Here is a 57,444-nt window from a genome sequence, read left to right as displayed (position 1 = left end):
TGTGTGTGTGTGTGTGTGTGTGTGTGTGTGTGTGTGTGTGTGTGTGTGTAAATCCAGTCCCTATTACTATATCTTGGCCAGAGGAGGAATTCCTCCTCTTATATAATTTAATTTGATTCTTTATTATTCTGTAGTTGATAATATTATTACAGATGAACCATCTGTAGCTTGGAGAAATGAAGTAAGATTGCTCAGATCTTTACGTGATATATGATTTATGGGCACTAAAGCAAAATAAAACAAAATAAACCAAAACAAAAAATGCAAGAATTACAAAACTCTCCTGATGGAAGATAAAAGGGCAAATCAGAAACTGTGACAAAAATTCTCTGACCCTCAATACTGAGACCGTTCTGCATCTATCACTACTTCAGGGCAGTGTTTCTCAAGGTTAAGTCCAAGACTACCTGCATCACAAACACTTAGTTGCCTGGTTTAAAAGGGAGATGTCTCTGTTCCATTCATGGTATATTGAATCAAAATTTCTGGTGTAAATCCTTAGAATATGTATTTCTAAGAAACATCCTTGTCTTAAGAAATAGAAAAGTTTCCACAAGAAATTTTGATTTTATACTCTCTCAAATCTCTTCAAGAATCTCTAACTTCTCTTTCTGGTTTCTTCAACTTTCCATCATATCTGACTCTTTACCCTAACAAAAAATATTCAATTTCTCACAACTTTAAAAAAAAGCTCTTTTAGTTCTAATTATGTGATGCCTGAGCTCTTCTTCACATTTAAGGTTTCTTAGTAAAAACTTTTTCATTCAATATGATATATACCAAAAAAAAGCACAAATTGTAAGTGTACTACTCAATAAATGTTCTAAGTGAACGCATCCATGTGCTCCCACCCATGCTAATAAATAGAACATTATCAGGAACCCAAATGTCCTCCTCATGTCGCTTTCCTTCTTCCTCCTCAAATATAACCATTAACATGATCCATCACCTGGGTTAGCTTTGCCTGCTTTTCACCTTCATATAAGTAAAACAGTACAGTAGTCAGACTCTTGTGTTTGGGTTCTTTTGCCTAATTTAATATTTATGAGATTGACCCATTTTTATTTATAAAGAATTCTACTTTATAAATGCACTAGAATTTTCTTTATCCATTTACTGTTGACAAATGTTTTTGTTGTTTCCAGAATTTGGCAGTTAACCCATTTCCCATTTGCCCCAAGAATACTCACTGGTGGCACTTGTGGCTGCAACATTTACTCAGAGATAACTCATGGATTACAGTCCTAACCTTACCCCCAAAGTTTGCCATGAAATACCTCGCTTTTATTAATATTTTTGCATCACTCTAGTATGTCAATTGTCTTTGGAAAGCAATGACATTATTTTATGTATAGTATTCTGTTTTTAGAAGTTGTATTTCCATTTACAAAATACATTAATTCTCGATTGCTGAAAATGTCAAATCCTAGAAAACGTAGCACTCTTTCAGGTGATGATTTAACATCATTCTCAAATAGTTGTTAGCCGCAGGTTCATTTGATGAATCCGATATGCATATGTTCCTGTTACATTAGGATTAGAGACAAGTGCTATTTTGAAATAACCCTAGAACAGTTTTTATATTTTATTTTCACATTGAAAAACAAATCAGATTTGCTTCAGCATTAAAGAGCATGTTTCTATAAAATTAAATTAACGCTGGCAGCGAGCTGCACTTTTTTTTTTTTCTAAACAGGGAATGGGTTAAGAATAGTGCTGCTGTGAATATTTTCATGCATGCCTTTGGTGAGCTGTGAAATTAGAGGAAGCACAACCTATAAGACCACTCCCACTTCTGACTTTAATTGCAAGTTCAGGAGTCTCCAAGACCTCCCTTGGTTTCGATAATTTGCTAGAAGGACTCACATAACTCACTGAAAACTGTTATACTCATGGTTTCAGTTTATGCTGCTTTATTTCTATGCATTTTCCTTGGGCGATCTCTTCTACCTCCATCATTTCAACTAACCTTGTATGCTGATGATGCCCAAGTCTGTGTTGCTACCCAGATCTCTTTCCTGATTCCAGATCCAATTGCCTACTAAAAGATCTCCACTTGTATGTATGATAGGCACCTCAATATGTCTAAAACAGAATTTATCTTCCTCTGTATTTCTTACTTCTTCTGTATTCCTAATTTCAGGTAATGACATTTTTATCCATCAAGTCAGCCAACCTAGAAATGTAGGAGCCATTCCTGAGCCATTTACCTCTCTACCTCCCACCCAATCACCATGTCCTTAAGTGTTTTCCTTCTTGTTATCTCTCTAAACTGTTTTCTGCAAATTCAGGCTTTCATCATTCCTCCCTTGAATAATGGAAACAACCAACCTACTACTTACATTCACTACACCAATTTTGTTTGCCTTAAATCTATGTGCCTTGTAGCTACTTAGAGTGGTCTTTCATAAATGCAAATATAATCATATCATTTTCCTTAAAGTTCATCAGTGGCTCCTTGCTGTCACCAGATAGTATCCAAACTTTATGTGATGAAATAAAAAGCTACAATCTAACTTCCAATATCAACTTCATTAATTCATTCCCATAATCTTTCAACAGATTTTGAGTACCTACTCTAAAACTAGACACTGTGCTAGGGACTGGGAATGTAAAAAAGAACAAAGCAGTAATGGTCTGCTCCTAGTCTAATACAAATAATTACATAAATACTTATAATTTAGCAGGATGAGTACTTTGATAAAGGTAGTTCAGGGTGCCCCAGGAGCTCAAAGGAGGAACAGAGAATTGGCTGGGGAGGGTTTCACAGAGAATGTGATGGACGAGGAGGACTCAGCCAGGAGAAAGGGGTGTGTGCAGAGGGGGCAGAGGGAGGCAGAGGGAATGCCATATGAAGATCCAGAAGAAAGAGTGATGGTATGTTTTAGAAATTGTGACTAAAACGGAGTACAGAGAAGCATATGGTAAAAGAGGTATGCAGGCACAGATTCCCAGAGCCCTTACAAACCATAATAAAGATAAAGAGTTTAGACTTTATTCTGATGGGAATAGGGGCCACTGAAGGGTTTTAGGCAAAGAGAATAATCAGATTTCCATTTTCTAAAGCTCTATCTGTCTACTCTGTGGGTAATGGATTAGAGGTGGCTGACTGAAGCAGGGAGACTTTTGCAATAATTTAGGTGAGAGGTGATAGTGGTGTTGAGGAGGAAAAATTATCCTCTACCTTTTAAGGTTCTTTTGGTTGGACTAATCAACTTAACACAAGACAGATTCACAGGAAATAAAAACAAATTAAAGTTTAATAACATACACACCTCCTACATACCCAGAGACCCAGGTACACTGAGTAACTCACCAAATGCCAGAAGCCATCACCTTAAATACCACCTTCAGCTAAAAACAAAAGATGTTGGGGGTGGGGAGTCAGTTATAGAAGGTTACCAGCAACAGCACAGTAAACGGGTAAGATTGTTACACAGATTTAAGTGCAAGCCTTCTCCATTGATAATGAAAACAGGCCTGATACAGTGAGGGAGACACCCTTACATATGGAGATTTCCTGATCTTTACGTGGCTGGCTCCTCTGCATTTAGATCTCAACACAAAGCCCCTCAAACGCACCTTCCCTTCCTACCATTCAAATAGCCAATGGCAGCTACCTGCCATCTGTCCTCTATAACATTCTCATGTTTTATCTTTTTCATTACTTATTACTGTCATTTTATTTTATCCTATCCTATCCTATCCTATCCTGTCCTATCCTACCTATTTACTTGAATGTAAATAGGTTCAAGCAGACATCTTGTCTGTCTTGCTTATCATTAACCCCTATTATTTGAAAAGAGTGGCAAATCGAAGGCACCAAATAAATAGGAAGTTTCTCTCCTCCCATTTCTGCTAATCTAAGTTCCAGCCATAATGAAAAACTTACAGTGCTCTAGACATGAAAGGTAGCTATGCCTGTGCTGTTCCCTTTGTGTAGAATCCCCTCCCCATCTGTTCTTCTTTTTGCTGACTCCTCATTGTCTCTCAGGACTTTGTTTTTATCACATTGCGTTACCTTGTCCATTTTTCACACTGAAGAGAAGCAAGTTAAGGGCAACCCTCAGGTTGAATGAATCAGAATATGTGTTTAGCAAGGTCTCCAGCTGATTTGTTTTCCCATTAAGATTTGAGGAGCAATACTTTAGTGTGATGATACAAGCATAAATTTAAAGGGGTAGCCTCATAGTGATCCATAAGGGAAGGCAGGTATGGTAAAGAAAGGGGCATGGCACTGGGAATCTGAAAAACCTGATAGAAATTTTTTATCAGTTACAACACTTAAATGGTTGTGAAATAATAAATATGAAAGCCTTGGTACATAGTAGATGCTTAAGAAATCATAGAATCTCTCCCTTGAAAGATTCCAAGGCTAGAAACTAGGGTATATCTGGCCTCTAGATCGGGTATTGTCATGGAACCATAGAGTTAGAAGGGACCTTCATATAGATACTATTTATTTTATCAGCTTTGTGTTATAGATATAGAAACTAAGGCTCATAGTTAGACTGGAGATCAAGTTTTCTGAGCTCAGTGCTCTGCCTCAGCTTCTTCATTTGTAAAATTAAGAAAATAATACCCTCACTTACTTGTCTCCCAGGTGGCCTCTAATCTTACACAAGTATTCAAGAACTCTTTAAAAATGCAAGGTAAAAAAAATGCAAGGTAAAATTATTATTGTTTGTTAATTCTAGATTGTGATATGCATGTTGGAATTTGTAAGAGTTTCTTCCATCAAGCAAGTTGGAATAGGCTCATAGCTACTAAATTGTTCTAAATTCACACTTTTAAGAAAGAATAGTTTGGAACAATTGCTACTATTGTAATTACAAATTACAATAATCAGCTTATCATTAAACCACTTAAATGTCTTTATAATAATATATCTAAACCTCAGCAGATAAATTTATTTTACACTTGATCTTAACCAAAAGGCTGAGAAGCAATGGACTGTTTATTTTAATAATATAAAATTCCAAAAGAAATAAAAATATTTTCTATATAGTTCCTTATATTTAAGTTAAAGAGATTTACTCATATGAGACAAAAGGAAAATTTAGGGATGTCCCCTCTTTGTAACGACCTTAGTGATAGAATAAATATATTTATGAGAAAAGGAAACTTAAGTGGATATTCCTAAATCTGTTCTCAGTGAAAATGAGGTTACGACTCACAGCTGAAACAAAGAAAAAAGGTTCCCCGCACCCTTATATAATTGGCCCTTTACTTCAGGGTTTCTACTATTCTAAACGTTTCGTTCCCTTCTATCTTGCTAGTTTAACTTCCAGCATCTTCTTCCTTAAAGAGAAGGTAAGGTTCAGGATGCTCGGGGTAAGGGGTTTGTTTGTTTTGGAATGAGGCTGGAAGTTGGGCCAAGGAGACAGGTCAACAACCGCTCAGCCCACTGAACTGGAAGAGTCTGGAGGCCTGGGTATTTGTTCTGCTACTGACCTCGAGTAAGTCATTTGATATCTGGGCTTTGGGTTCCCTCCCGAATGGAAGGTTGCATTAAGTTTCTTCTAGTTGTAAAAAATCTGATTCTGTAGGTGGCCCTAGCACTAGCAGCTCTAAGCACAGCTAGAGAGGAAGGAAAATAGGAATTGGAAAGAAAACAAATGGGGAATGAGATATATGAAGTTGGGAATGGAAAAAAAGGTTAGAAGTGGGGCTTGACGGTTTGATGCCAAGAAATTGCCATCCCCAGGGTAGAAGTTGTCTAGTGGGAATGGAGATGAAAAGCTTTATTTCTATTTACTTTTACTTTTTTAGATCAACCATCACTTTGTGGTCAGAGTACACACCTAATGCAGCTGAATGGCAGAACAGCTTGTCCTATTGATGCAAGACAGGGCAAATTTCTCTGAGTTGGGGGAGACTAAGTCCTGCACTGAGAAAGGTTCTTTGGCAGAGAGTGTAGAAGGAATTCAACACAAATGCCAAAGTTAGGGTCAAAAGGAAAGTTTATTAAAAAACAAATAATAAATATGAAAGCCCTGGTACATATAAAAATAATAAATATGAAAAAGCAAAGACTAGAAAAAGCAAAGACAAAAACCCATGACAGGAGTGTCAGGGGATCCAGTCTGTCATTCTTTAGTTCCTGTGAGTTAAAGACTTTGTTTACCCATTTCCTTTGATACTAGGCATACTGTGAGAAAGGGGAAAGGGAAGAGTGTGTAGCGTGAAAAGGTAAGAATATGTAGTGTAAAAGGGCGGCTGGTAGTTCCCAGCTCTTAAACCATAGGTTCCCTATGGTTTTAGCCATAGGGATTGAAATTTTATTTTGTCTAGGGCAGCCAAAGACTTTCCTGTTCCGCCTTTCATAGGTGTGGGAAATAAATTGTTAGCAATCCCAGTAGAAATCTTTGTTCTGCAGGTGTCCTGGCCTGGCTGCAGAGCTGATTAGCATATTGTAGTCTTGAACGGTAGTTTAATTCTTTTGCCGCCTTCCTACATTACTATTCTTAAACCTTTTGAATTAAGCTTGACTTAAATCTTTGGTTACAGAAAATTAACCAAATGAAACAAGGTGACCTCTGTATATTATTGCTCTCCTGTTGTCAGGTTTCGTAGGATTTCATAAGGACAAGCAACACTGCAAAAGCAAATGGAAGAGAGCAAAGAACAGGATGACTGTTCGGGAAGGACCAGATTAGGGATGCAGTCAGGTAAACCCGGGCGTCCCCAGACGCCTCACCCGACAGGGGAGGCCCAGGTAGACCCATTCCATTGCCTAAGCTGTGTCAGCCCCCGTCGTCCCCCGCCTTCGCCCTGGGCGGCTCCATTAAGGATTCAACCGACTTTCCAGCGGCCCTATGCATCCCAGGAATTCCCAATGCCGGCGCAGTACAAGCTATCTCCTGCGCCGCTGCAGCACCGCCTCCTTAATCCGGGAAGATCCATCGCCGACCGACTTCCCACCGCCCCGTGCGCTCCGGGCATGCCCAGTGTGGGCGCATCTTGACCCCGCCCCCTCCGCCGCAGCGGCCCCGCCCCCTCCGCCCTGGGCGGCTGGGCTCGGCGCCCGCCGACTTCCCACCGCCCCGCGCGGCCGGTGTCTACCTAGTGCGGGCGCAGCGGCCTCGGCCCTGGGAGCGCCCAGGCGGCAGTCCTCGGTCCGGCGCGGAGGAGCCGAGCGGCCTGCGGTGGGGCCGGGCTGGGCCGGAGCCAGGCGGCGGAGCTGCCGGGTAGGTTCAGGCTCGGCGGAGCCAGGCCACTGGCGCGCTGCAGGGCCCTGGGAGTAAGGGGTGTATGGTAGGGCGATGAGGGCCAGCAGGGCCCGAGCACAGGGTCTTGTGGTTGCGGGAATGGCTCCAGGAGGGACCCCCGGCCGGAATGTGCGGGCAGGAGCTGGCCCAGGTCGCAGCCTGGGGAGAATGCCCAGGTGCGTTGCGGCTGTCCTTAGCCTACGTGGGACCGAGGTGAAAAGTGAGCAGCTCCGCGCCTTGTGCCCAGCTTTGGTTGCGGAGGGAGTCCATGGTTTTCAGTCAGAATTGCCGAGGACCTATAGAGAGAAGCGTCCAAGGCACCTGGAGCCAATCCGCGAGCCGGTGAGAGTGAGAATGCTCGCCTTTCCACTCCTTCGAGTGGATCTGGCCGCTTTCTGTTTTCCAGACTTGAGTTTCAAGGCTTAGAAATGAAAGTGCAGGGCTGTGCCTCCGTAGATGCCTGAGAAGTTCTAATGACTGTGAGGCATTTAGTGGCCAGGTGTATTTCCAGAGGTAAGAGACATTTTGTCCGTGAGATGCTCGGGGTAAACAACAATCCTCTTTGCGAAGCTGGAGTAAAAAGTCCAACTGAGGGTTAGAACACCAGAGTTTTCGAGTTCCCGGTAGCCTTTCATTTGCTGTAGTCTTGGGTAAGCCATTTAATTTCGGAGACTCGGTTCCTCCATCTGCAAAATGATGTGAACCAGACTAATCTTATTTCCTTCTAGCTCAGTTGGAGGGTTCTCCCTGCGTTATTCAGTCTATGTGGTCTCAAATCGTGGCAGATTACTTTTCTCCAAGTCTCAGCTTTTTGTCAAACCGGCAATTCACCAGATATTCCTGTAGGAAGGCTGCTAGGATCTTCATGTGAAATTGAAATGACTTGTCCTTCAAAGGCCACCGTTGGTACATGCCACTTGGTACATGCAGAGCCAGGTGTTAATGGCCATGGTTCAGATAACACAGCTGTTCTACTGGACTAGGACTGACATATTTCAGAATCTGTCAGTGCCCTGTGAGAAATCCAGAATAAATGATTGGCTTCCTTAAACTCCCAAGTTAGCTCGTTCTGTAGTGGGATTATGTTTATGGAGAAGTTAAGTTTTTATTTTCATGTTTATTGCACTTTATACTAAAAAAAAAAACCTACAAAGATTTTAATATTCTTAATTTATAGAAGAGGAGAGTAGCTGATTAAGAGTGAATTCATGATAGTCTCTACAAGCTAGGGTCTTGTGTATCATCATTGAGCATGTTATTATACACTTGGTACTGAGTTAGCTATCACTCTGAGCTGGCTTTTTGTTTGTTTTTAAGTGGGAGTATTAACAGAAGTTTCTTACCCTAGAAACTGGTCTACTTGAGGTGAGTACATCTGTGTAGGATTTGACCTAAGGAGCAGATGGTTCATATGGTGTGTAGGTTGCCTTTCTCCTGCTATATTCCTTTTCTTTCAGTTCTGGGTGACAGTAGCCCAGTTGGGTCAGTAAGGTACAGTTTGGTAAGATGGTTGTAGGTCAGGGAAAGTATACTTATATTTTGAAATTTGAGGTTTTAACAAGCAGCCTATGAAATTCAGTCATTTTGATTTGTTTCAAATTGAGAATACCCTAGATTGGTTTAATCACGTTTGAGAACTTTAGAATCCCAAGTTCTAGTATGTAAGGGCTAAAATCTACTCACTCCTATTAGAAACATATGTGGAAAATAGCATCATGTAGAAATTCACATGAAATTACTTATCTTTAAGATAAATATTTTATCCCTATTATGCTCCATCTGTTTTCAGGTCCTTCATGATGAAAGATTTTGAGACGCTTCTCCCTCCTCTGTAGTTGGTAGTTTGGGTGGTGAAGAGATGGCTGACAGTGTCAAAACCTTTCTCCAGGACCTTGGCAGGGTGAGTACATCAAGCCATCTCTTGACCCTTTTCCTGCGGGAATTGACTATGAAATCCTTTAAGTGTTTTGGAGTTTATATCCTATTTGTTGGGTCCTTCACATACATGTGTTTCTTTGTTTTTTTAAAAAAGTAAAGTCACATACAGGTTTTTATTCTAATCCACACTGCTCAAGAGATACGTATTACCCTACATCTTGCAGAAGCTTGGTAAACCTGTCTGTCTAGTGAGTGTCTCTGGTATTAGAACTCTAGTCAACTTGGCTCCAGAGACCTTTTTTTTTTTTTTAAACTTAATTTTTGAATAACTTTAGACCTACAGAAAAGTTACAAGGTAGTACAGAGTTCCCCTGTATCCTTTACCAGGTTCTGCTATTATTAACATCTTCTGTAACCATGATACATTGATCAAAAACTAAGCAATGAACATTGGTACATTAGTGTTAACCTGAACTACTTCATTTAGATTTATTTAGAGAACCTTCTGCTCGCCCCCATTCTACAAGGTGCAGATGATGATGCTCTAGGAAAGTGTCCCAAAAGATCTGTTTAGGACCTAGTTACCCAAATTTCCAATAGTATAAAATCCTGTTATAGTGAATGTCTAAGGTCTGATGACCTAGTTGTAGCCCCTGTAGCTATAGTCCCAGAGCAGGAGAAAAGCCAGTTCTGATTGGGGGTGGGGGGGAGGGAGAGGGGAGGTATTCCTCAATGGGAATGTTTAAAAGTTTATTATCTTAGAGTTAAAGGGGAATTGAAAGAGATTCTTAGAAAGGCCACAGAGACTTCATGCAATGTGATCTACTTTTAATACCTTTACTTTCTAGCCATTCCTGTGTGATATAATTTCAACTCTGGATCAGTTCTACAATGTACACTTTACAGGTTTGTCTGCCCCACTAGACTGTAAATGTCTCAGAGGTAGGGATTCCTGTCATCATTCTAGCACATGTTAGGCCCTTAGCCATTTGAACTTAACTATCAAATATTTAAACTATTTGTAGGAGATTGAGAAGTTAAAAGCAAAATAAGACTAAAAATTACTCAGGTAAAAGATCAAGTGCACACTGTGCCAACTTATGCTCCTATTGATAGTTCATAAACTTGCTCATTTCTCTGTATCCTGGCAATTATCTCTAAAGTTTGTTTTAGTTAAGAACAATAGGTGAAATGCCACCTTTGAATCCAGTTCACTATTGCTTATGGAATGCCTTTTTGTGCTGCTGCTTAACGAAGTTGAATAGCCCAGTGCTACCACCCTACTTTGGACATAAAACTGTTGAGGCACTTACGTAAACTATAATTTTTTGTTGTTTACTTGTATACTTTTACTGCTAAGTTATGTTTCTTGAGCATTTCCGTATAGCCAGTGTTTAGCTCATTAAAGATGCTTAGTATGTGGGTGAGTGGATGAGTGAATGCAGTTCTTTGAACTGGGTGATAGGCAGTTCTAGTGTTTGTAGCAAACAGTAACCTTTCTGCTATTGGAGCTCTTCCAATATGGTTGGCAAGTGCTTCTGTCACTGTTTTTATAGACTTAAGGGCCCTCTCCTCCATCATATAGTCTTTAAGGACATTCTCCTCCAGCTACACTACCATGTTGTTTGTCTTATTGGCATGTTCTTTTCCTATAGCTTTTTCACATTTTTTTATAGTAATTATTTCTTTGAGTCTTCTTCCAACCTTGGTCCAGCCCTTGTCCTTTCTAGAGACTGATGTTTAATTTACCCTTGTATCACTAGTTTAGTACAGGATATTGGTCATACTGTAGGCATTTGATATTGGAAGAGTATAAAGGAAGGTTGTAACTTGGCTTTATAGTATTGATAAGTGTATAGGAGTTGGAAAACCACTATTTTGCAACCATTTTATTCAAGATTGGTTGGGCCAGAATTGTCAATGGATGTAAATTTAGGGGAGGGAACTTGAGCAGGGTATTTGGATGGTCTCAGAAGCGTTTGCCCACAGATTACTTATTAGTTGCAAGGGGGAAATGTGCAACTCCACAATGGAGAAGCTGGATAACACCTTGAATGAGTATGTAAAATTAACATCACCAGCAAGACAGATATCGTGTGCCTCTGAATGTAATACCTGAGAGTGTATATCATCACTTATGTAATATTCCTGTCAAAAATATATAATCTGGGTCTAATTTGAGGAAACAAACCTGAATTGAGGGACTACCACAAAACAACTGGCCTATATACTTCAAAAAGAAAGGTTAAGGAGCTGTTCCTGAGTAAAGGAGACTAAAGAGACATGACAAACTAAATACAACATGTGATTCTGAACTGAATTCTGATACTTGAGGGGTAAAAATGCAGTCAAGGGCATTATTGGGACAAATGGAGAAATTGGAATATGGACTGTAAAGTATTTCGATATTAAATTTCTTGATAACTGCCTTGTGGTTATATAAAAGAATATCATTGTTTTTAGGAAATACACAGTGAAGAATTAAAAGTAAAGAAATGTGATATAGCATCCTACTCTCAAATGATTCAGAAAAAATGTGTATATATATATGTAAATAATTATGGCAAAATATTAATCTGGTGAATCTGGAGAAAAAGGTATTAGGAAGTTCTCCATTCTTGCAACCCTTCTCCAAATTGGGAATTATTTTAAAGAAAATATCAAAGTTCTCTTAAGCCATGTAGCAAAATAAATAAAATGGTTTCCACTGTGATTTCAGTTTACCATATGTAACTTTGGAAAGTATTCTCTAATCCATAATCTTCCCTTTTTAAAGATAATACTCTTGTCTGTAGGGAATCAAAGACTCCATCTGGGGAATTTGTACCATCTCAAAGCTAGATGCTCGGATTCAGCAAAAGAGAGAGGAGCAGCGTCGAAGAAGGGCAAGTAGTGTCCTGGCTCAGAGGAGAGCCCAGAGCATAGAGAGGAAGCAAGAGAGGTAAGGAGTGGAGGCTGGTGTCAGAAATGTCTGAGCTCCCTTCCAGAAGGCGCTTTAGGAAGTGACTTATCCTTAGTGTACAATTAAGATCCTACATCGTGACTTGTAGTTTTAGTACCCCATTTTTTTGTTTTTTGTACTTTCTCCCCCAAAAATGTTATAAGTGATTTTTTTTCCTCCCATGTTAAATTAAACTAGGGTCTAGCAATAATCCTTACTCAAAAGTCATGGTATTTTTTTCTTTAAATCTGAATGGTGAGTAGAGACTCACGAAAAAATTGTTTGGATTGATTCATACTTCTAAGAGAGCCAGTGTGGAATTACCTATTGGTTGAACCTGAGACATCCTCTTTTAATCTTCTCCAGTCTGGGATTTTAGAAAATACATTTTTGTTTTAAGAAAAGCTGCTTCTTTAGAAATATTTTTAGGCTTTTCTCATTGACATTAGGAGAACACTGGAATGAAAATAAGTGCTGGAAAAGTAATACCAACAAAAGATATTAAATGGAGAGCTACTGAATGACAATATGGAAATGGCCTATATGCCTAATAAGCTAAATACATGTGGTCTTTTCCAGTGAGCCACGTATTGTTAATAGAATTTTCCAGTGCTGCGCTTGGAATGGCGGAGTATTCTGGGTAAGTTCTCTTTTCTCAAATTCCAGGCACCTTATAAGCATCTTCAGATTGTCACTATGTGGATAGTTCTCAACTGTTTTCTTTAAACTGAGACCATAGTAGCTATCACTGCTGATATGTACATAAGACCGTAAGTCAGGATTCTGTGCAATTGCAGTGATTTTATTCCCGCTCAGAACACTTACATGTAGATAAAAGGATAACCCTGAATATATACTTTTAGTATTATTATTTTTAAATGACCTATTCACAAGTTTTAATGTTATAGGTAACAATTCCTCTTGATAGTGTCTGGACTTTTTGGCTAAGAGCATCTATGGAGGATCATAGGGGAAGGACAAGTGGCCAAGGGCAAGGTTTCCCTCTCCTCTGGTCATAGCAGTCTACTAAAATTGATATGTATTGAAACCCACATTAGAAAAGGTTGCCTACAATTTACTGAGAACCAACACAGGCTTAAATGAAATCGACGTACTTTGAGGAACAGGTAGTTAAATACTTCCTTTGACTTGGAATTCAATATAATTCAGGTTTCCTTAAACATTTTGCAGATGTTTTTAGATGTTAACTTTAATAAAATATTAGTGTGTACTTAGTATATGCCTGTATTTTGTCCTGAATACTATTCAAAGTGTTCTTCTATGCCCCTAAAAGTTTTTTTATAGGCAATGTCAGGTCTGTAACCCTGAGTTGAAATATTGGGAATAGAAATAGTTCCAATTTTGGTGCCCCTTCAGGCCTTCTAATTTACTAAAGGCACCTCCATCTGGAAAATAATTACACTGAAACAGGAAGGGTTTTTAATGATTACTTTATTGCTTCTTTCCTTCAGTTCAGTCTCCTCTTGTTTTATCGAGTGTTTATTCCTGTGCTTCAGTCAGTAACTGCCCAAATTATTGGTAAGTATATATGGTGCTATCTGCCTGGAATGGAGATGGGAGGTCGTTTCCTGTGTCCTTCAGTTTATTGAACACTTCCTGTGTAACAGGAGCTTTGGATGTTTTTAACTCAAACCTCTCAACAATCCTTTGAGTGGGTATTGTTATAGATATCTTTAATGGTTGGGGAAATGAAAGTTAGTTACCAAGGTTAAACTATTAGTAAGTGGCAGAGCTGGGATTTAAACTCAGGTGGTTTCCTGTATATTGCATACTATTAATCATTGTGACATCTCAGTAACTACCAGGTAAGCAGGCTTATCTCAAGGTAAGCAGCACATATCTATGGCTACTCTGAACTGGAGTTGTGGCCAGAATTTGGTGTGTCTGTAAAGACTAAGACTATTTGAAATAGGTATATTGATGTGCTGGCAAGAAACAGATGTGTGTGGGGTCAAGGAGGGAATAGTCATAAACTAGGGGTTCGGTCTTCTGGCCTTTCATTTCTGCAGTTAAACTAAAAACTCTTTCCCTCTTTCTTAGGTGATCCATCACTACATGGAGATGTTTGGTCGTGGTTGGAATTCTTCCTCACGTCAATTTTCAGTGCTCTTTGGGTGCTCCCCCTGTTTGTGCTTAGCAAAGTTGTGAATGCCATTTGGTTTCAAGTAGGTCCCGGGCAGAATGGAGACTGGGCCCTATAGCATGATGGGTTGACTGGCAGATTTCAGCCCGTGAAGTTAGTAGCCATAGGGAGCACTTTCACAGCTTTAACTTTTCTTGATCAAGCAGCCAGTGGGTGATCTTTGTGCTCTTGTAAAGGGAATAATTATCTCAAGTCACTGGAGCATCTCATTCCCAGATGTCCAGGGGCTTTTCTCACCTGGCAGGTCTAAGGGCAGATCATTGGCCTTAACTTTGGGGTTGGATATTGAGGCCATTTAATTCCTGTTTTGGTAAGTTACTTTCTCCATTACAGGATATAGCTGATCTAGCATTTGAAGTATCAGGGAGGAAGCCTCACCCATTCCCTAGTGTCAGCAAAATCATTGCTGACATGCTCTTCAACCTTCTGCTGCAGGCTCTTTTCCTCATCCAGGTGAGTCCGGCTTGGGCATGTGGGCAGATTATAAAAAAAAAAGTTCACTAGAGGGAGCTTCACAAAGATGGGGTATTGCATTTGTACTTGGGCAGATAAGCTTTATGGGAGGTAATGTTTATACTGGGACAGATACATTTTATGGGAGGTGATGATTTTCTGTATCGTTCCAATTTTAGTACATGTGCTGCTGAAGCGAGCACAGGAGGTGGTGATTTTTATTTAAATCACTTTTTTTCAGGGGGAGGTAGATGAGGAAGAAGAAAAAAATTAAAATAATTTCTTCAATTAAAATAAATAAAAATAAACCATTTTTTTTTTCCACAGAAACTAGAAAATTTAAGTCACAAAATAAGAAACATGAATTTACGTGCACTTCCCTGCCACCCTGGCCATTTTCCACTCTCCTGCTATTCAGAAACCTGAGAAGCAACTGTGCGGCTATCTAGGCAGAGAGTGATGACCCAGAGTGGCAGGTGAATAGTGTTAGGTCTCAGAAGCTTTGGAATTAAGATTTTCCATGTTTGTTCTTCAGGGGATGTTTGTGAGTCTCTTTCCCATCCATCTTGTTGGTCAGCTGGTTAGTCTCCTGCATATGTCCCTTCTCTACTCACTATACTGCTTTGAATATCGTTGGTTCAATAAAGGTAAGTCCATCTCAAGAAACTCAGAACTTGGAGGCCCTGTTTGGAAATGCTGCTGCTAAGCAGACTTCTTAAAACTATTCAATGCTTAGGCCCTTGGCAAACCATCTTTGGCAAGAGGGAACTTATATTTGGCTTAGGGGGTTTAACCCTTAACTTTGATGCTGGAAGGTACAGCATGTAGCATTACCTTTATGGTGCTTAATGTGATGTAACTCTGAGCCATAAATGAGTATGAGTTATTCTGAATTAGAGAAATTTGATGTCAGAGAAATTTGACATCAGTACATTCAGATTTTTTTGGATATTTTAAAAGCCCTTGGCATGTTTGGGTGTATATGGTTGAAAGAGGATAATTTCCATAGCAAGGGCCCCCAACTCCCAGGCCATGGCCTGTTAGGAACTGGGCCACACAGCAGGAGGGGAGTGGCTGGCCAGGTAGAGAAGTTTCATCTGTTTTTGAAGCTGCTCCCCAGCGCCAGCATCACCACCTCAGCTCTACCTTAGATCAATCATCAGGCATTAGATTCTCATAGGAGCACTGGTCCCTGGTGCCAAAAAGGTTAGGGACCGCTGTTCTATAGAATGGTTGCCTTTTTGATATCTTGCTTTGTTTAGGACTACTCTTGACCAAGGATGCTGGTGTTGTAATTCATAATTCAGTTAGCCTGCCAGCTTTGAAATTGTGGTTATTATAAAATTTGCATAGCAGCTTTATAGGAGATTTGGGCAATTTTGAACTATATTCATTAGCTGTGTTCTAAATGGCAAACCTGTATCTAAAACCCAAACCTCAAATAATTTTTCTATCATGTTTAGTCATTTTACTAAAAGGAAATATGATTTTTAATTGTACTGGCTCCTTGTTTTAGGAATCGAAATGCACCAGCGATTGTCAAACATAGAGAGGAATTGGCCTTACTACTTTGGATTTGGTTTGCCCTTGGCTTTCCTCACAGCAATGCAGTCCTCATACATTATCAGGTAATTTGGCTGGAGGGGCTGGAAGGGAACTAGTACAAATAGTGTAGGGAGCATCTTCCGGGTACCTGGTTCTGTGCTAGGCATCCTGCATTCTTATTTGGCCATTAGAAAGTCAGTAGGATTTTTCTCTTTGACAGATAGTCATAGACATTTGTCAGTTAGCATTAACATCTAGTCTGCAGGGTCCTATATGCCATATTCTTCTATGTTGCCTCCTGGAGCAGTGTTAAATATAGACAGTCTTAGAAAAATCCTATTTTATTTTTTTGAAAGATGTGTTTGATTTATTAAGGGTTTATCAAGCCATGATATTAGCACTAGAGGCAAAGGAATTTTGCACTAAAGTCATGGCTGTTATGAAGGTGACTAATTATTTGTTCTTTTTTACTTATTTGTTTGTTTATTTTTACAGTGGCTGTCTCTTCTCTATTCTCTTTCCTTTATTCATTATCAGCGCCAATGAAGCAAAGACCCCTGGCAAAGCGTAGTAAGTATTAGCTAGTTTTAGCCAAAGTATACTAAGTATTTCTGTGTAAAGGGGATTAAGACTACAATGCCTCAATTATGTAAATAAGACTTTTTTAAAAAATAACCTTTTACATTCCAGGAAAACATTAATACAGAGTTTAATGAGAAAAAAGCACTTCTTGGATATACTCCCAAATTTTCCATATATTTGTATATATACACACATGCACAAGTGTTTCAAAAATTTATATATTTTTAAAATTTAACAATTTACTAAATAAGGCACTTGTAAACACCTGTAATTAAGCTCATTTTTGCAAGAATGGCCAATTTTTTAAAAAAGTATTGGCCATGTGATCTGGCTACATGAGTTTATTGATGATAGTAAAACAAAGTATTTTAAGATGAATCTGTAGCAGTAATACTGGCATTCCAAAAGTTTTATCACTTCCGAGAAAAGGTCAATCTCTGATCAGTTTTGGTTAAGTCAATGAGGATACACAGATACTAGGAATGTCAGATCTGTTTGGGATTTTGCATGTTCTTGCTGTTCAGCAATGCTCAGTGTGTGTCAAGAGAATTGACTTTCTCTTAAAACTGTCTTGAAAATGAAACACATACAGCATATGTCTTCAGATATAGCTTGAAGTTTGTGCCCAAAGTCAGCTATAGAAAAGTGCTTCTCGAGTCAGAATTAATCTGAAATATAACTTTATTTCTGTTAAGCTACAGTACTTCAGATGGTGGTGTCCACTGCATTCATGATAGCGACAGGACCCAGGGCATTCCTTGGTTGCTACCTATTTAATCCATGTGTGTAATATCTGTACTGCCTTGATCAAATTTCAGTCGTCTTATTTTCCCATATTTTAAATTTAATGTGGTCAAACTTAAGTTGTCAAATAATTCTGATCAACTGGGGATCTAACAAGTTTGGTCTTTTGCCCTTTAGCCTTTTCCAGTTGCGCCTCTTCTCCTTGGTGGTTTTCTTAAGCAACAGACTCTTCCACAAGACGGTCTACCTGCAGTCTGCCCTGAGTAGCTCAACTTCTGCAGAGAAGTTCCCTTCACCACATCCATCTCCTGCCAAACTGAAGGCTGCTGCAGGCCACTGAGTCATCTGCCATCCAGAGGGGATGAGTGGGATTGGGAGGAGGCTGTGCAGCTCTTTTCTTGTTCACCTCCCCCAACAGGGAAGGCAGGACCCACTCTGCCAAGGGCCCTATGCATATTCCCTTCTCTCTGAAGAATTGGGATTGTTTCTGGTGCACGGAAGGCACAATCTTCCTGATACCAATATGTGGATTTTTAACACCTGTGAGTCTGAAAGGACCACATGTTTTTCTGCAGCTCTTTTCTAGCATTTGCCAGCCCCTGTGCCTGGACTGATTTGAATACTTTTTCTCCCGGTGCCATTTACCCTCCCACTTCCTCTTCCTGCCTTCCACTACCCTTGGATGAATGGATTTTGTAATTCTAGCTATTGTATTTTGTGGACCTGTTGTTTTTGTTGTTTTTCTGTGAAGCACATATATTGGATGTGGGAGGTAAAGGAGTATCTCAGTTGTTCCTGGTCACTCCCTTTAAAATAGCCATCACTGTCTTGTTTCTTGTAACTCAGGTTAGATTTTGGTCTCTTGCTCCACTGCAAAAAAAAAAAAAAAAGCCTGAAGAAACAGGACAGGAGAAAAGACCTCATAGCCAGATCTGCTGGGTTTTGAGGAGTGATTTTTCTTCCCCTTGAAGGGGAAAAAGCTTTTTTCACTGGTACATGTAAAGTTCCCCAACTTCAGGGAGGTACCAATTTTGGACAAGTGCCACTGAAACACAGAATGCTTAGAGAACCTGAACTTTTAAAACCCTGGAGATCTGAAATTTACTGTCAGCCACTGTGGGTCTGTCTGGCATTTCAAAAGAATATTGGGTGCTGCAAATAGGAACTGAAGGGGTAAACTTATTAAACTCATTAAACTTGTGATTGGTTGCTGTTTTCCTGTCATTTTAAAGAGACTACATATGGGGTGGGGGGAAGGGGACAGATGTCAAAACACTTATATAATTTTAAAATGTCAATTAAACTTGAGCTGGTTTCCCACAAATGTTTAATGGTTGAATTTACAAATCACCACATCAAGAACCATATTCATGGAACCCAAGACTTTGTCATGGGTAAATTTGGTTGTAGTGTTTTGAGGGATTAGTTGTGAAAAATGTTCCCTGAGGAAATTTAGATTATGTAATTATGATCATATTAACATCTTGGAAAGAATTTAGGATTATTTGTTTTAAAGTCTGTATGTATATCTCTCATGTATTCATGAAGGGAGGGTTTCTTCTAGATTGCCGTGTATTGAACATTTTCATTAGGGAAGAGATTATTTTGTTGACAGAAACGTTCACTGTGCAAGACAAAAGGGTTTAAAAATCACTGCCAGGAGATGTAAACCAAGTTCAAGGTACAGCGAGTTTTCAAATAGTGGGCATCTTGGAAGTAGGCATTGTTTTCCAGCTTGTGCACAAAAAATTGTGAAAGACATGGTTTAAAATAAGATTTACTTCCCGTACTCTGTGAAATCTCTGGTCATTTGTCAATACTATTGCAGAGAACTGACAGGTTGATGTGCAGTGGTTTGAAGACCTCAGTATTTCATCAGCTGGTAACTGATCATTGATTACATTATTTAAGTTTTAAAAATTAGCTTAGTTATTTAAGTGGCCACATCTTTGCTACCTGAAATTTGTATGTGTACCAAGTAAGCTGGTGTTGGAGGGAGGTTGAGTGGATGATGGCACATGATTTTATCCTAGCTATAGAAAATGTTTAATTTAAGTGGTTGGAAGGGAGGAATCTGCAGTTTTATTAGTGCAGTTGAGAGGCCAGGCCTGTGGCATATCTACAATAGAAATGTGGTAACAAACACATGAGATAATGTACACAAAAGCAGCATAAAAGAGATAAGTAGATCAGGAGAGACCCAAAAGCTCCACGGGAAAGACATGACTCCTACAAAGCAAGCTAAAAATAGCATTATTTTAAGCAACTGATGGAACAGCAAAAACTTTATCTGAAACAACCAAGTCAAAACTTTTAGTCCGATAAATCAAGAGAAAGGATTAATCGCTATACTGAATTCAGGTATAAACTCTCAGTTTATGGTAACTATAGAAACGACCTTGCTGTCTTGACTGGTTTTACTTAGAGATGCCTTTCCCTATCAATTGGTATCAAAGAATTACCCTAAAAATATACCTACATTTTAAACTTTGTTCTTTAGTAGTACATTTTGACTTCTGAAAAAGTTGACTTAATTTTACCACCTGGACATTTGAACATATTCCCTTATAGAAGCATGTTCAAAATTTAAAAAATTAACGAGAACCCCATCTTAATGTTCTTGCAAAAGTACTTTTTTTTAACTTTAAAGAATCTTTAATTCCTCCTCCCCTTTTATTAAGGAAGAAATCCAAAATATTTTGAAGAAGCATTTACTTGAAGTTCTGCAATACTTTCAGGTTCAGCTTGAGTTTCCTGTTAATAAAATTACATTGAACACATAAAAACAAAACAAAAAAGCAGGTCTACCGGATCAAACTTCTTGGGGGTAAGCTTGATAACGTGAATTCTGAAAAATACACACGATTCTGAAAACAAGATTAAAATGGGCTTTCAATAAGTTTTGAAGGTTGTTTTCCTGCATGGAGTTGGCTGCTTCCCGGCCCTCAGGAACATTTTTGGGGCAGGGGAGAGGACAGCTTTCGCGGCCTGAGCTGGTACGGCACGGCAGCCGCAGGTGGGCTGTCCACCGCCGGGAGGAGGACGACCTCCGCGACCGCGGGTTCCTCAGCCTATCGCCCCTTTAGGCCAAGCACGCAGTCAGCCATTCAGGGACTGGAAACGAAAGGCCTCGCGAGGCTGCAGGGCTCCTGTCAGCCACGGGTTCCAGGAGCGCCGTCGTAAACGGCTCCTGAGCCAACAGTCCGAGAAGAGACGGTCTACACTAGGAAGCGTTTGCGTTTTTACTGATGACAGAAAATTCTCTCTTCTCCTTTAACCTTAGGTTAGGTAATGATTAATTTTTACCTTAGAGTAACTCAGAAGTGGACCCGAGAGGTTTGTAGTTTCGGCTGTTTCTCCGCGTAGTTTCCGCTTCTGGTCACGTGACTAGGCCTCAACGGACCGCGGTGGCACCCCGCCCACGCGACTTACTCGCAGTCCGCGGACCGACACGTCACTCCTCGGCCCTCAACCAAACTGCCTCGAGCACTATCTGGCCGCGCTCTCGCTCGCACTAGTGGGCCAATCACAGCCCGGCAGGAGCATAAAGTCCCACCTCCTGGATGCTAAGTGATTTCTGTAGTACCCACTTAAGAAGTGAGAACGCAGCTTCAGCCACGCCTCTGGATCTGACAGACAGCTCTGATACCCTATTGTTCCCCCGAAGTGTCGTGTCGGTCCTGAGCCAGCCAATGGGGAACAGTCCAGGAGGTGGACCCGGCCTCTGCCGGGGTTGGGTGCGCCTCTGAGCGGATGGCCGAGGGAGCCCAGCAGATTCCAGGGGACCGTGGGCCAGGTTGGAAGGCCGTGGGATAGAACTTGAGGATTGGCGGCAGGTGCGGCCCAGGGCGTTGGTGGGGCTCTGAGAACTGCCGGAGGTGGGGCCCCAAAGGCCGGGTCAGGGAGGGAAGGCAGGCTGGTGGGAGCGCAGGAAGGGGCGTGAGGCGTGGTGTGGGGGCGTCCGGCAGTAGAAGGATGTGAGTATCTGGGATGCGGCGTGCGCTTCGGCGGGGAGGGCGTGGGGAAGCTGAGATCCTGGGACTGGTCCTGGGGAATGCACTCGGGATGCTGAGGTGGAGGGTGTCCTCAGTGGGGGTGTCAGAGGTGTAGAGTCGTGTAAGGGTGGGAGAAGGGAGGTGGGATCCGCAGGAGTGAAGGGTGGAGGGGAGTGAAGGAGCGTGAGAGGGTGAGAAAGGGTGCAGGCGAACGCAGTTGGGAAGGTGTGTCTAGGAAACCAGAACCGAGATGGGACAAGGGTGCCACGGTTTGCAGGCACAATTGAGGAGAACAAATGCTAAGTGTTTTTGAGAAGTGTCTTCCCTTACTTGCTTGAGCGCTGTGCGAAGAGACCAGAGAGGGCACACAGAAAACTCTCTTAAGGTCCTGCCTTAAATTACCAAATCCTGTACTCAGCTTTTCGGATATGGGTTCTAGTACTCCCCTTTCCTTTGCTTACTCTTTTATGTATGTGGCTCATATCAACTCAGTGTGTTAAGTTTTTTGTTTCAGGCATTCCAGAAATACAAACTTGAGGGATGTGGCTGGATCATTGACTTCCTGGAGTTAGGTGTTTATTTTTGGTTGCAGGATAAGGTTTTCTTTTGGGATTATAATTAAAAACCCATGAAAAATGCTCATCTAGGACAGTTAGTTATGGGAAAGATGCTTGATTTCGTACTGTTGAGCTAGGAATGTATGATTCTTCTTGCCTTCCACCCAGTGCAGTGTTATTTTTCCCTCCTTTCCTTTGATAATTCTGGAGAAAAGATCAGGATAGGTGGAGGCTCCTTATTTTCCACCCCCTGCAGTCTTGAACAATGTTGCATATCCTTATTCTTTATTTCTTAGCCCTCTACCAGTATGGATGGTTTAAGCAAGCAGTACTACCTTAAACAGAAATAGTTGACTTCCTATGGTAAATTAGTGCTAATGAATCTCGTTCATCAAGTAATCACCATTCAGATGGTCTACAGACTGCTTCCCTCAATCTAAATTTTCCCCTGAGCTTTTCTTGCTTCAGTAGGAAACAATTTTTTTCCCTCCAGATTGTCATCTGGTTCCATGAGCTGTCTTGGATCATTGGCTTAAATTAGCAGTGTCAATTACAGAGATGTCTTGAGACAGCTGATTAGAAGTGGGTATAGATCTGAGGAGTAGTTACAGTGTGATATATCTGATTTTAAGTACAGCGATCTACATACATCTCCCTCCCTCTCCCCCCCTTTTCTCTCTCTCTCTCTTCTCTCTTCTCTTCTCTTGTCTCTCTCGTGCATGACTGTACTGTATTAGTGATCAGTCATACTCTTTTAGTTGAATTTGGAACAGAAGGAAGCTTGAAGCCAGTCAGTTGAAGCTGAAATTTAGGGCTGTAAATTGGTGCTTATTCGGTCATGATGTCTGTTTCTACACTTTCTGCTTTTACTTCTGTATTCAATATTCATTTCTTGCTTCCTTTTATACATTTCTGCCTTTTCTTGAATGATTTCTTTCTCCATGTAATTATTTTTTTCTCTATTTCCAATCTTTCCTATTTTCTTTGCATCTTTTCCCCAAACACTCTTTTTCTATTCCTATGTTTCCTTTTTTTTCACCTGTTGTATCACACTATTGCCAGTTCTGCATATGTACTTGTTAGCTGTTAGAAAGTTGGAAACAGAACTAAGGTGATAGAGTCTAATCACTCCTTTTTAGTCTTTTCTCAGGCCTGACTTGTGCCTACTTCCTTGCCAATGGATCATTATTCGGACAAGATTTGGGTATTGGTATTAGTACTGACCCTTTGTGGTGTGTTCTCTAGCTCCTGTCTTTTTTATGTTTCTCTACCATCATAAAATATTAAAATGAACTAGGTAAATTGAAGGTGTTCAACATCCTTTGGTCTTGATTTTTCCATTTTAGCTCTTCGAGTATCATCTGTTGCCACCCACTGATGCCAAGATGACCAAGCTGGGATTTTTGCGGTTGTCCTATGAGAAGCAGGACACACTTCTGAAGCTTCTCATTCTGTCAATGGCTGCTGTGTTATGTGAGTATGCATGTGGACCTCTCTTTCTTAGGGGATTGAAAGGAGAAAATCTTGAAAAAAGTCAAGTGTGGCTTTCTTGGTTTTTTTTCCAGCAGATTGTAGTGTGTTCTTTTTACTGTTCTCCATCAGTATAATTTTATGAAGGCAAAATAAAAAAGATTATAGAAGGACTAGCTTTCATCTGGGAAAGAATGGGAAACACGCTGTGCTAATTCTGTTTTCTCATGGAGCTGAAAGAGATACTGTGAACCATGGATGCTGAATTTAGAGAAGACAATTTTCTTCAGTTTAGTTTGCCTGCCTTGGTAGTTTTGAAAGTCTCTTCAGAACTTACTCTTTTTGTTTGTTTTGATTTTTAGCTCAGCATGAGTTACAAGTATAGTCTTGATTTCCTTACCTCTTAGTTTGCTCCAAAGTTAAGGTTAGTTGTGGGAAGGTCAACATATATAAAAGATGACCATGTAAGTCGAGTGCAGTTTTAATAGGTAAATGCATTGTTACAGACGTTGATAATAAGTAGTTAAATGTGTCCTGCCTAAGTAGAAATGTAGGCATCATTGTCAGAGGTCATTGTCTTTTCTTCTATGTGGGAAGGATGGATTTGTATCTTTTTCAGGGGTCATTTTATACTTCCTCTGTCTTCTGAGATGGATAATACTATTACCTCTATAATACTACTGCCTACTATTATTTTCATAGCATATTACCATAAAAATATTAATTCTCTGGTATTTGCAGCATTCTCCACTCGTCTCTTTGCTGTTCTGAGATTTGAAAGTGTCATCCATGAGTTTGATCCGTGAGTACCTTTGCTTGGTCTGGTATTTTTTTGGGGAAGCATTCACGTTCATATGTTTCAAATTCACATTCCAGTCAGCGCTTATTGATGGGGATGTACTTCTATACATTTAGGGAGAAAACATCCTTAAGTTTTCCAAAGGAGATAATTGTCTTCTTTGCAACATTTTTGTTGGAATTAACAAGTGAGTCTTAAATCTATAGAAAATGTGAGAGGCATTACTGATGTGCCTGCCTATGACTTAAGATCTGGTTAGGTTAGGAGCAGTCTGGCTTTTCAACTTGGTCAACAGTGTTGCAGATTGAGGGATAGTGGTCTGCTGTGTGTTTGAGGATCAAAAGAAAACCACAAGTCATGAACTTGAGATTCATGACATTTTTTTTTTCTGTATTTGCAAATTTATCATTTTTTTTCTATGTAGATATTCAAAAGCATTTTGGAGGCGTACAAATAGTTTCTTTGGGAGTCCCTAAATTAATTGATATTTTTTTCTCATCAATGAGGAAACTTATATGCTTTTGTTTCTTAATCAACAGTGTGTTAAGGCTTTTTTTCTCAGGCCTTCTAGATGAGCAAACATTGAGATGAGATGGTCAGGGAAAGCAAGAATATCTGCTTTGTAGTCATAGAACTGGAAAGGACTGTAAAGATCCTGTGATTCGACACTTTTGCAGAGCAGGAAATAGGCCCATGGTCTGAGCCTTGTCCAGACCTGTTCCCGCTAACTACTTCCTCTGTCTCACTCTGGCTCTGTTACTGTTAGGTAAAGGACACAGTTCTGACACATGTTGACCACCTGTTACCCTCTTTCCCTTCCATCTTTTTGACAGTTACCAAAATAATATTCATTAGGAACAAACAGATGGATAGAGATTTCTGCCATCTGCCGCTTCTACCGTTGCTGCTAAAACTTGACCAACAAGGAAATAGGGTTAAGGGGTGGGCAGGAAAGATGGTTAGTCATGTTTATCTTTAGTAATTAAACAATTCCTTGTATTTGTTTATATTTTTATTTATATTTATTTTTTGTTTTTTTAAAAATTTCTCTTTTAAGTGAGACGTTTAGAAAAGGACCAAAGAACTGTGTCTTTCCATGTATAACACTAAGCATTTTATATCAAATATTTTTAATGTAATTTTTAAAGCTACTATGTAGGTGGCATTCAGAACTATTTTTAGTAACAACATGAGTTGACCTTGTTATAAGTTTCAGCACTTATTAAGAAGTTCATGTAATAGAGTGGGTTAAACATTTTCATACAGTGTATGATGTTAAACCAACATCTTTAGAGATGTTCATCACTTGAACTTATCCATGTGTCTTTGTGTATGGTATGGAAATGTTCTTTTGCATGTTCTTTAAAAGAGCCAAATTTATTGATGCCCACATCTCAGCTGTCCTCTCTTTTGGGTGTTTGGCTGGTGGTAATTCCTGGAGCTAGAAATGAGACCTACAGTAACATAAAATGATTTTCATGGCTGGTATAATTTTTGGTACCAAACTGACTTTATTAGAGTAATGATAAGTTCCACAATGGTATAAACTGAGAAGCAAAATTCAATGCAAATTGGTGCAAGTATTTGAGTACAAGAGGAAGAAACACGATCTTTTCTTTTTTGCTATAGGTACTTCAATTATCGGACTACCCGGTTCCTGGCTGAGGAGGGGTTTTATAAATTCCATAACTGGTTTGATGACCGGGCCTGGTATCCTTTGGGCCGAATCATTGGAGGAACAATTTACCCAGGTGAGGGAAACAGATTTTTTAAAAAAAACCAAAAAACCAAAAAACAGAAATAAGGTATTTGCATATTTTGAAAGTTTCTTTTTTTCCTAATATTTTCATTTTGTGACACTTGTAATTTCGTTCTGATTATAGATTCCTAAAAGTGGATCTTATATAGACAGGAGAACATGTATGGAAGAGTGGGAATGGGTGGTTTTCCATAAAGTTTGGACCTCTAAATCCTCAAGGGAGAAATTAATAGGCCTACTGCATTTACTCTGTTAGTATTGCTGGTGGTTTATCGAGACCTGTGTTGATACTTGGATTTTCCCGTTCCCATAAGTTCTTTATCCTAGGATAACTTAATGGAGTTTCTTCTTCCCGTTATAGGCTTAATGATCACCTCTGCTGCAATCTACCATGTACTCCATTTTTTCCACATCACCATCGACATTCGGAATGTCTGTGTGTTCCTGGCCCCTCTCTTCTCTTCCTTCACCACCATCGTCACGTACCACCTTACCAAAGAGCTCAAGGTGAAGGATTTGGGGTGACAGGAGGTTTGGGAATGAATGTTGTTGAACCTCTCTAGTAGACAGTAAATGGTGGGGGGCTGAGTGGTAGCAGGGCAGGGAGCCAGAGGCTAAAGACACCTTTTGCTGGGCCGAATTATTGGGTTCACTGCAGCCCCTCCTTAGAATATGTGGTTTCTTATTATTAACAACTGTTTATTCTTATAAGAGAACTTTGGAAGGTCAAATGTAAATTGCTACATAAAGAGAAAAAACATTTAAAACGCAAAATGTGAGGTTTAGATTTTGAAGTCCTCACAATCTAAGAGAGAGGAAAAGTAACTACAAGAACTATCCTAAAGTGGTTAGTTCTTCCTACTGAAAATGGACACTTAGAAATTATTTGTTGACTTTTTAAACACTTATTTAAAAAATTTTCAACCACTTTACTTTCATAGTAGACTCCATCATGCTGACTTTATTTTTCTAGGTTTCTGCATTACTGACTCTGGCTATTCTTAGTTTGTGGCTGTGGTGTCAGGGAGATACCTGAGAGGTGGTAAACTAGTAAGAGGGTTTGGGAAACTCGAGTTCAGTTTGGAAACCTTTCATCCTTCTCCTTGCTGCCCTTGTTTCAAATTTAACTCTTATCAACAGACAAGTCCTTACTCTTTTGGAGTGTGGTTTACATTTTATTTTTCCTCTTTCCTGAGGTCATAGATTGCCCGGTGAGACTCCAACTTTATTATATAAGCTCTTGGCATCTTTAGTCCAAATAGATAATCACCTATCTTTGTTGGCTTTTTAGCTCAAGTAATAATTGTCTTCTTTTGCTTGTACTTGCATAGCTTTTGGAGGTGTGACTGGTGTTCCTGTGGTGTCCAGATATTGTTAAAGATAGTGACTCATAAGCCTGGGGATACTCCAGCCAAACAGCTCATTCTGGAGCAGTGTCTGATGTCTGACAACTTACATGATTTGTCTGCTTTTCGCATATGTGTACTCAGTTTCAGACTTGGTATCATCATGGGGAATCGGTATGAAATTTTTAGCTTTCTTGTGCCGTGAACATTTCTAGCATCACATCTACCTTTGAAAGTGTTGGAATGTTCTCTGGGCCCATTTTAAACAGAATGGACTAGTGGATCCTCTCTTCTCTTTCATAGATGTGTTGGTGTTCACTTCCTGTCACCCTTCTTTTCTTACAGGATGCAGGGGCTGGACTTCTTGCTGCTGCCATGATTGCTGTAGTTCCTGGATATATCTCCCGATCTGTGGCTGGCTCCTATGATAATGAAGGTAAGAGGATCTGTCCACTTCATTTCCCAGTAGAATTTCATGAAGTTCAGTAGAATCTGGTTTCAAATCTGTTTAGCAGTAGCAAAAAATGGTACTTGGGCAAGAAAATTAGAAATGGGCAAGGAGGGACTTCAGACAAGTTTGTATTCTCTCTCTGTTATCCTCTGTAGGGAGGTAGCTGGCAATTTTCCTTGTAGAAGGCCTTTTGATCATCTCTGGACTTATAAAAGTAGAGTTAATTTTTAGTGTTGAGTGATACTCTTGTTTTAACATTATTCATTTGCTTTATTTTCTGAGATAAGAGGAATGGATGTTCTTAAAACAGTAATGACTTTTATTGACTTATTTTCAATTCAACCTATATTTATCGAATGTTATTGGGAAAACACAATGTTAGATATTATAAAGATAGATAATAAGGTTATTTTGGCTCATAATTAAGGTATTATAGAGGTAGACAATGAATAAAATTATGTTGACCCATAATCTATTTAAGACATATACAGTACAGATCTATAAAAATAATTAATAACAGGCAGATAGTATTGTGTGTCATGAGAGACGTTTGAACAGAATCTTTTGGGAATGTAATGAAAGGAGACATTAATTCAGATTTGGGGATCCAGGCAGGCTTTTTGGAAGTAGTTAAGGTTGAACTGAACCCTGAGGCTGGAATTTGCCAACAGGCAAGTGTTAAAGAAAGGGGCATTGAGGGCCAAAGGCCCAGCTCATGGTGAGATGAAGTAGCAGGATGGTACGGGATATCTTTAGGACTACACTAGCGGGGAATTTAGTGCCTGGGAAGAATAGTAATAAGAATGGCCAACACTCATTGAGTGCTTGCTGTATGCACAGTACTATTCTAAGTGCTTTACATGCAATAATTAAATTCGTCTTCACAACACTTATGAGGTAGATACTATTATGGACTCATTTTTACAAGAAACAGACAAAGAGAGGTAAAAATAATTATACTATTAAGGGTAGTAGATCTAAGATATGAATCCAGGCAGCCTGTTCCAAAGCAGTATTCTTAAATATTATGCCAGCATGGCCCTATATTGACTTTTTGTTGTATTCTTCTTACAGGAATTGCCATCTTTTGCATGCTACTCACCTACTACATGTGGATCAAAGCAGTAAAGACTGGTTCCATCTACTGGGCAGCCAAGTGTGCCCTTGCTTATTTCTACATGGTAACTTTTCACTCTTTTCTTCCAGGACACTCTCTATATCTGAATACCTACTGGGATCAACTGCTATAAATTGGAAGTAGCTTTTGGGCTTTGAAACTATGGACTGGAGGCTAGAAATCTTTATTGTCTCTTATATCCATACAAAGCCTAATCCAAGGACGGCATGGAGAGCCATTGTATAAAAAGATAGAGATGTTTTACTTTGTAAAATTCTCCAGATACTGTATTTCCTGTTGGTACATATCGGCTGGCCAGCTCTCTTCTCTGAGATGTTTTCCTTAAATTTTTCCTTTTCATATACATATTGATTTCATATATGTATTTCATATATATCTTATTTTCTTTATATATGTATATATATGTGTGAGTGTGTGTAGTCATTCAGTCTTACACATACATTTAGACTGCTTCCCTTAACTGCTTCTACTTGCTCACATTTCACATGTATCCCTAAATCCTCCATGTGATCTTATAGTAGATTGCATCTAGATTAACCCTGAAGGTTGGGTACCTCTTATTCTGTGATCTTCTTGGCAGGAGCCATAGGGAACAGGAGACTGAATTACAGCAGTGAGTGTGAATTTGATTTTTTTATTTAAAGAAATTAGTTATTTAAACTCTTTAAGCCACTTGGCATAAATAAAGTTTATTAGTTACTATAAAGAGATGTTCTTTAAAAAGGTCACAGGTATAGTGGTGGTGTGACAAGTGCTCAGAGGAACTGTTCTATTTTATCCTGTCATAGGTCTCTTCATGGGGAGGTTACGTATTCTTGATCAACTTGATTCCTCTCCATGTACTGGTGCTGATGCTCACAGGACGATTCTCCCACCGGATCTATGTGGCCTACTGTACCGTTTACTGTCTGGGCACCATTCTTTCCATGCAGATCTCCTTCGTGGGTTTCCAGGTAAGCCCTAGACTGAATGGGATTTTTAGCTTCTTCCTCTTTTTCTAAGTATCTCCAACTAGATTGATTTATTTTGGATTTTAGTGAGAAGAGTAAGACTTATTTACAGGTCTAACTTTGGACTGCTTGTGTCAGCACGTATTTTTTTACTGATCACCTGTTATGTGCAATTTGCTAGTCACTGAGAAATATAAAAAGTAACAACATGGCCCTGCTCCTTAAGGAATTTACAGTCTTGCTTGGGGGAAAGAAGTGCATGCAGCTGTTTACAGTGTATAGTATGTAGTTCTGGAAATGTAGTTCATGGACCAGCAGCATCCGCAGTATCTGGGAACTTGTGAGAAGTGCGAATTCTGGGGCCCCACCACAGACCTACTTACTGCATCTGAAACTCTAGGGGTGGGGCTCAGCAATCCTCTTAACACCCCTTTTTCTCTCCACCCCCATGATTACGATGCCAACTAGATTTTGAGAACAGCTGATCTAAGCAAAGAATTTTAAGTGATAGAAGAGATCTAAATTGCAGGGAACATACAGGAAGTAATCAATTTCAGTTTGGCAGATTAGAGGAAATGATATTTGTATTAGGCCTTGAATGATGAGAATTTTAGTGAATGCACATTTTGGGAAAATGAGAAAATTGCAATACAGGCTAAAAAAATAGCCTGAGCAAAGGCCAGAGATGTGATAATAATGGGGTATGGTTTGCTTTGGAGGACTCCATATATTTTTGGAAAATGTGGCAGGTGAATTAGACCCTCCCCTAGATTGGTCCTAATTCCTTAATGGCTTCAGAACTCATTTGACCCTTTGGTCTGAACTAGGTCAACATAATTCAGGTCTAGGTTAGACCTACTCTTTTCCTGACATTGTTCTCACACATTTGCTTTTACCGACAGCCCGTCCTTTCATCAGAGCACATGGCAGCCTTTGGGGTCTTTGGTCTCTGCCAGATCCATGCCTTTGTAGATTATCTGCGCAGCAAATTGAACCCACAGCAATTTGAAGTTCTTTTCCGAAGTGTCATTTCCCTGGTAGGCTTTGTCCTTCTCACCGTGGGAGCTCTCCTCATGTTGACAGGTAGGAAGGCTCATGGCTTTTAGTGTTAAATGTAAATGGGTACAGGCATAGAATAAACTTTAAAATATGGGTTATTTCCTGACCATGGAAAGATTCATTCTTTTCCTATTTCTGTTTTCATTTTAAATATATGAAGTCTTCAATATTCATTTCACTTCTCAGCCCAGTGTTTGGATTCAGTATATCAAAGAATGTCTTGTTAGAGCAGCTCTTAATCTTGGAAGAATCACATTTGGTGAAAGGACTGTATCTCACCTTGTTATTAATCTTTCTCTGCTTTTTTTACTTTTTTTCAGTAGGTAGTGTGGGAGAAAGCCTAACATTGCTTGTCATACCCTACAATATGTAGTCCTCTATGCACTAAACCACGACTGTTTTGTTTGGTTGGCATGCCACCCATTCTTCATATCTACTTGTCAGTGGCTGGTTTGATTTTGCCAAGGCTTTGTGTATTGTCTAATTCAGAGCAGCACCGGAGAACGTAGTTGACTTAGTTTATAGAGTTGGCCTTGGTTTGACCAGATTTGACCTAAACTCTTCCAAGATGCAGTTCTTCTGAGTTTATTATATACAGCCTGACTTTATTCTGCCAGCTCTGTTGACAAAAGTACTCTCAAGTTTGAAATAAAGGAAGGAGTGAAATTCTCAAAGTATTGGTGGCATCTAAAAAGCCTTAGTCCTTCTCCTTCTCAGAGAATCTTATTAAAATGGAAAGTTTTGATTAGTTAGAATTAGATGTTATTTTGTTTCAGAAGTGAATGTGGAATATTTGTTGCCTCTTTGCTGCCAGGAAAAATATCTCCCTGGACCGGGCGTTTCTACTCACTGCTGGATCCTTCTTATGCTAAGAACAACATCCCCATCATTGCTTCTGTGTCTGAGCATCAGCCTACGACTTGGTCTTCATACTATTTTGACCTGCAGCTTCTTGTCTTCATGTTTCCAGGTCTGTCTGCCTTGTGTTCTGAAATGGCCTTTGTGAGAATTACCATTTGTTTCAAAATAAGTAAAATACCCTCATCCTTGTGTTTTTGTTTTGTGCCTGTTTACCCTGTGCAGTACAGAGCATGGCCAAGCACTTTTTTCTAATATTTGAAGCAAAGTAGGTATCAACATTGAACAGTCGCAGACACTCACAAGTTTAGAGCCTTTTTCAGTTTTAATTTTATTTATAAGTTAAAATTCAACCTTAATTTATATTCAGGTTTTTTTTTTTTTTTTTTTTTTTTTTTTTAGTATTTCTGGTGTGTATCTTCTCTACTGCCCATCCCTGACTCCTCCCCATTTATCTTGGCAGTACTGGAGTTCGAGAAAAGGCACAGTTTATTGAAAAGCCTCTTCATTTAACTTATCTTCTGGCCAAACCAGATACATTTAAAAATGTACCAGTGGTAGGGGGCTTTCTCTCTCTCTCTTTTTTTTTTAATAAAATAACTTTTACATTTTTTTCTTACAATGAAAGTAAGTTGTCTATTGTAAATAATATTGACAAGTAAAAAAAAGGTTGTCACCACACATCTGTTGCTACTTTTAATGTTTTGATGTATGTTCATCCATTTATTAGAAAAAAATATGGTACAGTTTTTTTCCCCTGATTTTTTCATTTCAGAGAATCATGATAATTTCTGTTTAGTATTATTTTAGAGAGATAATATTTATGATATATCATTTGTTTTTTAAAGTATAGAGATGTATATAGGAGAAGGCAAATGGTCCATAATCTCTGTAGCAATATTTTAATTGATATATTACATTCTGTATTATAAATATACTATAATTTACTTCCTTAATGTTGGACATTTAGGTGGTTTCTGATTTCTTGTGTTTTAAAGAGTGCTGTAGTAAACATCTTTGCACATATCTATGATTGTTTTTTTAGCTGCTTATTTCCTTTTCTACTTTTACTTTTGTAGTTGGTCTCTATTACTGCTTTAGCAACCTCTCTGATGCCCGGATTTTCATCATCATGTATGGTGTGACCAGCATGTACTTTTCAGCTGTAATGGTGAGGAATGCCCTCAGTCCTAGCAAGGCTTTCCATCCCTAACTCTGAGGTGCTTTTAAGTTTGCTGTATAGACGGATTCAGAAAATACTGATGATTGTACAGATGCTTCCCTCTGAGCATTTGAGGGCTGAGTCATAAAGCTGCTCACTGTTCACTTTTTGCTGGAATGTCCGAGATACTCATACATTCTGATTGTGGGGCCCGACTTTCTTGGATTCATAACCCTTGTGTTAAGGAGAGGCACTTTTATACTTGTTGGAGAAAGTGACCCTGGGCAGATTCCTTCCACTGTCTTTCTGGGTGTCTTAACAAGAGAGATGACTTTTTTTTCTTAAAGGCCTGGGAGGATTGTTGAGTGCTAGTTTGCTAAAATGGAGTGATTTTATGTATAGTAGCAAGACAGTGTTTCTTACACTCTTTTGGTCCCAAACCACAGTTAAGAAATACATTTTATGTCATATCATTACTCAGGACACACATACATATATACATATATTTAACTGAAAAAACAGTTTAGGAAATATGCTTTTGTAGATGTATCAATTATTTTCTCTTCTTTTTTGTTCTAATTCATTGAAAAAGCAAGTTTGTTGAAAACCCCTAAATTGATGTCATAATCTACTCATAGGGTAAAATCCGTAATTTGTATAACACTGAATAGACCGTGCTGTGGCTGCCTGTCTCTTTTAGGTGCGTCTAATGCTAGTTTTGGCACCCGTTATGTGCATTCTTTCTGGCATTGGAGTCTCCCAGGTGCTGTCTACGTACATGAAGAATCTGGATATAAGCCGTCCGGACAAGAAGAACAAGAAGCAACAGGATTCTACCTACCCTATTAAGAATGAAGTGAGAATTAAGCAACACTAAGAACAGTCTTGGGAAACTGTGTGTGCTTATGCATGTGTGTGTTTATATAGATATAGATATATCTCTCTATATATTTATTTTTTGAGTAAGGGGTAGAATGCTGTCATAAATGGTCAGAATTAACTCATATAGTGCCTGACTTATTTTGATTCATGTCATCTATACTATTGACTGCGTGTAAGAAGCTGTTCTGTGTTCTGTAAATTTAATTTGGTTTTACAACGCCATTCTTTCTTATTCAGGTGGCAAGTGGGATGATATTGGTCATGGCTTTCTTTCTCATCACCTACACCTTTCATTCAACCTGGGTGACCAGTGAGGCCTACTCTTCTCCTTCCATTGTGCTCTCTGCTCGTGGTGGGGATGGCAGTAGGATCATTTTTGATGACTTTCGAGAAGCATACTATTGGCTTCGTCACAATACTCCAGAGGTGAAGATTTGGAAGGAGTGGGATTATGGGGTTGCGGGGAGGGAGAGACATTTGATATTATAGGGAATCATAGCTTTTAGATGGCTAGAAAGCTTGGAGAAATTGGAACTATGGAACTCTAGTGTTGAATGAGCCCTAAAGGTCGTCTCCATTCAATTAAGGATTTTTTATAGGTCTGTAATAACCTTTATTGGTAATTATGTACACTCTGCTTGCATACTTGTATTGTCAACATGGTATGGTGATTTTCTCATGATGTAGACCATCCAGTTATAAAAAAGAAAAAAATTTACAGGTAAATAATACGTATTTATTTTAGAAAAATCAGAACATAGAAGCAAGGAAAGAGATAAAATTTTCCATAAAGTGATTACCTATTGATAACCATTTTTAACATTTGGTTGATACCGTTTGAGAATCTGAAGTGATTTCGTTTGCAGTAACCATTATAAATAGCACTTCTAGATAAGATTCTTAAGGAGTCCAAACTTTATGTATTTTGTAATCCTTTCTCATCATATCCTGTGATTTGTGTTTTCTCCCTATCTTTGTAACAACTGATTTTTGTGATATTGTTAAAGGTCATTTCATACAGTTACTGGATGGCATCAGGCTATTTATATGTAAATATTGAACAGTCTCCTACACTTCCCACCCCAGTATCTTTGTATAAGGTGATCTGGGTGAAAGTATTGGGAATATTGGATTGTATAATTTTGCACTGAGTTTTCATGATTGCATGTAAATATAGAACCAAGTGCAAAGATTTATTTTCTGTTTAGGCATGCATTCTTCTGTAAAGAAATTGATTAATTAGCCATGCCTCATTTCCTATTAGATGCCCTTCCACTACTTCTCTCGTATTTGATTTTTGGAGGCAGTGGGACACTTGTTATTTCCATTGCCCATGTTTCTTTCAGGATGCGAAGGTAATGTCATGGTGGGATTATGGCTACCAGATTACAGCTATGGCAAATCGGACGATTTTAGTGGACAATAACACGTGGAATAATACCCATATTTCTCGAGTAGGGCAGGTAAGGTGAAGGGATCATTTGAGTGTTTGGCATATAAGGTCTAGTGGTAAATATTTCTCCATGAGGGATCATATGACCAGGAAATTTTCTCTGAGAAATGTGCATTTATTTTTCTAGGCAATGGCATCCACAGAAGAAAAAGCCTATGAGATCATGAGGGAGCTTGATGTTAGCTATGTGCTGGTCATTTTTGGAGGCCTTACTGGATATTCCTCTGATGGTAATGTACTTGATTCTATTTCCAGCAATAGGGCATAGATTCTAAGAAAACTAGATGGCATTCCCATTTTTCTGTTCTTTTACTGATATATTATTAATATTTTTTTAGTTGGAGAATTTCAAAACTATTTGCAACTTGAGGTTGGGTTATTTTGATTTTTTGGGGGGGGTAGGTGGGCAACAAGTAGGAAGTAAATGTAAATATTTCTTATGTAGGTACAGCATGCTATACTTGTTTTCAGACCTAAGAGTAGTTCCACAACCAGTAAAAAAAACAATATGAGGCTTCTGAAAGTGAACTTAAGTATGTACATGTTATATGTTCCCTATGATTATTAGGAAAACTATATTTTTAGAAGAATCACCTAAATATTGTTCTCTGCCTTAAAAAATATTTAAAAAAATTAAAGCAATACCCGTTTATACTTTAAAATGTTAAACTCTTCTGAAGGTTTATAATAAAGGATGGTATTCCCCTGCCCGTAAACCTAAACCCCCTTAAAACATTAATTCCCAGAGACAGTTATTTCTCCCGTTGTTTTTTGTAAATACTTCTATTTATATATCTCAATAATATGTATTCTTTGCTATTCACTTATCATTTTAGATACACCGTATCAACTTATTACAGTAGATAAGGAACTTAGTTCTTTGTATCCAACCCTTGCCCAACCCCACCTCCTTTCCCTAGTGCTGCTTCTCAGTAGAGCTAATTTTCAATTTTAGATGAAATTCATATAAAGTGTTTTCAAAATTATGAATATGTAAATATTATTCACTTCTGAGTCGACCAGTAAACCATAGTTACATGTTTATCTATAATAACTTGTTTTCCTGTCAATAATTACGTCATATTTCTATCTTCATTTTCTGTGGATATATGGCTGCTTCTGAAAGATATTAAAATTTTAGATTATCCCTGGCTTCTGATATAGACAGACTTAACAAACCCATCCTGATAGTACAAATGAAGTGTAAATATAAAGTAGTAAGACTGGTTTCCATGTGTGTCTTGTATAAGCTGAGGAAGAATGATAACAGAGATGGTGTCCACAGACTTGAACTTTCACAAACAATTGCACCAGTACTATTTTGCTGTGTGTTTGCTGTGTGTAATTATTTATGTTTTCACTTTAATGATAATAATATATCCAGCTACTACAGAAAAGTATTTGTACATGTACATATATGTGTATATATTTTATATATATAAATGTATACATATATATGGTAGAAAGGGATAGTTACTTAAAATCTTAGCACTAATCATTGTTAAGTCACCACAGTCAGTCAACCTTTTACTGCTTGCTAAGGTGAATAGAAGTATATATTTAATGCTGACATAAAAATGAGTGTTATTATATGGTACATATTATATTTTTTGTGTGTGAAATTAAGAAAATTAGCATGTAAGACCATTGACAAAGTAATTTAGCATGACAAGAAAAAGCAATAAGGTCAAGAGGTCTTGATTATACAGCTTTTTAAAGTTAACTTTGTGTTAAAGTTTAACATTTAAAAACTGCAGATATTGTAAGTGTATAGCTTGATGAATTTTCACAAAGGGAACATATCCATGTAACCAGCACTCAGACCAAGAAACAGAACATTACAGGTGTTCTAGAAATTCTTCCCATACCGCTTGCATTATCTACCACCATCTTCCAAAGGTGACCACTATCTCAGCTTCTAGTGCCATTTGTTTGTTTTTGAAACAGATTTATTGAAGCATAATTAACATATTGTATACTGCACATATTTAAAATCTGTAGTTCGATTAATTTTTGAAATATTTATACCTGGAAAGTTTTGTCTATTTTTGAACTTTATAAATGTATATTCTCATTTCTGGCTTTTTTGGTCAGTATTATGTTTGCAGGATTCATTCATATTGTGGGGGGCCAAAATTTCTTAATTCTCATTCCTGTATGGTATTCCATTGTGTGAATATAGCACAATGTATGCATTTTAGTATTGATGGATATTTGTGCTGTGTTTGGTTAGGGGCTATCATGAATCATGCTGTTATGAACGGTCTGAGGGTACATGTTTTCTGTGAACGTAAATAACAAAGTAGAATTACTGGTTTAGAACAAATGCATTTGTTCGAAGCTAATAGGATATTGGCAAAGTGATTCCCAGTGGTAGTACCAATTTGCCACACTTAGTATTACAAATTTTTTTGTTTGCGCATGTATATAGTGATAATACAAATGTTTGAATGAAGATGAAGGCGCTGCTCCTTCATAATGAATTGATCATGTAGGACTAGAAAAATATGAAAATAAGAGATTTAAATAGATCTTAATTGTGTGAATAATAGCTTAGGTTAAGTTTACATAAAGATTCATTCATAAAGCAGAGAAAAATTTTCTTTAGATATTATGCTATGCTTTTGAATTGTTGAAAGAATGATGATTTGCTAATTACTCTGATCTATGTATTTCTATAGAAGCTAGACTTAAAAAAGAAACATAACATAACCACTAAAAACAACACTCATCTAAATCCATGGTAGCATGCATGTGAAAATCATAAAAGAAGACAGTATTAATTTCTCATACTAAATTTATTTCTCAAGCTCAAATTATTAGGCTTTATTAGTTGGAATTCTGAAAATTTTGAAAGGTATCGTACCATGAGAAGGAGTGAACCCAAAGCCTAGAGGTTATTATTTTTTTTTATTATTTAATCATGGTAACATTTCAGCTGGTGCCTTCTGTGAATACTTTTTAACAATTTAAAATAGCTTCTCTCCCCCCTCCCTTTATCCTCCTCTCCACTTCTCCCCCTCTTTCACAAACACACAAATACAAATATGTGCCAAAAAATAGTCACTGGTACTGCTTCGATTGCTGATCCCTCCTCCTCCCATGCCCCAACTCATCTTCAGTCATTATTCTTTCCTGTCCTCTGAGTTTATTTAAAAAAAAAAAAAAGAGACACATCTCATTAAGTTGTACACGTTAAATATGTCCAGCTTTTTTATGTCAGTCATACTTCATACACACAGACATGACTTTGGCTCTGAAGACAGTTCCAAATGAGAAATTCTAAAATGTCTTGAGCATTTTTATGCTGAGTGGTACAAGTTCGAAAAATCGACATTTTCTGAAAGGATAATGGGCATTCAGTTATAAAAATTCTATTGTGTTTTTAAAAAGTTTCATGATTTCATGGTCATATCTCATGTTTCTTAAATGTCTTAATTTAAACTATTTTGGGATATTAGTGTTATGGACAAGATTTTGCCCTTTTGCAAGTTATGTTTATCTCATTTTCTATTAAATGCTTATGCATATATAAAGTAATATATTTAGATCTGTTCATAGTCCTAACTCTCTTATGTTAGAATTTGATACAAGACTACTCTTTAACTTTTCCTTTTTTGTAAACAATGCCTTTTAGCAGTAGGCTGTCCTTGATGCAATTCCTATTATTTTTTACTGTTCCATTCTTTTTTTAAGTTTTGAAATTTTTAATAGGAAACAAATGAGAGATTTAAAATGTTTTCTCAAATATTGTGTGGAAACTTTCAGATAAGATACTTATCATTGACAGATAATCCAGTAGACCAGAGGTCTATTTATTAAGAGCACAAATGTGCCCATTCATTTATGTATTACCTTTTTTCTCCAGTTTTATTGAGATGTAGTTGACATATAACAATTGTATAAGTTTACAGTATATAACATAAAGATATATGTACATATTGCTAAATGATTATCACAGTAAGTTTAGTTAACATCTACACCTTCACATAGTTACAATTTTTTTTTGTGATGAGAACTTTTAAAATTGCTTCTTAGCAGTTTTCAGTTATATATCTAAAATGCAGTATTGTTAACTATAGTCATGTTGTCCATCACATCTCCAGGCCTTATTTATCTTAATACTAAGAAGTTTGTACCTTTTAGCCACCTTCACCCAATTCCCCTACCGCCAGCCTGCTCTGTTTCTGAGTTTAGTTTTCTTAGATTCCACACATAAATGAGATCATGCAGTATTCTTTTTCTTACTTATTTCACATTTTATCATAATGCCCTCAAGGTCTATCTATGTTCAAATGGCAGTGGTTTTTTTATTTTTTTTATATGGCTGAATAGTATTCCATTACATATATGTATGTGTCTGTGTATATGTCATTTTTCTTATCCATTCATTCCTTTATGGGAACTTAGGTGGTTTCCATGTCTTGGCTGTCATAAATAATGCTGCAGTGAATGCGGAGATGCAGATATCTCTTTGGGATAATGGTTTCATTTCTTTCGGTTATATACCCAGAAGTGGGATTGGTGAATCATATTGGTGAATCAGTTTTTAATTTATTAAGTTCCATACTGTTTTTCATAGTAGCTGTTTCAGTTTACGTTCCCAACAACAGTACTGCACAACAGTTCCCTTTTCTCCACATCCTCACTAGCATTTGTTATTTCTTATCTTTTTGATGATAGCCATTCTGACAGGTATGAGGTGATAACTCTTTGTGGTTTTGATTTGTATTTCCCTAATGATTAGTGATGTCAAGCACCTTTTCACATACCCATTGACCGTTTAAATATCTTTGGGAATAAGTCTATTTAGGTCCTTTGATGATTTTTAAATTGGATTATTTGTTTTTTTGTTGTTGAGTTTTATGAGTTCTTTATATATTTTAGATATAAAGCTCTTATCCAATATATGGTTCGTCAACATTTTCTTTCATTCTGTAGGTTGTCTTTTCATTTTGTTGTTTCTTTTGCTGTCCACTCTTCCATTCTTAAAGTGTGTCAGGTTTTTGCTTTGGACATACCTACCAGGAAGCTACAGAATCAGTGCTTTAAGATAGTTAAGTTGATGCTCTGGGGTTTTGTCTCTGGTCCTGTTTTTGGCTGGGATCTAGGCAAGCTCTGTGTCTCAGTTTTTCCATTTGTAAGAGCGCAAATACTATATGAGGGTAGTAACATTATTTATTGAATGTTTACTATGTGATAAATGCTATATTAAATGCTTTACATGTACTTATAATAGTGTAGCAACCCTATTGTGTTAGCTACTCTCATATTTATAATTTGATAGATGAGGAAACTGAAGCACAGAGAGATTAAGTAACTTGCCGAAGGTTAGTTACTTACCTATTTCGAATTGGCAGTGCCGGGATTCAAACCCAGGCAGTTTATCCAGAGTTTGTATCCTTAACCACTTTGATATAACTTGGAACCTTCTGCAGTAGTTCGGTAAGAATCTTTTTTTCTTACAGAGCAATGATAGTTTTTATACTCACCATCCCCTGTGAAGGGGATACAGAGAGAGACATACTCTCAGAGAGATATACATCTGTGTGTGAATATGTAATACATGATGTTTATTATACAGATGTATGGGATTTTATTTTGTTTTATGAGATGACGATGGTATCAGTATTTTTGGATCCAGGTAGTGTGTTTGACATAGAAATGTTGGCTTCTCATAGATGTATGCTTTGGAAGTTTGTAACTTTGCAACTATAGGTCAAGAAAGGGAGCATGTTCATGTCTCTTTTACCTTTCTGGTAAAGCTTCTGCTCCCTAGGTCAGTACTGTTCAATAGAATTATAGTAGAGGCATATAGCAACATTTAAAAATTTTTATTAGCCACATCAAAATATGTAAAAAGAAATAAGGGAATGAATTTTAATAATTCTATTTAAGTATATCTAAAACATTATTATTTAACATGTAATCCAGATATTTTACCCACTTTGTTTTGTTTTTGGACTATATCTTAGAAAACCAGTGTGTATTTTATACTTCCAGCACATCTTAATGTGCACTAGCCACATTTCAACATGTGGCTAGTAGCTACTGTATTGAACAGCTCAACCCCAGCTAATACGTGGGACTAATTTCAGTTATGACTTAAGTCTGGACCAATAGCATAGGATTTCAGGAGTCTAATAATCTATAGGGAAAGTTGTATGTTTTGAGAGAAAATGTTTTGCCCACACATTATCTTTCCTATTTTTATAAATTAGAGTTAAATATTTGGGGAATTTCCTTAGAAATAGTGACCTTTTCATTAGGTGATTTAGTTCCAGCAACCTTTGTGATGCAGTAGTTCTTTTTCTTTTTTTCCCCTAGACATCAACAAGTTTTTGTGGATGGTCCGGATTGGAGGGAGCACAGACACAGGCAGACATATCAAGGAGCATGATTATTATACTCCAACTGGAGAATTCCGTGTGGACCGTGAGGGTTCTCCAGTGCTACTCAACTGCCTTATGTACAAGATGTGTTACTATCGCTTTGGACAGGTCTACACTGAAGCCAGTGAGTGATTTATAACAACATTAATAATAACAGTAATAACAGTGATAGCTAACAGTGTTTTTCATATGCCAGACACTGTTCAAAGTGCTTTACATCTGTTAATTCATTTTATCCTCACAACAATCCAAAAAGTAGATACTTATTCCCATTTTATATATGAGGAAATTAAGGTACATATAGGATGCCTAACTGCCCAAAATGACATAACTAGTGGCAGAGTCAGGTTCAACTCAGACAATCTGGCTCTAAATTTTATGCTTTTACCCATTACTTTTTCTTCTGTGATCCATGCAAGGGTTACTAGTATATCACTGAGGCCTCTGGGTGGCAACCCTCAGGAATAGAGGGGCTTAAAAGTCAGCCCCCTACTCTTATAAGATATAAGCATCATCGTGGAGAGGATTTGCCTTTGTACCTGATGTCCTTTTCTACAGGCCCTACTCTCTAAACAAACTGCAGGAAATCAGCACTGTAGAAAGAAATGTGTCTCTTTTTGACCCTTTCTAGAGCGTCCACCAGGCTTTGACCGTGTGCGGAATGCTGAGATTGGGAATAAAGACTTTGAGCTTGATGTCCTGGAGGAAGCATATACCACAGAACATTGGCTAGTCAGGATATACAAGGTGAGCAGATGTTACACTAAGAAAGCTGCTATCATGTTTGCAAATTGATTCTAGTGCTTAAAAGTGGGCCATATGTTTCTAAAATAGGGATATTTCTAATGTCTGAAGAGTAGCTTGCAATTCAGAGTTTTACTGTTTTTATTTTAGATTGTTCTTAGTAGACATCCCAGTCTGTTGCCATTTTGGCAGTGGTTACAGTGATGTTTTTCCAGTTGGGGCTGAACTTGATCTGTTTTAGTGATTATCAGGCGCGGTGGGGCGGGGGGCAGGGAAGAAAGGGGGCTGTGTGTGTGTGTGTGTGTGTGTGTTCAAACTACATTTTTTTCTGTATCAAAGAATATATGACATAGAGTCACATAGAAATGTGTTACATTTCTTACATAAGAATAGATTGAGAACCCTCAATATATTTGGAGGGTAGATCATTTATACTGCTCCCACAGAGGTACTCCAAAAAGCTAAGCAGAGAGAAGCTAGTTTCAAACTAGTGCTTGTTTAGTAACAAAACAAAACCAGGCAGCAGAATACAAAGTAACCTCTCCCCATCTAGGTGAGCCCAGCTCAGAGAAGCTCTCCCAAGTTGACCTGATTGTAAACATTAAACTGACGTCTTTATGTTGCAGGTAAAGGACCTGGATAATCGAGGCTTGTCAAGGACATAAATGATACGTCCAGCCTGATACACTTCGCACTGAGTGCGTCACATTTAGGACGCTGAAGACATTTTTTACATATGCAGTTTATAAGAGGAGAGCATGATGGAATTAGAATTGTCTGAAAGTTTTGCCCTGGGCAGTACGGGCTGGGCCAAATGGAATGATTTTTTAAATTCTGAGGTTACCAAATGAAATGTCATGGCTTTACTTTGGTCAGTTAAAGGGGGAGTTTTTTTTTTAATGTGCCTTATTTGTTTTGACTTATGACTGATTTGAGGAAGGCAAAAGTTTATGCTGGGTTGATAGAAGGACAGAAAGCAAACCTCATCTATGCTTTTAGCTCCCTAAATGAGCTATGTACGGGCATTCTGTCTTTCTCAAATCAGGAAAACTGTCAAGGACTAGCTCAGATCCTACATATACAAACAATTTTGTTATTTCAAAACTTGCAGCACCTAGCACAATGCCTTGCACATAGTGGGTGCTCAATAAACTTTTATTGAACAAATGTTTATGGGACCAGAGGAGTGCCATTTCTCAGCAGGAAAGTCAGCTATGTTGCCATTATGTCTCTGTTCTCAACATATCTTGTCCTTAGAGGTTCTTTTACTTTATGAGGGAGAGAAGGTGGCTAACTAGACCTGATCTCAATATTCTTTGGACTCGCTATGTGGGGTGGTTTTTTATTTTTGTTTTTTTTTGTTGTTGTTTTTGAGCAGGAATAAATCAAGTGAGATTAAATTAGCAGTTTTGAAGATTCAAGACAGTGAAATTATTATTTTCATTCTCAATAGAGGAAGAAACTCCTCCAACATTATGTATAGAACTTGATGGTCAGTAGGTGTTTAATCAGCTGAAATGTCATGCATATCTATTTGAAATCCAGCTTTTCAGTACTCTCAACTTACCTATGATACAGCAAATGTTTCTTTGCTCATTTCCTTTAGCTTATGCACTAAAACTCATGTGGTTATTTAAAGGTGAGCTTCTTTATCCCTTAGTCTCAGCCTATTTGCTATTATGTACCACTAAGAATCTCAGTGATCTGGTTTTGAAGTCCCTGCCAAATTACAAGTTAAAAGGAACAAATGCTATTAACAGGTACCTAAAGAGCAGTGCTAGCCTGTGTAGTAAAGGGGAAGAGAAACTTTAAAAAACTTTAACTCGTAGTAGTCTTATGGATCTTTAATGTCAGTCTTACATTCAATACAGTGGAACATTATGTATTTTACAACACAAGACATATATAAGTGATGTATAATAAATCCTAAGTCATTAAAAAAATACAAGGTAACTGTTTAGTGTTACCTGTTTAAGAAACAGGAGCAATCACGTGGCTTTTAGATAAGTCAAAATGGTGCTCCCAGAGGGTATGTGCAGGTACACTTGTACACTCAGGAAACAACCTTCCAAACCAATTTATATACCAAGTGCTTCAACCATGGGCGAGATGTAGATCTGATGTAAGATTTGATTTCTATATGTAAATACATGACTTGATTTATATACAGAATTACTCCCTAGTAGAAGAGGTTATTCTGAGGTTTTATTTTTATTTTATTTTTTACCAAAATGAATAATACCAGTTAGAAATCATTAGTGGTCTTCCTCTGTAGTATATATGGGATAACCCTTTAACTCACAACTATAGTTGCTGCTCTGATGATTTTAATTTTGTTATTTTCTATAGCCAACTTTTTAAAAATTTTTACTTTTCATTTTGTTATGATGCAATTAGTGTAAAAAAATCAAATTATTCTAAAAGCAACAACAGTGTTTTCCACTCCCCAGAGGCATCCACTTTCAACTGATTCTCACATTACTTACCTCCATCTCATTAAATAACTTGCTTTATTTTGCTGTGTTGGTTTTTTCAATATTGGGTATCCTTTGTTGACTTTCTGATGTGGAAGTTGAGGATTTAGCTCTTTTTCACCATCCTGCTATTCCCATGGACCACACATATTCTTACCATCTTAAGGTTCTATTATTAGTCATGACTAGGTTAGTTCAATTGTTTTTACCTTATACTAGGCCAGGTGGTATATACTGTTACTACTTCCCCCAACCCCACCCCCACATAACATTTTGGAGTTTTTCATTTGTTTTTGTGAACTTGTTCCTAATTTCTCCCCAAACTCTTGTCATTTGTGACTTTTAATAGGTTCAGACTTATTAGGTATTCACTCTTAGAGATGTCTTCGTTTTTGTATGTTCGTTTGGTTTACTCTCTAGGTCTGTTACACATCTCTTGGGTTGGTGTATCCATCCTTTCACTGTCATATATGTTAATCCCCTGATTTCTTTCTTAATTGGTCACCTCTAACTACCTTCCTGAGAAAGTGTGTGGGAGATCAATTTCTTGAGATCTTGCATGTCTCCCATCACACTTGATTAATAGGTTGGTTAGGTAGAGTTCTGGGTTGTGAATAACTTTTCCTTAGAATTATTTTGAAGGCATTGGCCCATTGTTTCTCTCTTCTAAATGCTGTTGATTTTTTTTTTTTTTTTAATATGTGTCCATTCCCTCTCACTCCCACCCCAGACCTTTTAGGATCTTCAGTGTAATGTTTTGAAATTTTCCCAATGTGTCTTGGAGTGGATCATCCATTGTACTGGGTACTTTAAACTTTTAAGTATGGAAAGTCAAGTTCTTTAGGTCTGGGAAATGTCCTTATTTGTGGATTTTCCTGAATTCTGTTTCTCTTTCTGAAAAACAAGTTATTTTGATGTTGGACTTCCTGGATTAGTCTCCCAATATTCTTATTGTTTTCTATCTTTATTCTTCCTTCTGGAAGATAGCCTAAATTTTTTTCTAATCTATTTAGATTCTTTTTTTCTTTCATTTTTTAACGTCCAAGAGGTTTTGTTTGAATATTCCCGTGTTTTGACATCTTTCACATTAGAGCCCTTTTTAAATTCTAGGTTGTCTGCTCTTTTTGAGAGTGGGACCCTAAAAAGGTGATTGGAAGGTCTGTTTGGGTGGGGTAGGGGAATTAGTGAATGTGGGCTTCATTCCTTTAATCTGGCTGAGCTGTGACATTAAGAAATTCCCAATATTGGTATCTTTAGAGTTTTTAAAAATATATAGCCAGCATCTCCTTGAAAAAGCTTGTATATCCTTTAAGGATAAAAACCTAATTGCCAGATTTCTGGAAGTGAAGTGGGGAAAGAAGGCTTAGAGATTCAACCTTCAATGCATAAACTTAATCCCTTTTTCAGTAAGGCACCCAAGCCTTTAACTGTGCCTGATATTCTCTTACCCTCTCAAGTCTTTTACCAGCTTTGGGGAGGAGCAGTTCTTTGAGTACACAGGAGGTAGAGGGTCCAAAGTTCTATTCGCTTCTTACCTGGTCTTTCAGTCTACCTCCTTCTAGCCCCATTTTCACCTCCACATTCAATTACCTACCATGTGTCACTAATTCAACTTGAGCCTTTTGGAAGTTCTGTGATGTAAATCAAGTTGTTTTTGCTTTCCCACTGTTGGCTTTAGGATTCATTTTTGTCATCTAAAGACTTGCCATTTGACAAAATCTTTTGTTTTTCATACTCTATATTGTGCTTTTTAAAGATTTACTATTGTTTCAAAATAGTAAATTTACTATTTTAACATTTACTATTAAAGTTCACCATATGCTATTGTGTACAGTCATTCTCCCGTATGCTATTTTTTGTGTATTCTGCCTGAAATCCAATTACCTTTTTTTTTTTCAGGCTAAGATACCATAATTCCATCCAGATACATAGGAACTGGGCAGGTCCTCCTCTTTCATATTCTTTGCAGCACACAGACCGTACACTAGAGAAAATGGAATAAATGACCTGAAAACTTTATAAGATGAAGCCTAAATTGTGATGTCATGGTTAAAAACTCGCATAATCATCTTAAAATGCTCCCATCTTGTTCTAAAACAGATGTGTGTGTTTTTATGTAACATTTTACACATATTTTACTCCTGGCTAGTTATGTTCAATGTCTGTGGCCCAGTTTTAAGAACTGGAGAACTTAAAAGATGATCTTACCTGCGCCTGGAGTTCTAAGGATAGTTTACTGTCAAGGGGGAATACCTATTTAAGTTTTCCACATTATTTTGTCCTCAAGCAGGTCCCTTTCCCCACAATTTACTTTCTCATTTAAACTGGTCACTTTTTAAATTTGTATTGTAAAATGAAGGAAAACAGCCTTACCTGCCTGTTTCTTCCACATTAAGAATAAGATGGCAGGTAGAACTAAGCTAAACAAAAGTTCTTCCTTCAAGAAAGAAGGTGGAGCTAAGGTACTGTTTGGGAGCTGGTTCAGACAAGCCAGGGCAAAACTGGTCATCCCGACTCTACCTCAAACTGCAAGTGGAGCTTCCCTCCGGATGCCTTCCCAACCATTTACCGAGGGGCTAGGCTGCCCGCTCCCCGCAGAGTTCCTTTCGTCCTTCCCAAGACCGGTTCTCAGCAGCTGTCCCCAGCTCCTCGGTGACAGCCTGAACGTGACCCTCACAGTCCTGTCCCGCAGCTGGCAGGTGCTCGGAGACGCCAAGTCCCCAGCGGCGTCGCCCGGGACTACGACGCGTTTGGGCTCAGAGAACTTTCGCGCGGGTGCGCTTTGCAGCCAAGATCTCGTTCCGACTCCACAGTAGCTCCGCCGCGCTGTCTGAAGCCTCGGGGACTGAACGGCCACCCTTCCGAGGGTGGAAAGCGCGCTTCCCTGCTTTACGGCAAGGGCGCGCGCGTTTGCGACAGTGTGACGCTAGCCAGTTTTGGCGGGAAAAGTGCTGCATTTGGATTCCTGTGGTGGCAGGCAGAGGACGGCCTGGTGAGGAAGGTGGCGGGTAGGATGGGAAGGGAGTCTGGAGAGTTCAGGGTCTGCATTAGCTAGGAGGGGTACTGCGAGGGGTTCGGAGAGACTCCCGCGGACGGGTGGCTCCAGAGGGCGGTAGAGGGTGGTAGGCTGGTCCCTGTGGTGGAGGGACTGCAGAGACCACCCCTCTGTTAGTCTGCGTGCCACGGGCCCTTTCTTCCGCCTCTCGGGGCAGTTTGGCTCCGCCCCGGGCTCCTCCCGGCCTCGGGGACGCGGTGGGAGTGCGGAGAAGGGGCTGCGGTGGTCGTAGTTACATTCCTCCTCACCCTCTGACCCAAAGCGTCACCTCTCACCCCTTCCCCACATCCACCGGGAGGCGTTGTTTGCCCCAACCCCTCATCACAGCTGTTACATTCCCTCCGAGGCCGAGGAGGGCAGCGTTTCAGCCTTCCGCGTGCGTGGGAATGGGAATGGAGATTTACAGAACCAAATGCTGGAATTCAGAATACTTGCGTGTGGTTTAGACGTGGATAAAATATGGGTGATGAGGTGTCAGGGAAACAAGAACTGTTATTTATATTGAGGACTCATGGCAAGAAGCAGAGTTCAGTAGCTTCGCAGATGATTGAAGCTTGTACTCTTGCCCTATCTTTTCTGGATCCTGCCTTCTACAGCCGTGGTACACAGTGGAGTCATGGCAGTGCCCTTTGTGGAAGACTGGGACTTGGTGCAAACCCTGGGAGAAGGTGCTTATGGAGAGTGAGTTTGAGTCCTTTTACCCTGCTTTCACACTTGGTTTTTTTCCCTGTCGCCTTGAGTACATATCCGTTGTTTTGGAGTTGTTTATTTTAATACAGTGGGGCCTTAGAAAACATCTCAGCATTTGAAACTAAGATTTTGGGGAACTGAAGCTATATAGTCTTTTGTAAGGATTATTTTTATTTCTTTTTTTTTTTTCTTTTTCTTTTTCATTTTCTTGTAAAGAGCTGGAAGAGACCCCTGAAGTCAGTTTCTCCTCCAACATATTCTTTCTTGGGGTTTAAGCGTAGTAGTTAAATGAATAGACTCCAGTCAAACTGCCTGGTTGTGTAATCAGTCTGCTACATACTGAAATTGTTTTGGTCTTAGGCAAGCTTCTTAATGTCGTTGTGTGCCTCTTTTTCAGCTGTAAGATGACAATAATACTACTTACACCATAGGTGTCTAGAACAGTTACCACGGGCATATATAGTATCAGATTAATAAATGTTAGGTCATGTTATTAAAATTAAATGAATAAGGCATGTGTTTATGTGATGTGGCCTAGAATTGCTATTATCTCATTTTAATTTATTTTCTCAAGTATTTATTAAATGACTTTGTACAGCATAATGGCTTCTTTGGAACATTAGTACTTTAGTACACATTTAGTACACATTTCAGAAAGGAGTAGTACCTATTGAGAACATGGCAGACACTATTTCCATAGTTTCTCCTTGGTAGAGAAAGTAATAAAGGTAAAATAGTTTTGGATGGGTCATGTTTAATCTTTTAAAGTTTTAAAATGAATAGAATTAAAATGTCTAGAATGTTATAACTTTTCCTTTTTTCTTTTAGAGTTCAACTTGCTGTGAATAGAAGAACTGAAGAAGCAGTTGCAGTGAAGATTGTAGACATGAAGCGTGCCATAGACTGTCCAGAAAATATTAAGAAAGAGATCTGTATCAATAAAATGTTAAATCATGAAAATGTAGTGAAATTTTATGGTCACAGGAGAGAAGGCAATATTCAATACCTATTTCTGGAGTATTGTAGTGGGGGAGAACTTTTTGACCGAATAGGTATGGAAAAAATTTAAGATAATTATTCTACTAAACAAGTTTCTAAATTTGTTTTTTAATTTTGTGCTCACCATTCGGTCATTGTCCATTCCAGAACTGCTGATGCAAAAGAGAAATTAGAGTAAACTTTTTTGTTTTTGCAACTTATATTAACGCATGAAGCAAATGTAGAATCATCAAAGAAGAGTGTTTTTCTAAGTTGTATAAATGATTTTGGTTGGTATGCTGTTTTATAGAATTTAAGAATGATAAACTAATCTCATGGTAAAGTATAAGTGCAATGCATTTGTTTGCCTGTACAATTTGTATGTAGACATTCTAGTTACGTGAAATTATTGCATACTTTACAGATCCAAAATAATAGCATGTTATGTTTTTCATCTTTATTTGGTTAAGTGAAATACTTTAGAATTTCCTGGGATTGCTTGATATATATTAAATAAATTCTGTTTCTGCTCTTAAATGTTCTATGTAGATTCAGAGGCTTGATGTTACAGAACACTGAGAAGTACATAAAATATATTCTGTGGGTCTAAATTTATTATTTAAAGCCATTGTAATAACAGTTCAAACATTATTAGAACCTCCAATATGTATCTTAAGAGAGAGTTGACTGTAAAAGAAATCAAGAGTTAATGAGGAAGATTGAGATATGAAAAGATAACTGACAAGAGAACATTTCTTAAAACTTTCCTGAAGGAACTTCACAGGCATTCATGACTTTGTAGTATGAGAGGTTATATGACATATAATCTGTTGTTAAATATTTAGTGAAATCAGCTTAGATGTGCCCAAGCTTCCACTTTGGCAATTACATTTCAGGAGTGAGAAAACTATTGGCATAACATTTTGAAGAAATTGAAAGCTATCAAATAATGGTTAGTATAAGATAAGCAGAGGCTTTTCAAGTTATGGCTTGCATTCTTGATTCGGATGATAGTTTGTTATTTCTCTCTGTAACGATGTTAACTTATTTTGCCACATAACAGATGGGGAAATGTGAGTTATTAAGTGCTATATGTATTAGTGGACACCAGAGTCTTTTAATTGTTAACATAAGATTCTGTTTGTTAAAGTACAATCACAAATGTTTAGCCTTAAAATTGAGAAACAATGCTGTCGATGCCTGATTATATTTATCTGGTAAACTAACTTTCATAATTAATTCTTATAGAGCCAGACATAGGCATGCCTGAACAAGATGCTCAGAGGTTCTTCCATCAACTCATGGCAGGGGTGGTAGGTAAAGTTGTCTCTTTGACTTTTATTTAAAATTAGTATGAATGAAATAAATTACTAAATTCCGGTATGCTTCCTTTCGCTTTTTCTTCTTAGATTTATCTGCATGGTATTGGAATAACTCACAGGGATATTAAGCCAGAAAATCTCCTGTTGGATGAAAGGGGTAAGTTTAGCATTTTGTCACTGCTACCTAAATTATTTTAATACAGCCAGCCATACAAAGCTGTTTGAAGGTTTCTGCATTACTGAAATTACAGGACAAAATATCTAAAAAGTCTAGAAAATTTGGGAGACTTATAGGAAATTTGGGAGATATAGGCTTCACAAGTCTTTAATGATATAGTTGTGGATGAGATAGAAATCTGAGCTAGATACAAGAGTAGTTCATTAGATGAATACTACATATGTATAGTGTTAAACAACTCTTTAATGAATTAATAAAGGAAAGTTTCTGTTAGGATAGCCTGGACTTTAGCTTTGTCTTGTTTGTACTTTTAAATCTATGACTTGGATAAATATGCAAGGAGTTTAGTTATATTTTATGGATGTTATAAAAACTAAGAGGGATAGATAGTGAAAGTGTTAGCTTATAGAATCAGGATCAAAAAAGATGACAGATGTTAGCTGCATGGGGTAGTGATTTTTGTCTGTTTTGTTTAATGCATTAGAATTAGTGCCTGGCAAATAGTAGGTTTTCAAAAATATTTATTGAATGAACAAATTTAGCAGACCAGAGAAGTGAGTCAGATTTAACAAGTTGTTTTCCAGTAAGGAAAAATCTACAGTCCAGTATTTGAATTGAAAAACTAACCAAATAAGTATAGTTGAATGGTGTATCTTTGGTAGCAAAGCAGGTTAAAAAAGACTTTTACTAGGCAGCAAACTTCATAATAGTCACCAATGTAATTTGGTCATTAGATAACTAAGGTCGTGTTATTGAGAATGAGGGAGGTAGCAGTCTAACAGTTCTCTGATGAGGCCACACTGGAAATAATGGGTATCCTGATCCTGGGACAATACTGTAAAAGGCATGTAGAACACTAAAATACTTTTATAAGAGAGTGACCAGGATGATGAAAGGGCTAGAAATTATGTAAAATAAGGAATAATTGAAGGAACTTGGGAAACCTGCTGATTGTTAAATAACAATTCTTCAGAACACTTGGTGAAACTATACAGAAGCAATTTGGATTAGTGTCATGATGATCTCCATTAAAGGGTCTAAAGCTGAATAGATTGCTTTGGAAAATAGTGAGTTTATAACATAAGAGTCAAACACTGGATTATTAATTATCAGAGACCTTATAAAGGAAATTTAAACATTGATTGGATAGTTGGACTAAAGTATTTAAGATCTTGTTCAACCTTAAAGTTTAGTGTTTCTGGCAATGTTGTACCCCATGACAAGTAACAATGTACTGTCTTACCAGCCTCCCTCTAACTTCTTTCTGAACTCTATAATTGACTATACACAGGGATAAATTAAGAAACGCTAGCTTATATAAATAATGGAGATGCGAATATGTAGTAATATCTGGAATATGAAAACTTTGTTCCCAAACTTAAAATATTGTTTTTTTTCTCTTTATAAAATAAAAGATGATCATAAAATAAGATCGAAAGTGTAAAGAAGAAAGTAAAAAATCATGGAAACACACCAGTCAGTTACAACCACTGTTTAATGTTTTGGTGAATTATCTTTTAGATATCCTTTTATTGACTCATCTACTAACCTAGCTACGTAAGATCCTCCCTTGGTTCTTTAGCCTTCTACAAGTTGCATCCAGCAAAATTTTAGATATTCAGAAAATTAATGTACGGGGAAAAAGGAACTATAGAATTACCTGTTCATGAAACCTGAAAAACGAGCACAAGCTGGGAGAATTCCTTTTGCTTCTGTTTTTCATTCCATTCCCATTACTCTTTGAATGCTAACAGCCTTGATAGTATTACAGTCAATTTTCCTTTTTCCTCATCTACAAATTAAATCCTTTTTCGATTAAATGCAAGTTTCAAGCTATACGTAATCCTCTGGAAAAGAAGGATTCCATGTCTCTAAATATGAAAGGCAGTATAGCACTGTTAAGGGCTTGAGCTTTAGAGTCATTTGAACCTACGTTTAATCTAGGCTGCTTCATAGTAGGCGTGTGGCCTCGGGTAAGTTGCTTAACTTCTTTCTGTCTCTCTTTCCTCATCCATAAAATGGAAATAGTAAGAGAATCTACTTGAGTTGTGAGTATGAAGGAGATTTATATAAACACCTGTGTACCCACCTGCCTTAAAAAATAAAACATTACACATATATGCACTGCTCACAGCAGTGGTGTTTATAATAGCAAAAACTAGAAACAACCCTAAATGTCTATCAACAAGAGAACAGATAATTATGAAATGGATGATTTATAGCTACAAGTAAGGACATGGATGAATTTCTGGAATATGATATAGAGCAAAAAAAGAAGGTTGCAAAAGAATTCATATAAGAATTCTATTTATATGAAGTTTAAACCAAATATATTGTTTAGAGATACAAACATGGGGGGGAAATCACAAAAGAAGGGACATAATAAAACTTAGAATGGTGGTTATTTCTGAGAAGGGAATGAAGAGAATATATTTAGAGAGGTATTTATAGGAGATTTCAAAGGAAATAGAATGTTCTTAACTGGGTGTTGGATGGGTGGATGTTCATTGTATTGTTCTTCATATCTTGCATATTATTTAAACTTTGTTTTTATTCAATAATAATAATCTTTAAAAAAAGAAATAAAACATTATCAGTATAGTTGAAGTCCTTTTGTGTATTCCCTCACAAATGTATTTCCCTTTCTTTTTCTCAGAAGTAACCACTGTCCTCAATTTAAAATTTGTTATATGCAGTTCTCTAATCTGAGTATTATGTTGAAGACATTATGAAACAACAAAATCCAAAGAATACTATGGTCATCTATTAATATGTTCATTGATTACTACTTATAAATAACTTAAAACTCTTAATCTCAGTGGTTTGTCAAGATCGTGTCACATATAGATATTAAAAGGCTAATTATAGTAGCTACCGTCAAATACAGGTAAACATTATCAATGGCTTACATATTATATTGTGCAGATGTGATTGATTTTTAAAGAATTAATTTCTTCTTTTGGGACAGTTAAGTTGCTCAGTGATGACTTTTATAAATTTGTGCACAGACTCAATATAAAAATTTGATCATGTTATAATATTTGTTATGACACTTGCCTTTTTTTTTTTTAACTTATATCTGCTTCCGTTTTGGTACATATAGATATACCTTTTTTTAAACAATAACCTACATAGTTTCATTGTGTAAATGCATTATAAGATTTAATCATTTCTTTATTAATGGACATTTAAGTTATTTACAAATAATATTGCTATGAATATCCTTATGTTTGTGAATTTGTTGGAGTATATCTGTGGCTGTGGTCCTAGAAGTAGAAATTGCTAGTTCAAAGAGTGTGTGAATATTTCAAGTTTTGGCATTTTTTGCCATATTGCCCTCTAAAAAGGTTGATAATAGGGAATCTTCCTTATTAACTAAGACCAAGTTAGATTCCCTTGCTATAAGAACGTGTAATGCTCTGTATTTTTATAACCTTCACAACAGTTGTCTGTTGTTAGTCTTTTTCCATAATTTATCCACCTACATTGGCTAGCACAGTATCACTCAGTTACAGTAGACTTTCGCCAAGTATAAGTTAGTTGAAAGCTCTGCCTGCAATTTGTTCATGTTGAAGGTAGGAAGTTAGAGTGGAAATTTGCTTTTCTGGTTTATTTCTTTGACAAGTTTCTTCCTCCTTTTCTAAAGTTAGCCACTTTGACAAGAAGTTCTGGTGGTGTGTGGACTTTAGTTTTATTGTGTGTCTTTACATATTTTCTTCCTGCCAACAGGATTTGTTTGCTGCTGGGAAAGCTGTAGCTAATATATTATTGATGTCTCCTTTCTGCCCCCTGCACAACTCAGTGAAGGGCTTGGCTCTTTCAGCCTAAGTTTGGAATGCCCTTTTCCATAAGGGCAGCCCCTTGTGACTTCACTATCTTTCTTTAACCTGTTTAGTGTATTGATGATATTTCTCTGAAATTAATAGAAGTGATGAGGCCTTTTTCTAATTTTAGCTAGATGATAATGTCTTTTATTCTTTAAAAAAAAATTTTTTGGTCATTTTAAAGTAGAGAAGTTCTACAAACCATAAATAACACCAGTGACTTTCTTTTAAAAAACTTGATTTCTTTAAGTATATCTAGTTACAAAACATTTTTAACTAGTATTATCTTTTTTTCCTTTGGGTTAGATAACCTCAAAATCTCTGACTTTGGCTTGGCAACAGTGTTTCGGCATAATAATCGTGAGCGTTTATTGAACAAGATGTGTGGTACTTTACCTTATGTTGCTCCAGAACTTCTAAAGAGGAAAGAATTTCATGCAGAACCAGTTGATGTTTGGTCCTGTGGAATAGTACTTACTGCAATGTTGGCTGGAGGTAAGAGCTTTTTAACCATGATAAAACTGACCTGTGGAAAGCCAGATTTGTTATACCAAAATAAATGAAATAAACCAAAGGAATCCATTTTTATAAGATAGCATTTTAATACTAGCTTATTTATAAATAAATTGGAACTTTTAATCCCAAAGATTATATAACTATTAAATGAAATGCCACAATATCTCTTGCTTTTAAGATTCATGTGAATACTTTTGGAAAGTTGGGCAGGAAATGGTTCATGGATCTTTGAGTGCCTCTAAAGGTTTTGTGAGTTGGTATTCTTAGTTTAAAAACCATATTGAGAGGAGAAAAAAAATGGCATAGATTATAGAGGCTCTGTTCATCCCTCTGGCAACGAAATCAAAGTTGTGATGGAAATAAAGAGCAGCAGCGAGGAGAAATCGCCTGGGATCTAGAGGAACAAGCCATACAAGTAGGGAGAAGTCCAAGAAAACACCCTGCAATGGCAGAAGGCAGGACAGGGCGAAGGTGCTGAGCTGCCTATTCCCTAGCAGCTGAGTGAGACGGAGGCTGTGGTAGTGGCAGAAGCCTCTTAAAGGGGCCGAGTCTGCGAGTGGATTTTCGTGGTGACGGACCTGCTCACTCTGAGCACCAGTGCCAATTCAGCTGCGTACAGGGGGTACCAGGGACTCACAGGGAGACATTGTCAGAGGGAAGGCCATGACGAGACTCGCTGGGTACAGAAGTGCCCGCGGTAGTCATTTTCCCTGTTGAGACCTCCCCCACTACCAGTGCACCAATTACAGTGCCGCCATAGCCGTGACGTCATCAGACTGGATAACAGAGGTCGCTCCGCCCAGAGGATTCCCTGAAACTTCGCCTCCCCCAACTCGCGGCTCCACCCAAGCCACATTCAGGTGTATCCTCAGTGAGTCAGGTGCTCCTTGCTGAGACTCACACTGGAAGCAGCCTGGGTTTCTGGTGATGCCTTTTGAGGCAACTATAAGCACAGCATCTGTGGATTGCTTGTTGAATTTTAACAGGTGGCCCGGAGAGGTAGAGAGGTGGAGAGGTAGAGAGGCTTCGGCTAAGTTTGGCCCGCAGCTGAACCCCTCTCAGGACAGTGCCACTGGATGCCTACTTCACAAATCCACACTAAGATTGGGAGACTTAGGAGCTTTGCTTAGTACATAGAAACAGACACAGAAAGGCAATTAAAATGGGAAGACAAAGAAGCAGAAACCACATGAGAGAACAGAACAGAGATCCAAATATAATGGAGTCAAGTAATCTAACAGATGTAGATTCAAAACACTGGTTATAAAGATGCTCAATGAACTTTTGGGAAGTGTAGATAAATTCAGTAAGAACTTCAACAAAGAGATAAAAAACATAAAAATGGAAATGGAAGTTATAAAAGGGAGGCAGTCTGAAATGAAGAACACATTATCTGAAATGAGAAGTCTATTAAATGGAATAAACGAAGGAATAAACAGTGAATAAAGAAAAGGATCAAATGCCCTATCTAGAGGATTGGAAAGCCAATCAGGACACTCAATCAGAACGGCAAGAAAAAAAGATGCCAAGACTATAAAAATAATTTAAGGAGCATATGGGATACTATTAAGGCTCCAAATATTCGTCTGATCAGTGTAACAAGAAAATCTAGATGTTGAACAGCGGTTTGAAGAAATGATGGAAAACTTCTCTAACTTGGTGTAGGAAATGGACATAAAATCCCAGGAAGCTCAGAGAATTCCAAAATTCAGGGATCCAAAGAGGCCCACACCAAGACACATCATAATTAAAATGCCAAAGGTTAAATACAAAAAAAACAAAGCAAGAGAAAAATAGATTGTTACTTATAAGGGAACACCCATAAGACTGGCAGCTGATTTCTCAAAAGAAACTATGCAGGACCGAAGGGCTTG

The 57,444-nt window shown here is 38.0% G+C and overlaps 3 protein-coding genes and 1 long non-coding RNA gene across 6 annotated transcripts in view; 3 read left to right on the top strand and 1 right to left on the bottom strand.

Moving 5' to 3' along the window:
* Positions 1-6,994: 6,994 nt before the first annotated feature.
* Positions 6,995-18,721, top strand: EI24 (EI24, autophagy associated transmembrane protein). 2 transcript variants are annotated; one of them, XM_011367124.2, is made up of 11 exons: positions 6,995-7,190; positions 9,001-9,111; positions 11,885-12,030; positions 12,610-12,670; positions 13,503-13,569; positions 14,092-14,216; positions 14,528-14,647; positions 15,183-15,294; positions 16,164-16,275; positions 16,688-16,762; positions 17,696-18,721. In XM_011367124.2, the coding sequence occupies exons 2-11, from the start codon at positions 9,070-9,072 to the stop codon at positions 17,856-17,858; spliced, it is 1,023 nt and encodes a 340-aa protein (XP_011365426.1). In that variant the 5' UTR covers positions 6,995-7,190; positions 9,001-9,069; the 3' UTR covers positions 17,859-18,721. The 2 variants fall into 2 exon arrangements, with proteins under 2 accessions (XP_011365426.1, XP_011365427.1); XM_011367125.2 differs by lacking the exon at positions 6,995-7,190 and adding an exon at positions 9,938-9,995.
* On the bottom strand, positions 18,318-21,067 carry LOC111744232. The gene is made up of 2 exons (XR_002782055.1): positions 20,825-21,067; positions 18,318-18,388 (listed from the first exon to the last, which is right to left on the bottom strand). It is a non-coding gene; the product is annotated as an uncharacterized LOC111744232 (long non-coding RNA).
* A 146-nt stretch (positions 21,068-21,213) lies between these two features.
* On the top strand, positions 21,214-43,704 carry STT3A (STT3A, catalytic subunit of the oligosaccharyltransferase complex). 2 transcript variants are annotated; one of them, XM_011367122.2, is made up of 18 exons: positions 21,214-21,354; positions 23,417-23,543; positions 24,282-24,342; positions 25,969-26,090; positions 26,460-26,605; positions 27,790-27,880; positions 28,970-29,076; positions 29,822-29,986; positions 30,886-31,066; positions 31,857-32,012; positions 32,980-33,071; positions 33,763-33,918; positions 34,182-34,370; positions 35,291-35,407; positions 35,525-35,627; positions 41,725-41,913; positions 42,421-42,536; positions 43,160-43,704. In XM_011367122.2, exons 2-18 carry the CDS (start codon positions 23,456-23,458, stop codon positions 43,196-43,198), a joined length of 2,118 nt encoding a protein of 705 aa, XP_011365424.1. In that variant the 5' UTR covers positions 21,214-21,354; positions 23,417-23,455; the 3' UTR covers positions 43,199-43,704. The 2 variants fall into 2 exon arrangements, with proteins under 2 accessions (XP_011365424.1, XP_011365425.1); XM_011367123.2 differs by lacking the exon at positions 21,214-21,354 and adding an exon at positions 21,378-21,396.
* A 4,142-nt stretch (positions 43,705-47,846) lies between these two features.
* The window catches only part of CHEK1 (checkpoint kinase 1), a 40,195-nt gene continuing 30,597 nt past the window's right edge, over positions 47,847-57,444 (top strand). The window contains exons 1-6 of the mRNA XM_011367121.2: positions 47,847-47,999; positions 48,659-48,743; positions 49,581-49,804; positions 50,979-51,043; positions 51,140-51,209; positions 55,361-55,549. Of these exons, the coding sequence (XP_011365423.1) occupies positions 48,679-48,743; positions 49,581-49,804; positions 50,979-51,043; positions 51,140-51,209; positions 55,361-55,549 (613 nt within the window). The 5' untranslated portion in view covers positions 47,847-47,999; positions 48,659-48,678. The remainder of the gene's footprint in view (positions 48,000-48,658; positions 48,744-49,580; positions 49,805-50,978; positions 51,044-51,139; positions 51,210-55,360; positions 55,550-57,444) is intronic.

The sequence above is a fragment of the Pteropus vampyrus genome, unplaced genomic scaffold (genome assembly GCF_000151845.1).
Source record: "Pteropus vampyrus isolate Shadow unplaced genomic scaffold, Pvam_2.0 Scaffold130, whole genome shotgun sequence".
NCBI lineage: Eukaryota > Metazoa > Chordata > Mammalia > Chiroptera > Pteropodidae > Pteropus > Pteropus vampyrus.
This window is presented reverse-complemented; position numbering and strand designations above follow the sequence as displayed.

Excerpts from the sequence above, each read along its gene's own strand:
- EI24 (XM_011367124.2), top strand. The coding sequence starts at position 9,070 with ATGGCTGACAGTGTCAAAACCTTTCTCCAGGACCTTGGCAGG. Across the intron at positions 14,217-14,527 it reads TGAATGCCATTTGGTTTCAA|GATATAGCTGATCTAGCATT; the intron begins GTAGGTCCCGGG and ends TCTCCATTACAG. Across the intron at positions 15,295-16,163 it reads ATATCGTTGGTTCAATAAAG|GAATCGAAATGCACCAGCGA; the intron begins GTAAGTCCATCT and ends TCCTTGTTTTAG.
- STT3A (XM_011367122.2), top strand. The coding sequence starts at position 23,456 with ATGACCAAGCTGGGATTTTTGCGGTTGTCCTATGAGAAGCAGGACACA. Across the intron at positions 29,987-30,885 it reads TCTCCTTCGTGGGTTTCCAG|CCCGTCCTTTCATCAGAGCA; the intron begins GTAAGCCCTAGA and ends TTTTACCGACAG. Across the intron at positions 42,537-43,159 it reads GGCTAGTCAGGATATACAAG|GTAAAGGACCTGGATAATCG; the intron begins GTGAGCAGATGT and ends TTTATGTTGCAG.